The sequence below is a fragment of the Leuresthes tenuis genome, unplaced genomic scaffold (assembly GCF_036924035.1).
Source record: "Leuresthes tenuis unplaced genomic scaffold, fLeuTen1.0.hap1 SCAF_5, whole genome shotgun sequence".
Taxonomy (NCBI): domain Eukaryota; kingdom Metazoa; phylum Chordata; class Actinopteri; order Atheriniformes; family Atherinopsidae; genus Leuresthes; species Leuresthes tenuis.
In genome coordinates this window covers 25,457,288-25,520,455 of record NW_027325359.1, presented here as the reverse complement: position 1 = coordinate 25,520,455, position 63,168 = coordinate 25,457,288, and the positions used below count along the sequence as shown (strand labels likewise).

The 63,168-nt window shown below is 45.5% G+C and overlaps 12 non-coding genes across 12 annotated transcripts; all 12 read left to right on the top strand.

The window, feature by feature from the left end:
* The first annotated feature begins 18,984 nt into the window (after positions 1-18,984).
* On the top strand, positions 18,985-19,098 carry LOC140308221 (U5 spliceosomal RNA). The gene has a single exon (XR_011916188.1). It is a non-coding gene; the product is annotated as a U5 spliceosomal RNA (small nuclear RNA).
* Positions 19,099-19,383: 285 nt separating this feature from the next.
* LOC140307854 (U2 spliceosomal RNA) lies at positions 19,384-19,574 on the top strand. The gene has a single exon (XR_011915882.1). It is a non-coding gene; the product is annotated as a U2 spliceosomal RNA (small nuclear RNA).
* A 411-nt stretch (positions 19,575-19,985) lies between these two features.
* Positions 19,986-20,101, top strand: LOC140308371 (U5 spliceosomal RNA). Its single transcript, XR_011916324.1, has one exon. It is a non-coding gene; the product is annotated as a U5 spliceosomal RNA (small nuclear RNA).
* A 306-nt stretch (positions 20,102-20,407) lies between these two features.
* On the top strand, positions 20,408-20,598 carry LOC140308002 (U2 spliceosomal RNA). Its single transcript, XR_011916016.1, has one exon. It is a non-coding gene; the product is annotated as a U2 spliceosomal RNA (small nuclear RNA).
* Positions 20,599-21,009: 411 nt separating this feature from the next.
* On the top strand, positions 21,010-21,125 carry LOC140308374 (U5 spliceosomal RNA). The gene has a single exon (XR_011916327.1). It is a non-coding gene; the product is annotated as a U5 spliceosomal RNA (small nuclear RNA).
* Positions 21,126-46,151: 25,026 nt separating this feature from the next.
* On the top strand, positions 46,152-46,265 carry LOC140308220 (U5 spliceosomal RNA). The gene has a single exon (XR_011916187.1). It is a non-coding gene; the product is annotated as a U5 spliceosomal RNA (small nuclear RNA).
* A 300-nt stretch (positions 46,266-46,565) lies between these two features.
* Positions 46,566-46,756, top strand: LOC140307980 (U2 spliceosomal RNA). The gene has a single exon (XR_011915996.1). It is a non-coding gene; the product is annotated as a U2 spliceosomal RNA (small nuclear RNA).
* Positions 46,757-47,167: 411 nt separating this feature from the next.
* Positions 47,168-47,281, top strand: LOC140308219 (U5 spliceosomal RNA). The gene has a single exon (XR_011916186.1). It is a non-coding gene; the product is annotated as a U5 spliceosomal RNA (small nuclear RNA).
* Positions 47,282-47,589: 308 nt separating this feature from the next.
* On the top strand, positions 47,590-47,780 carry LOC140307853 (U2 spliceosomal RNA). Its single transcript, XR_011915881.1, has one exon. It is a non-coding gene; the product is annotated as a U2 spliceosomal RNA (small nuclear RNA).
* A 411-nt stretch (positions 47,781-48,191) lies between these two features.
* LOC140308218 (U5 spliceosomal RNA) lies at positions 48,192-48,305 on the top strand. The gene has a single exon (XR_011916185.1). It is a non-coding gene; the product is annotated as a U5 spliceosomal RNA (small nuclear RNA).
* Positions 48,306-48,613: 308 nt separating this feature from the next.
* Positions 48,614-48,804, top strand: LOC140307947 (U2 spliceosomal RNA). Its single transcript, XR_011915965.1, has one exon. It is a non-coding gene; the product is annotated as a U2 spliceosomal RNA (small nuclear RNA).
* Positions 48,805-49,215: 411 nt separating this feature from the next.
* On the top strand, positions 49,216-49,329 carry LOC140308326 (U5 spliceosomal RNA). The gene has a single exon (XR_011916283.1). It is a non-coding gene; the product is annotated as a U5 spliceosomal RNA (small nuclear RNA).
* Positions 49,330-63,168: the final 13,839 nt, after the last annotated feature.

Genomic DNA, 63,168 nt, shown 5'->3' with positions numbered 1-63,168 from the left:
TATTAAAGCGACTGACGAGCTCACTGACTGAACCCCCGGACAGGGCAGGTGCTAAGGAGAAAACCTGGTTAAAGATCTTACTACTGTTTTCAGTTTTGAGATCACTGCTGTTGAGACATTTGTGTGCACTGAAATCGTACTCTCAAAGAAAACACAGGAATGGTCAGACAGGCCCACATCAGACACAGTAATCTTTGAAATGCTTAGACCCTTGGAGATCACTAAGTCTAGAGTGTGCCCCCTATTGTGCGTAGGCTCTGTTATATGCTGAGTCAGCCCAAAGTTGTCCAGAGTGTTACTCAGGTCTTTAGTCCCTCTGTCCTGAGGATTGTCCATATGGATGTTAAAATCACCAACAATAATTATACAGTCAAAATCAACACAGATCATAGACAGCAGTTCACTGAGGTCTTCAGAAAAATCTGAACAGTATTTAGGGGGCCTGTAAATATTCAGAAACAGGACACTGGGTGAGGCCTTCACCTGTATAGCCATATATTCAAAGGACTGAAAACTTCCAGGAGATAACTGCTTACATTGAAAGGATTCATTGAATAAGACTGCGACCCCTCCTCCTCTCCTGCTCACTCTGGCCTCGCTGATAAAACTGTAACCAGGAGGGGTTGACTCAATAAGAACAGCAGCACTGTTATTTTGTTCCAACCAAGTTTCAGTTAAAAACATAAAATCCAGGGTGTGCTCAGTGATAAAATCATCAATTAAGAATGTTTTCCCAGCTAAAGACCTAACATTTAATAAAGCCAACTTAAGTGTTTTAGAGGTATTATTTGCCCACTCGTGTTTGGGTGCAGTCTGTGGCACACAAGGTATGTTTACTTTATTTAAAGATCTTTTTGAGTGCAACTCTCTGTGTTTTGACTGGGTCACATTTCTCCTTCTGTCACCTAAAAGTACAGAAATTTTAAGATCTTCTAATAAACAGGGTCCCAGCTTGTCCTGGGAAAAGTCACGACTGTCAGAATTCACACAGCCTGGACCCCTCACACATCACACATCAGACTGCGGAGACAGTACATGGTGGCAGCGTGAAGGGACAGAAGGGGGTGGGGCTGGGCTCCGTCGCTTCGGCTGCTCTAGTAGGGGCGGGGCTCGGCGGGGAACCTTTGGCCGCTTTGGTGGGGGGTTTATGGGGGATAAAAAGGGATTGGGCTGGGGGGTAGATCTAAGCCCAGCATTGACCCGTTCCATCATCTCCTCAGTGAATTTCAGGTGAGGGGAGGAGGAGGGAGAAAGGGAGGGTGAGGAGCACAATGACCTGTCAGGGGTTTGGGGGGCTGGGGAAGGTCCTGGTCCTGGTCCCTGGTCCTGGTCATTAGTGCTGTTGAGAGGGTTTGGGGCAAATAAAGACCTCTCTTCTTGCCTCTGATGTCTCTCCTTTCCAAAGTTCCTCTTGGGTGGGGGCAGATGGAGTTCCTCCTCAAGGTTTCTGCTGGGATTTGTTTGTTCCTCTCTATGAGATAACTCCTTGTTTATCTCAGCCTTGGCCCCGAGCACAGATGGATGACGTAGGAAATAAAATATGTTGGAGGTGAACAGTTTCACCCCTGACTTGTTAAAATTAAATCCATTTGCCATGTATGATCAAAAGAGGGAGCGGAGGTGTTTGGCTGCAAGGTCTGAATGTCCAGCCATAATTTCTAAAAACCGGGTAAGAAAAGGCTCGAAAGCCCGACTTTACACCATCAAAAGCGGGAGCGGAGGTGTTCAGCTGCAAGAAGGTGTGAATGTTCGACTAAAGTTTGTAAAAATCTGGTAAGACAAGGTGCGAATGCCCAACAATGTATGATCAAAAGCGGGAGCGGAGGTGTTCAGCTGCAAGAAGGTCTGAATGTCCATCAATAATTGCTAGAAAACATGAAAGTAAAAATTTCGAAAATCAAACCGCACATGATCATAAGTGGGAGAGGAGGTGTTCCGCTGCAAGAAGATGTGAATATCCACCCATAATTCCTGAAAAAAGGGGAAAAAAATGGTGCGAATGCCCAACCATACATCATCAAAAGCAGCTGTAGATGTGTTTGGCTACAAGAAGGTGTGAACGTCCAACCAAAGTTTGTAAAAAGCAGTTAAGAAAAGGTTCGAATATCCAACCAAACATAATCAAAAGCGGGAGCAGAACTGTTCGACTGCAAGTAGGTGTGGATGTCAGATCCATCCATCCATCCATCCATCATCTGCCGCTTATCCGGGGGTCGGGTCGCGGGGGCAGCAGCTTGAGCAGAGAAACCCAGACGTCTCTGTCCCCGGCCACTTCCTCCAGCTCTTCCGGGGGGACCCCGAGGCGTTCCCAGGCCAGCCGAGAGACATAGTCTCCCCAGCGTGTCCTGGGTCTTCCCCGGGGTCTCCTCCCAGTGGGACGTGCCCGGAACACCTCCCCAGGGAGGCGCCCAGGGGGCATCCTAACCAGATGCCCGAGCCACCTCATCTGACTCCTCTCAATGCGGAGGAGCAGCGGTTCTACTCCGAGCCCCTCCCGGATGACTGAGCTTCTCACCCTATCTCTAAGGGAGAGCCCAGACACCCTGCGGAGGAAACCCATTTCGGCCGCTTGTATTCGCGATCTTGTTCTTTCGGTCACTACCCACAACTCGTGACCATAGGTGAGGATGGGAACGTAGATTGACCAGTAAGTAGAGAGCTTCGCCTTCTGGCTCAGCTCCCTCTTCACAACGACGGGTCGGTGCAGAGCCCGCAACACTGCAGACGCCGCACCGATCCGCCCGTCAATCTCCCGCTCCATTCGTCCCTCACTCGTGAACAAGACCCCGAGATACTTGAACTCCTCCACTTGGGGAAGGATCTCATTCCCGACCCGGAGAGAGCATTCCACCCTTTTCCGGCTGAGAACCATAGTCTCGGATTTGGAGGTGCTGATTCTCATCCCAGCCGCTTCACACTCGGCTGCGAATCGCTCCAGTGAGAGCTGAAGGTCACGGCCTGACGACGCTAACAGAACCACATCATCTGCAAAAAGCAGAGACCCGATTCTGAGGTCGCCAAATCGGACACCCTCAACGCCCTGGCTGCGCCTAGAAATTCTGTCCATAAAAGTTAGGAACAGAATCGGTGACAAAGGGCAGCCCTGACGGAGTCCAACTCTCACCGGAAACGTATCCGACTTACTGCTGGCAATGCGGACCAAACTCTGGCACCGGTCATACAGAGACCGAACGGACCCTATCAAGGGGTCCGGCACTCCATATTCCCGGAGCACCCCCCACAGGACTCCACGAGGGACACGGTCGAACGCTTTCTCCAAGTCCACAAAACACATGTAGACTGGTTGGGCGAACTCCCATGCACCCTCCAGGATCCTGCCGAGGGTATAGAGCTGGTCCACTGTTCCACGGCCAGGACGAAAGCCACACTGCATCTCCTGAATCCGAGGCTCGATTATCCGACGGATCCTCCTCTCCAATACCCCCGAATAGACCTTACCAGGGAGGCTGAGGAGTGTGATACCCCTATAGTTGGAACACACCCTCCGGTCCCCCTTTTTAAAGAGGGGGACCACCACCCCAATCTGCCAGTCCAGAGGCACTGTCCCCGATGTCCACGCAATGCTGCAGAGGCGTGTCAGCCAAGACAGCCCTACAACATCCAGAGCCTTGAGAAACTCAGGACGGACCTCATCCACCCCCGGGCCCTTGCCACCGAGGAGCTTTTTGACCACCTCGGCAACCTCAGCCCCAGAAATGGGAGGCCCCGTCTCCGAGCTCTCCGACTCTGCCTCTTCCGAGCACGTGTTGGTAGGATTGAGGAGTTCCTCGAAGTACTCCCCCCACCGACTCACAACATCCCTAGTTGAGGTCAGCAAAGCCCCGTCCCCACTGTAAACAGTGTTGACTGTGAGCCGCTTCCCCCCCCTGAGACGCCGGATGGTGGACCAGAATCTCTTCGAGGCCGTCCGGAAATCGTTCTCCATGGTCTCACCGAACTCCTCCCAGGCCCGAGTTTTTTTCTCAGCAACCGCCGAAGCCGCAGCCCGTCTGGCCTGTCGGTACCTATCAGCTGCTTCCAGGGTCCCACTGGCCAAAAAGGCCCGATAGGACTCCTTCTTCAGCTTGACGGCTTCCCTCACCACTGGTGTCCACCAGCAGGTTCGAGGGTTGCCGCCACGACAGGCACCGACCACCTTACGGCCACAACTCCGATCAGCTGCCTCGGCAATGGAGTCACGGAACATGGCCCATTCGGACTCAATGTCCCCCACCTCCCCCGGGATATGGTTGAAGCTCTGCCGGAGGTGGGAGTTAAAGCTCCTTCTGACGGGGGATTCTGACAAACGCTCCCAGCAGACCCTCACAATACGTTTGGGCCTGCCAGGTCTGATCGGCATCCTCCCCCACCAGCGGAGCCAACTCACCACCAGGTGGTGATCAGTTGACAGCTCCGCCCCTCTCTTCACCCGAGTGTCCAGGACATACGGCCGCAAGTCCGATGATACAACCACAAAGTCGATCATCGAACTGCGGCCAAGGGTGTCCTGGTGCCAAGTGCACATATGGACACCCTTATGTCTGAACATGGTGTTCGTTATGGACAGTCCATGACCAGCACAGAAGTCCAACAACATAACACCACTCTGGTTCAGATCGGGGGGGCCGTTCCTCCCAATCACACCCCTCCAGGTCTCACTGTCATTGCCCACGTGAGCATTGAAGTCCCCCAGCAGAACGAGGGAGTCTCCGGTAGGAGCATTCTCCAGTGCCTCCCCCAGAGACTCCAAAAAGGGTGGGTACTCTGAACTGCTGTTTGGCGCATAGGCACAAACAACAGTCAGGACTCGTCCCCCCACCCGAAGGCGGAGGGAGGCTACCCTCTCGTTCACTGGGGTAAACCCCAATGTACTGGCACACAGCCGGGGGGCAATAAGTATGCCCACACCTGCTCTGCGCCTCTCACCACGGGCAACTCCAGAGTGGAAGAGAGTCCAACCCCTCTCAAGAGGACTGGTTCCAGAGCCCAAGCCGTGCGTCGAGGTGAGTCCGACTATATCTAGCCGGAACCGCTCAGCCTCGCGCACCAGCTCCGGCTCCTTCCCCAACAGAGAGGTGACATTCCACGTCCCAAGAGCTAGCTTCAGTAGCCGAGGATCAGACCGCCAAGGCCTCTGCCTTCGGCCGCTACCCAGCTCACATCGCACCCGACCCCCTTGGCCCCTCCCACGGGTGGTGAGCCCGTCGGAAGGGGGACCCACGTCATCATTTCGGGCTATGCCCGACCGAGCCCCATGGGCACAGACCCGGCCACCAGGCGCCCGCTGACGGGCCCCACCCCCGGGCCTGGCTCCGGGGGGAGGCCCCGGTGTCCCATATCCGGGCAAGGGATCACGAGGTCCAAATTTTTTGTTCATCATAAGGGGTCTTTTGAGCTGTTCTTTGTCTGGTCCCTCATCTAGGATCTGCTTGCCTTGGGTGACCCTACCAGGGGCTTAAAGCCCCGAGCAACATAGCTCCCGGACTCATTGGGGCACGCAAACTCCCCCACCACGATAAGGTGACAGCTCAGGAGGGAGGGATGTCAGATCATAATTTGCAAAAAGCTGATGAGAAAGGGTGAGAATGCCCAACTATACACCATCAAATGCGGGAGCGGAGTTGTTCGTCTGTGAGTAGGTGTGAATCTCCGACCATAATTGCTGAAAAATGTGTTAGAAAAGGTAAGAATGCCGGTCCATACATCATCAAAAGCGAGAGAAGTGGTGTTCTGCTGAAAGTAGGTGTGAATGTCCAGCCATAATTACTCACAAACGGGTAAGAAAAGGTAGTATTGCCAGACCATACATGATCAAAACAGGGAGCGGAGTTGGTTCAGCTGCAAGAAGGTGTGAATGTCCGACTAAAGTTCAAATATATTAACAAAAGCGAGAGGAGAAGTCTTCGGATGAGAGTGTTTGAGAATTTCCAACCATAATCTATAAAATGCGGTGAAAAAAAGGTGTTATAGAACACTAAAAGGTGGAGCGGAAGTGTTCGGCTGCAAGAAGGTGTGAATGTCCGACTATATTTGGTGAAAAGCATGTGAAGCAAGGTCTGAATGCCCAACCTTACATCATCAAAAGCGAGATCAGAGGTGTTTGGCTGCAAGAAGGCCATAGTTTGCCAAAAGCGGGTAAGGTGCGAATGACCGACTAAATATCAACAAAAGTGGGGGCGGAGGTCTTCGGATGCAAGTGGGTGTGAATATTCCACCATACAAGTATGGTGGAGAGGAAGCTATAAATTGCTGACCATTGTTTGCAAAAAGCGGGTGAGAAAAGGTGCGAATGTCCAACCATACATGATCAAAACAGGGAGCGGACGTGTTTGGCTGCGACAAGGTTTTAATGTCCACCCATAATTAATGAATAGCGGGCAACGAGTAGGTTCCAATGCCCAACCATACATCATCAAAAGCAGGAGTGGATGTGTTCGGCTACAAGAAGGTTTGAATGTCCGAGCATAGTTTGTAAAAAGCGGGTAAGAAAAGCTTCGAATGCCCGAACATACACCATCAAAAGACAGACCGGACATGTTCCGCTGTAAGTAGGTGTGAATGCCCAACCATAGTTGGTAAAAAGAAGGTAAGAAAAGGTTCAAATATCCGACTGTACACAATCAATAGCGGGAGCGGATGTGTTCGGCTACAAGAAGGTGTGAAAGTCTCACCATGGTTTGTAAAAAGCGGGTAAGAAAAGGTGCGAATGCCCGACAATGTATGATCAAAAGAGGGAGCGGAGGTTTTCGGCTACAAGAAGGTCTGAATGTCCGACCAAAGTTTGTAAAAAGCGGGTAAGAAAGGTTTGAATGCCCGACTATACACCATCAAAAGCGGGAGCGGAGGTGTTGCACTGTAAGACGGTGTGAATGTCTGACCATAGTTTGTAAAAAGCAGTAGGTGTGAATGTCAGATCATAATTTGCAAAAAGCTGATGAGAAAGGGTGAGAATGCCCTACTATACACCATCAAATGCGAGAGCGGAGGTGTTTGTCTGTGAGTAGGTGTGAATGTCCCACCCTAGTTGCTGAAAAATGTGTTAGAAAAGGTAAGAATGCCAGCCCATACATCATCAAAAGCGGGAGAGGTGGTGTTCGGCTGCAAGAAGGTGTGAATATCCAGCCATAATTACTCACAAACGGGTAAGAAAAGGTAAGAATACCAAACCATAAATTATCAAAAGCGGCAGCAGAGATGTTCGGCTGGTATTTATAAATGTCTAGATAGATTTGAACAAAAAACAACGTAGTATTTTGCAGTAAAAGAAAGAAAGGTTCAGAAATCCGAGAAAAAGCTTTTCATGAGTTCTTCATGATTTGGGATTTTGCTTATAAAATGCATTCCTTCAATCAAACTATGGTAAAACGGCTTTTACCTTCATATTTATCAATGTCTAGATCGACTTCAACAAAGAACAACATTAGATTTTGCAGTAGAAGAAAGAGAGACACTGAAGGATCAGGAATCCGAGAATAAGCTTATTTTCATACGTTCTGCATGATTTGGGATTTTGCTATAAAATGAATTCCTTCACTCAAACTATGTTAAAACTGCTTTTACCTTCATATTTATCAATGTCTAGATCGACTTCAACAAAGAACAACATTGTATATTGCAGTAGAAGAAAGAGCAACACTGAAGGAACAGGAATCCGAGAATAAGCTTACTTTCATACGTTCTGCATGATTTGGGATTTTATGTATAAAATGAATTCCTTCACTCAAACCAAGTGAAAACTACTTTGTCCTTCATATTTATCAATGTCTAGATCGACTTCAACAAAGAACAACATTGTATATTGCAGTAGAAGAAAGAGCAACACTGAAGGAACAGGAATCCGAGAATAAGCTTACTTTCATACGTTCTGCATGATTTGGGATTTTATGTATAAAATGAATTCCTTCACTCAAACCAAGTGAAAACTACTTTGTCCTTCATATTTATCAATGTCTAGATCGACTTCAACAAAGAACAACATTGTATATTGCAGTAGAAGAAAGAGAGACACTGAAGGAACAGGAATCCGAGAATAAGCTTCTTTTCATACGTTCTGCATGATTTGGGATTTTGCTATAAAATGAATTCCTTCACTCAAACTATGTTAAAACTGCTTTTAACTTCATATTTATCAATGTCTAGATCGACTTCAACAAAGAACAACATTGTATATTGCAGTAGAAGAAAGAGCAACACTGAAGGAACAGGAATCCGAGAATAAGCTTATTTTCATACGTTCTGCATGATTTCGGATTTTCCTATAAAATGAATTGCTTTGCTCAAACCAAGTTAAAATTGCTTTGTCTTCATATTTATCAATGTCAAAGCAGTTTTAACATAGTTTGAGTGAAGGAATTCATTTTAAAACAAAATCTCAAAACATGCACAACACATGAAAAGCTTATTCTCGGATTCCTGATCCTTCAGTGTTGCTATTTGTTATATTGCAAAGTACAACGTGTTTTCTTTGTTTTGTTTAAATCTATCTCGACATTGATAAATATGGAAGGACAAAGCAGGTTTAACTTGGTTTGAGCAAAGCAATTCATTTTGTAGCAAAATCCGAAATCGTGAAGAACTCATGAAAGCAAGCTTATACTCGGATTCCTGAAACTTTTAGATCTTAGATTTGCTCTTTCTTTTACTGCAAAGTACGTTGGGGTTTTTTTTTGTTTAAATCTTTCTAGACAAGGTAAATATGAAGGACAAATCAGTTTTAACATAGTTTGAGTGAAGGAATGCATTTTATAAGCAAAATCCCAAATCATGCAAAACTAACGAAAAGCTTTTTCTCGCTTTTCACTGCTTTTTACAAACTGGTCGGACGTTCACACCTTCTTGCAGCCGAACAATTCCGCTTCCACTTTTGATGGTGTATATTCGGGCATTCAAACCTTTTCTTACCCGCTTTTTACAAACCATGGTCGGACTTTCACACCTTCTTGCAGCCGAACACCACCTCTCCCGCTTTTGATGATGTATGGTCCAGCATTCTTACCTTTTCTAACACATTTTTCAGCAATTATGGTCGGACATTCACACCTACTCACAGCCAAACACTTCCGCTCCCGCATTTGATGGTGTTTAGTCAGGCATTCTCACCCTTTCTCATCAACTTTTTGCATATGATCTGATATTCACACCTACTTGCAGTCGAACACCTCTGCTTCCGCTTTTGATGGTACATATTTGGGCATTCGAACCTTTTGTTACCCGCTTTTTACATACCATGGGTGGACTTTCACACCTTCTTGTAGCCGAACAACTCTGCTCCCGCTATTGATTGTGTACAGTCGGGTATTTTAACCTTTTCTTACCCGCTTTTTACCAACTATGGTCGGACATTCACACCTTCTTACAGCGGAACACGTCCGCTCCCTCTTTTGATGGTGTATGTTCGGGCATTCGAACCTTTTCTTACCTGCTTTTTACAAACCATGGTCGGACTTTCACACCTTCTTGTAGCCGAACACCTCCGCTCCCTCTTTTGATCATACATTGTTGGGCATTCGCACCTTGTCTTACCCGCTTTTTACAAACTATAGTCAGACATTCACACGTTGCAGCTGAACCACCTCCGCTCCCTGTTTTGATCATGTATGGTCTGGCAATACTAGCTTTTCTTACCCGTTTGTGAGTAATTATGGCTGGACATTCACACCTACTTGCAGTCGAACAGCTCTGCTCCCGCTTTTGATTTTGTTTGGTTGGATATTCGACGCTTTTCTTAACTGCTTTTTACAAACTTTGGTCGGACGTTCAAACCTTCTTGCAACCGAACACCTCCGCTTCCGCTTTTGATGGTATATATTCGGGAATTCGAACCTTTTCTTACCCGCTTTTTACAAACCATGGTCGGACTTTCACACCTTCTTGTAGCCGAACAACTCCACTCACGCTATTGATTGTGTACAGTCGGGTAGTTTAACCTTTTCTTACCCGCTTTTTACCAACTATGGTTGGACATTCACACCGTCTTACAGCGGAACACCTCCGCTTCCGCTTTTGATGGTGTATAGTCGGGCATTCGAACCTTTTCTTACCCGCTTTTTACAAACTATGGTCGGACATTCAATCCTTCTTGTAGCCGAAAAGCTCCGCTCCCTCTTTTGATCATACATTGTCGGGCATTTGCAACTTTTCTTACCCGCTTTTTACAAACCATGGTCGGACTGTCACACCTTCTTGTAGCTGAACACATCCGCTCCCACTATTGATTGTGTACAGTCAGGTTTTTTAACGTTTTCTTACCCGCTTCTTACCAACTCTGGTCGGACATTCACACCTTCTTAAAGCGGAACACGTCCGCTCCCTCTTTTGATGGTGTATGTTTGGGCATTCGAACCTTTTCTTACCCGCTTTTTACAAACTATGCTCGGACATTCAAACCTTCTTGTAGCCGAACACATCCACTCCTGCTTTTGATGATGTGTGGTTGGGCATTCGAACCTACTTCTTGCCCGCTTTTCATTAATTATGGGTGGACATTCACACCTTGTCGCAGCCAAACACCTCCGCTCCCTGTTTTGATCATGTATGGTTGGACATTCGCACCTTTTCTCAACCGCTTTTTGCAAACTATGGTCAGCAATTCACAGCTTCCTCTCCACCATACTTGTATGGTGGAAGATTCACACCCACTTGCATCCGAAGACCTCCGCCCCCACTTTTGTTGATATTTAGTCGGTCATTCGCACCTTACCCGCTTTTGGCAAACTATGGCCTTCTTGCAGCCAAACACCTCTGATCTCGCTTTTGATGATGTAAGGTTGGGCATTCAGACCTTGCTTCCCCTGCTTTTCACCAAATATAGTCGGACATTCACACCTTCTTGCAGCCGAACACTTCCGCTCCACCTTTTAGTGTTCTATAACACCTTTTTTTCACCGCATTTTATAGATTATGGTTGGAAATTCTCAACCATTGTCTCCTCCCGCTTTTGTTAATATATTTGAACTTTAGTCGGACATTCACACCTTCTTGCAGCTGAACCACCTCCGCTCCCTGTTTTGATCATGTATGGTCTGGCAATACTACCTTTTCTTACCCGTTTGTGAGTAATTATGGCTGGACATTCACACCTACTTTCAGCAGAACACCACCTCTCTCGCTTTTGATGATGTATGGACCGGCATTCTTACCTTTTCTAACACATTTTTCAGCAATTATGGTCGGACATTCCCACCTACTCAGAGCCGAACACCTCCGCTCCCGCATTTGATGGTGTATAGTCGGGCATTCTCACTCTTTCTCATCAGCTTTTTGCAAATTATGATCTGATATTCACAGCTGCTTTTGATAATGTATGGTTGGGCATTCGCACCTTTTTTTACCCATTTTTCAGGAATTATGGGTGGACATTCACACCGTCTTGCAGCTGAAAACATCCTCTCCCGCTTATGATCATGTGCGGTTTGATATTCGAAAATTTTCTTTCATGTTTTAAAGAAATTATTGATGGACATTCAGACCTTCTTGCAGCTGAACCCCTCTGCTCGCGCTTTTGATGGTGTATAGTAGGGCTTTCGAGCCTTTTCTTCCCGGTTTTTACAAATTATGGTTGGACATTCAGACCTTCTTGCAACCTAACACCTCCGCTCCCTCTTTTGATCATACATTGTCTGGCATTCGCACCTTGTCTTACGCGCTTTTTACAAACTTTAGTCGGACATTCAGACCTTCTTGCAGCTGAACCACCTCCGCTCCCTGTTTTGATCATGTATGGTCTGGCAATACTACCTTTTCTTACCCGTTTGTGAGTAATTTTGGCTGGACATTCACACCTACTCAAAGCCGAACAACTCCGCTACCGCATTTGATGGTGTATAGTCGGGCATTCTCACCCTTTCTCATCAGCTTTTTGCAAATTATGATCTGACATTCACACCTACTTGCAGTCGAACAGCTCTGCTCCCGCTTTTGATTATGTTTGGTTGGATATTCGAACCTTTTCTTCACTGCTTTTTACAAACTTTGTTCGGATGTACACGTCTTCTTGAAGCCGAACACCTCCGCTTCCGCTTTTGATGGTGTATAGTCGGGCTTTCGAGCCTTTTCTTACCTGGTTTTTAGAAATTATGGTTGGACATTCAGACCTCGCAGCCGAACACCTCCGCTCCCTCTTTTGATCATACATTGTCGGTTATTCGCACCTTGTCTTACCCGCTTTTTACAAACTATAGTCAGACATTCACACGTTGCAGCTGAACCACCTCTGCTCCCTGTTTTGATTATGTATGGTCTGGCAATACTACCTTTTCTTACCCGGTTGTGAGTAATTATGGCTGGACATTCACACCTACTTGCAGTCGAACAGCTCTGCTCCCGCTTTTGATTTTGTTTGGTTGGATATTCGAACCTTTTCTTAACTGCTTTTTACAAACTTTGGTCGGACGTTCACACCTTCTTGCAGCCGAACAACTCCACTCCCGCTATTTATTGTGTACAGTCGGGTAGTTTAACCTTTTCTTACCCGCTTTTTACCAACTATGGTCGGACATTCACACCGTCTTACAGCGGAACACCTCCGCTTCCGCTTTTGATGGTGTATAGTCGGGCATTCGAACCTTTTCTTACCCGCTTTTTACAAACTATGGTCGGACATTCAAACCTTCTTGTAGCCGAAAGCCTCCGCTGCCTCTTTTGATCATACATTGTCGGGCATTCGCACCCTTTCTTACCCGCTTTTTATAAAACCATGGTCGGACTGTCACAACTTCTTGTAGCCGAACCCATCTGCTCCCGCTATCGATTGTGTACAGTTGGGTTTTTTAACCTTTTCTTACCCGCTTTTTACCAGCTCTGGTCGGACATTCACACCTTCTTACAGCGGAACATGTCCGCTCCCTCTTTTGATGGTGTATTTTCGGGCATTCAAACCTTTTCTTACCCGCTTTTTACAAACTATGCTCGGACATTCAGACCTTCTTGCAGCTGAATCACCTCCGCTCCCTGTTTTGATTATGTATGGTCTGGCAATACTACCTTTTCTTACCCGTTTTTGAGTAATTATTGCTGGACATTCACACCTACTTTCAGCAGAACACCACCTCTCTCGCTTTTGATGATGTATGGACCGGCATTCTTACCTTTTCTAACACATTTTTCAGCAATTATGGTCGGAGATTCACACCTACTAACAGACGAACAACTCCGCTCCCGCATTTGATGGTGTATAGTTGTTGTTTTGCAAATTATGATCTGACATTCACACTTACTTGCAGTTGAACAGTTCTGCTCCCGCTTTTGATTATGTTTGGTTGGATATTCGAAACTTTTCTTAACTGCTTTTTACAAACTTTGGTTGGACGTTCAAACCTTCTTGTAGCCGAACACATCCACACCTGCTTTTGATGATGTATGGTTGGGTATTCGCACCTTTTTTTTACCCATTTTTCAGTAATTATGTGTGGACATTCACACCTTCTTGCAGCTGAACACCTCCTCTCCCACTTATGATCATGTGCGGTTTGATTTTCAAAATTTTTACTTTAATTTTTTCTAGCAATTATTGATGGACATTCAGACCTTCTTGCAGCTGAACAACTCCGCTCCCTCTTTTGATCATAAATTGTCGGGCATTCGAACCTTTTCTTACCCGCTTTTTACAAAACTTGGTCGGACTTTCACACCTTTTAGTAGCCGAACAACTCCGCTCCCGCTATTGATTGTGTACAGTCGGGTATTTTAACCTTTTCTTACCCGCTTTTTACCAACTATGGTCGGACATTCATAACTTCTTACAACGGAACACCTCCGCTCCTTATTTTGATGATGTATGGTTGGGCATTCAAACCTACTTGTTGCCCGCTTTTCATTAATTATGGGTGGACATTCACACCTTGTCGCAGCCAAACACCTCCGCTCCCTGTTTTGATCATGTATGGTTGGACATTCGCACCTTTTCTCAACCGCTTTTTGCAAACTATGGTCAGCAATTCACAGCTTCCTCTCCACCATACTTGTATGGTGGAAGATTCACACCCACTTGCATCCGAAGACCTCCGCCCCCACTTTTGTTGATATTTAGTCGGTCATTCGCACCTTACCCGCTTTTGGCAAACTATGGCCTTCTTGCAGCCAAACACCTCTGATCTCGCTTTTGATGATGTAAGGTTGGGCATTCAGACCTTGCTTCCCCTGCTTTTCACCAAATATAGTCGGACATTCACACCTTCTTGCAGCCGAACACTTCCGCTCCACCTTTTAGTGTTCTATAACACCTTTTTTTCACCGCATTTTATAGATTATGGTTGGAAATTCTCAACCATTGTCTCCTCCCGCTTTTGTTAATATATTTGAACTTTAGTCGGACATTCACACCTTCTTGCAGCTGAACCACCTCCGCTCCCTGTTTTGATCATGTATGGTCTGGCAATACTACCTTTTCTTACCCGTTTGTGAGTAATTATGGCTGGACATTCACACCTACTTTCAGCAGAACACCACCTCTCTCGCTTTTGATGATGTATGGACCGGCATTCTTACCTTTTCTAACACATTTTTCAGCAATTATGGTCGGACATTCCCACCTACTCAGAGCCGAACACCTCCGCTCCCGCATTTGATGGTGTATAGTCGGGCATTCTCACTCTTTCTCATCAGCTTTTTGCAAATTATGATCTGATATTCACAGCTGCTTTTGATAATGTATGGTTGGGCATTCGCACCTTTTTTTACCCATTTTTCAGGAATTATGGGTGGACATTCACACCGTCTTGCAGCTGAAAACATCCTCTCCCGCTTATGATCATGTGCGGTTTGATATTCGAAAATTTTCTTTCATGTTTTAAAGAAATTATTGATGGACATTCAGACCTTCTTGCAGCTGAACCCCTCTGCTCGCGCTTTTGATGGTGTATAGTAGGGCTTTCGAGCCTTTTCTTCCCGGTTTTTACAAATTATGGTTGGACATTCAGACCTTCTTGCAACCTAACACCTCCGCTCCCTCTTTTGATCATACATTGTCTGGCATTCGCACCTTGTCTTACGCGCTTTTTACAAACTTTAGTCGGACATTCAGACCTTCTTGCAGCTGAACCACCTCCGCTCCCTGTTTTGATCATGTATGGTCTGGCAATACTACCTTTTCTTACCCGTTTGTGAGTAATTTTGGCTGGACATTCACACCTACTCAAAGCCGAACAACTCCGCTACCGCATTTGATGGTGTATAGTCGGGCATTCTCACCCTTTCTCATCAGCTTTTTGCAAATTATGATCTGACATTCACACCTACTTGCAGTCGAACAGCTCTGCTCCCGCTTTTGATTATGTTTGGTTGGATATTCGAACCTTTTCTTCACTGCTTTTTACAAACTTTGTTCGGATGTACACGTCTTCTTGAAGCCGAACACCTCCGCTTCCGCTTTTGATGGTGTATAGTCGGGCTTTCGAGCCTTTTCTTACCTGGTTTTTAGAAATTATGGTTGGACATTCAGACCTCGCAGCCGAACACCTCCGCTCCCTCTTTTGATCATACATTGTCGGTTATTCGCACCTTGTCTTACCCGCTTTTTACAAACTATAGTCAGACATTCACACGTTGCAGCTGAACCACCTCTGCTCCCTGTTTTGATTATGTATGGTCTGGCAATACTACCTTTTCTTACCCGGTTGTGAGTAATTATGGCTGGACATTCACACCTACTTGCAGTCGAACAGCTCTGCTCCCGCTTTTGATTTTGTTTGGTTGGATATTCGAACCTTTTCTTAACTGCTTTTTACAAACTTTGGTCGGACGTTCACACCTTCTTGCAGCCGAACAACTCCACTCCCGCTATTTATTGTGTACAGTCGGGTAGTTTAACCTTTTCTTACCCGCTTTTTACCAACTATGGTCGGACATTCACACCGTCTTACAGCGGAACACCTCCGCTTCCGCTTTTGATGGTGTATAGTCGGGCATTCGAACCTTTTCTTACCCGCTTTTTACAAACTATGGTCGGACATTCAAACCTTCTTGTAGCCGAAAGCCTCCGCTGCCTCTTTTGATCATACATTGTCGGGCATTCGCACCCTTTCTTACCCGCTTTTTATAAAACCATGGTCGGACTGTCACAACTTCTTGTAGCCGAACACATCTGCTCCCGCTATCGATTGTGTACAGTTGGGTTTTTTAACCTTTTCTTACCCGCTTTTTACCAGCTCTGGTCGGACATTCACACCTTCTTACAGCGGAACATGTCCGCTCCCTCTTTTGATGGTGTATTTTCGGGCATTCAAACCTTTTCTTACCCGCTTTTTACAAACTATGCTCGGACATTCAGACCTTCTTGCAGCTGAATCACCTCCGCTCCCTGTTTTGATTATGTATGGTCTGGCAATACTACCTTTTCTTACCCGTTTTTGAGTAATTATGGCTGGACATTCACACCTACTTTCAGCAGAACACCACCTCTCTCGCTTTTGATGATGTATGGACCGGCATTCTTACCTTTTCTAACACATTTTTCAGCAATTATGGTCGGAGATTCACACCTACTAACAGACGAACAACTCCGCTCCCGCATTTGATGGTGTATAGTTGTTGTTTTGCAAATTATGATCTGACATTCACACTTACTTGCAGTTGAACAGTTCTGCTCCCGCTTTTGATTATGTTTGGTTGGATATTCGAAACTTTTCTTAACTGCTTTTTACAAACTTTGGTTGGACGTTCAAACCTTCTTGTAGCCGAACACATCCACACCTGCTTTTGATGATGTATGGTTGGGTATTCGCACCTTTTTTTTACCCATTTTTCAGTAATTATGTGTGGACATTCACACCTTCTTGCAGCTGAACACCTCCTCTCCCACTTATGATCATGTGCGGTTTGATTTTCAAAATTTTTACTTTAATTTTTTCTAGCAATTATTGATGGACATTCAGACCTTCTTGCAGCTGAACAACTCCGCTCCCTCTTTTGATCATAAATTGTCGGGCATTCGAACCTTTTCTTACCCGCTTTTTACAAAACTTGGTCGGACTTTCACACCTTTTAGTAGCCGAACAACTCCGCTCCCGCTATTGATTGTGTACAGTCGGGTATTTTAACCTTTTCTTACCCGCTTTTTACCAACTATGGTCGGACATTCATAACTTCTTACAACGGAACACCTCCGCTCCTTATTTTGATGATGTATGGTTGGGCATTCAAACCTACTTGTTGCCCGCTTTTCATTAATTATGGGTGGACATTCACACCTTGTCGCAGCCAAACACCTCCGCTCCCTGTTTTGATGGTGTATAATGGTGGACATTCGCACCTTTTCTCACCCGCTTTTTACTATGGTCGGCCATTCACAGCTTCCTCTCCACCATACTTGTATGGTGGGATATTCACACCCACTTGCATCCGAAGACCTCCGCCCCCACTTTTGTTGATATTTAGTCGGTCATTCGCACCTTACCCGCTTTTGGCAAACTATGGCCTTCTTGCAGCCAAACACCTGATCTCGCTTTTGATGATGTAAGGTTGGGCATTCAGACCTTGCTTCACCTACTTTTCACCAAATATAGTCGGACATTCACACCTTCTTGCAGCCGAACACTTCCGCTCCACTTTTGAGTGTTCTATGCAGCATTCACACCTTTTTCTTCACCGCATTTTATAGATTATGGTTGGAAATTCTCACCCACTCTCATCCGAAGACCTCTCCTCCCGCTTTTGTTAATGTATAGTCGGGCATGAGAACCTTTTCTTACCCGCTTTTTACAAATTATGGTTGGACATTCACACCTACTTGCAGCCGAATACTGATACTGATCCTCCCGTAATAAAATGGTCGGATCTTATCAAACACACTTTGTTTCTTGTGACAATCAAGTCAGCGAAACAGCGTATACACGTCAAGACACTGAATCAAGTTTGCCACAAGAACTCATAAGTTTGGCAGTATTGCTCTGCCGTCAGCAATCATACACCCATTTTATTTTCGTGAGACATGTGCAGGCACCTGTTCATCTACTGTTCTATCACTATGAATTAGTTTATCTATTATCAATAAGGATACTTCTACAACTACTATCAAAGTATGTCCGGACTTCTTATGTTGTCAGTTGCTATATATGAATAAGTGGGTAGCTACTGACAAGCATTAAGCATGTCACACAGCCCAAACATATAACATTTCAGGACACACCACACAGTTAACAACCACAGTGAAGCGTGTCAAAGCCCAAACATGTAACATTCAACGGGACACTTACACAACACATTCAAATCAAACAGTCAGACAACATACAAGAACATATAACCCAGCCGGCATTGCTCCCTGCCTATTTTCCTACAGCTCACTATGTGTGCGCACACCTTTATTCACAAACTCTTCAACTTATACTCTTTTACCGAAGCTGCTACAGCTCGATTGGCCGAATACCCTTAGATCCTATTTCGGTGAATTTGACATCTGCCTTACATGTAACAGATTAGCGATTTAGTTTGAGTGAAGGAATTCATTTTATAGCAAAATCCCAAATCGTGAAGAACTCATGAAAGTAAGCTTATTCTCGGATTCATGAAACTTTAGATTTGCTCTGTCTTTTACTGCAAAGTACAACGTTGTTTTTTTTGTTTAAATCTTTCTAGACATGGTAAATATGAAGGACAAAGCAGTTTTAACATAGTTTGAGTGAAGGAATTCATTTTATAGATAAAATCCCAAGAGTCTGCTGAGAATCAAGAATGAATGCGAAGTAGACTTTAACACGGCTCTAGAAGCGAGCCGAGTGTGGGCTAACCGGGAGAATTGCTTGAAAGAAACGCGACACCGAATGAGCGGTCAGAACAAAGCCTCAATACGGTTTTCCCGTGGTGTTTTTGTTGCTGCCTTGTCTTTTGCACAGAGTAAAAGACAAGGCAGCCATCGAATAGGGCCCGATTGTTCCTACTTGGTCAGCCGAGGAGCAAGGGGGGGAGCAAGCGTCTCAACCAAGCAAAGCTCACCATGGGGAAGGTGGCTATGCCAACTAGCCTGATGCCCTGCTCCCGCAGTGATGGATAATCGTACTCTGGTTTCTCTTCATAACGTACAAGTCTTTCGCCTTTTACTAAAGACTTCCGTGGAAAGCAGCACTAATGAGTTGTTTCTATTTTTGGCAGGCTTTACCTTTGCGGGTGAAGCCCTTTCCGTCTGTGCAAAAGAAATCTTGTTACTGTGCAGAGTGACTTCTCTGAGTAGAGTCGCCTTACTTGTTGCAACTGTGCCGATGTTGCTTGGATGGTGCTTGCTGGAGCGTGCGGGAGTGCAAAGTTATACCATTTAAAAGGGCTGAAGAGTGCTCAGTGCAGCGGGTGGGCGGAGGTGCAAAGTGACACTCTGGCCACCTATGGCCATAAAAAGAACACCGCTACAAGTGCGCATTGTGCCAGGAAGGGCCCTTGGACGTGAACCAGTGGACAGATATCACTTCTCGGCCTTTTGGCTAAGATCAAGTGTAGTACCTGTTCTTATCAGTTTAATATCTGATATGGCCTTTGTACGAGGACTACATATTAAATTGATTTTTAGCAATAGGAGTTGAAAAAGGAGCTTGCTCCGTTCACTCCAAGCATCGACCCGGTACTGCAGTGCCGCTGGGAACGGTGCGCTCTTCTCTGCTCTTGTGAAAAAGCAAACAGTGGTGCAGGATGGAAGTTTCAGGGAGCCCAAGATGAAACTTTCTTTTAGTCTGCTGAGAAAAGAGAGTGAATGCGAAGTAGACTTTAACACAGCTCTGGGGGCAAGCCGAGTGCGGGCTAACCGGGAGAATTACTTGAAAGAAACGCGACACTGAATGAGCGGTCAGAACAAAGCCTCAATACAGTGTTCCCGTGGTGTTTGTGGCTGCCTTGTCTTTTGCACAGAGTAAAAGACAAGGCAGCCATCGAATAGGGCCCGATTTTTCCTACTTGGTCAGCCGAGGATCATGGAGGGGGAGCAAGCGTCTCAACCAAGCAAAGCTCACCATGGGGAAGGTGGCTATGCCAACTAGCCTGATGCCCTGCTCCCGCAGTGACGGATAATCGTACTCTGGTTTCTCTTCATAACGTACAAGTCTTTCGCCTTTTACTAAAGACTTCCGTGGAAAGCAGCACTAATGAGTTGTTTCTATTTTTGGCAGGCATTACCTTTGCGGGTGAAGCCCTTTCCGTCTGTGCAAAAGAAATCTTGTTACTGTGCAGAGTGACTTCTCTGAGTAGAGTCGCCTTACTTGTTGCGACTGTGCCGATGTTTGAAGCTGGAGTGCAACGTTGTTGCTTGGATGGTGCTTGCTGGAGCGTGCGGGAGTGCAAAGTTATACCATTTAAAAGGGCTGAAGAGTGCTCAGTGCAGCGGGTGGGCGGAGGTGCAAAGTGACACTCTGGCCACGTATGGCCATAAAAAGAACACCGCTACAAGTGTGTATTGTGCCAGGAAGGGCCCTCGGACGTGAACCAGTGGACAGTTATCGCTTCTCGGCCTTTTGGCTAAGATCAAGTGTAGTACCTGTTCTTATCAGTTTAATATCTGATATGGCCTTTGTACGAGGACTACATATTAAATGGATTTTTAGCAATAGGAGTTGAAAAAGGAGCTTGCTCCGTTCACTCTAAACATCGACCCGGTACTGCAGTGCCGCTGGGAACGGTGCGCTCTTCTCTGCTCTTGTGAAAAAGCAAACAGTGGTGCAGGATGGAAGTTTCAGGGAGCCCAAGATGAAACTTTCTTTTAGTCTGCTGAGAAAAGAGAGTGAATGCGAAGTAGACTTTAACACAGCTCTGGGGGCGAGCCGAGTGCGGGCTAACCGGGAGAATTGCTTGAAAGAAACGCGACACTGAATGAGCGGTCAGAACAAAGCCTCAATACGGTGTTCCCGTGGTGTTTGTGGCTGCCTTGTCTTTTGCACAGAGTAAAAGACAAGGCAGCCATCGAATAGGGCCCGATTTTTCCTACTTGGTCAGCCGAGGAGCAAGGAGGGGGAGCAAGCGTCTCAACCAAGCAAAGCTCACCATGGGGAAGGTGGCTATGCCAACTAGCCTGATGCCCTGCTCCCGCAGTGACAGATAATCGTACTCTGGTTTCTCTTCATAATGTACAAGTCTTTCGCCTTTTACTAAAGACTTCCGTGGAGAGCAGCACTAATGAGTTGTTGCTATTTTTGGCAGGATTTACCTTTGCGGGTGAAGCCCTTTCTGTCTGTGCAAAAGAAATCTTGTTACTGTGCAGAGTGACTTCTCTGAGTAGAGTTGCCTTACTTGTTGCGACTGTGCCGATGTTTGAAGCTGGAGTGCAAAGTTGTTGCTTGAATGGTGCTCGCTGGAGCGTGCGGGAGTGCAAAGTTATACCATTTAAAAGGGCTGAAGAGTGCTCAGTGCAGCGGGTGGGCGGAGATGCAAAGTGACACTCTGGCCACCTCGAAAACCGAGGTTACATCCAGTACCAGGGGCAGCCCAAGCTCTGCCGCAAGTGTGGTGAGCATGGGCACCTGGTTGAGGCTTGTACCAAGGTGATATGTGGGAAGTGCAGAGAAATTGGGGACACTTTTGGAGAGTGTCCAAATGGCAGGAAATGTAATCTCTGTGGAGAATTAAATCACCTCTTCTGAGATTGCCCTAAATCTTTTGCCAACAAATTAAAGACGGTAAAGCCACAGTCAAGCCAACAAAGAGAAGGACCAGAGGTGGCAGTTGGTGAACAAAGTGAAGAGGTTGACCCAATAAATTCAAACTTCCCGCTAAAAGCTTGGATTGGAAGTGAGGAGCAAAAAGGAGAGGGGCCTGTAGAGGCCTCACCACTCAGTGCTGAAGTCTGTGAGAATTCACAGGCAGAGGGTGGAGCTAAGCTAAATGAGGAGGAAGAGCAGACAGGTGAGTCTAGTGAAGGTACTCACCTCCCCGAAGGTCAACAGCCGAGGAGGACGGCATCTGAGTTGTCCTCTGATTCCCTTTAGCTCTGCAATCAACCCCCAGGGACTCAAAGTTAAATGCAACATTGCATCAGAGGCCAACACGAGAGTCCGAAAAGGAGAGCTAGTTTCCCAAGAAATAACCTGAGTGTGTAATTTGTTTTGATAACTTAGAAAAACGAAAATGACATACCTACTTTCCTTTATCCTTTTAATGGTTCTCACCTTCTCAACACTAAATGTGAGAAGTGTGAAATCAAAGACAAGAGCCCAGAGTATTATATCCTTCTTAGACTCCATAAAATCAGATGTGTTTTTAATACAAGAATGTGGACTACCTTTTTTGAAAAACCATAGACAATGGGAGGAAATGTGGCCCAATTTATCGATATGGAGTGGCTCAAATCAAATTAAAAATGATGGTGTGGCCATTCTAATTAAAAATCCGCATGTTCTGGTGCGAGACGGACGGGCACTTTTAGCACACTTGAATTTTATGGGGCAAGACTTTAACCTCTTAAATATTTATGGTTTCAATGGAAAAAATGACAGGTATGACCTTTTAGAAGATTACTCACAAACGGGTAAGAAATGGTAGTATTGCCAGACAATACATGATCAAAACAGGGAGCGGAGGTGGTTCAGCTGCAAGGTGTGAATTTCTGACTAAAGTTTGTAAAAAGCGCGTAAGACAAGGTGCGAATGCCCAACAATGTATGATCAAAAGAGGGAGCGGAGGTTTTCGGCTGCAAGGTCTGAATGTCCAACCATAATTTGTAAAAACCGGGGAAGAAAAGGCTCAAAAGCCCGACTATACACCATCAAAAGCGGGAGCGGAGGTGTTCAGCTGCAAGAAGGTGTGAATGTCTGACCATAGTTGGTAAAAAGCGGGTAAGAAAAGGTTAAAATGCCCGACTGTACACCATCAAAAGCGGAAGCGGAGGTGTTCGGCTTCAAGAAGACGTGAACCTCCGAACAAAGTTTGTAAAAAGCAGTTAAGAAAAGGTTCGAATATCCAACCAAACATAATCAAAAGCGGGAGCAGAGCTTTTCGACTGCAAGTAGGTGTGAATGTCAGATCATGATTTGCAAAAAGCTGATGAGAAAGGGTGAGAATGCCCGACTATACACCATCAAATGCGGTAGCGGAGTTGTTTGTCTGTGAGTAGGTGTGAATCTGCGACCATAATTGCTGAAAAATGTGTTAGAAAAGGTAAGAATGCCGGTCCATACATCATCAAAAGCGAGAGAGGTGGTGTTCTGCTGAAAGTAGGTGTGAATGTCCAGCCATAATTACTCACAAACGGGTAAGAAAAGGTAGTATTGCCAGACCATACATGATCAAAACAGGGAGCGGAGGTGGTTCAGCTGCAACGTGTGAATGTCTGACTATAGTTTGTAAAAAGCGGGTAAGACAAGGTGCGAATGCCCGACAATGTATAATCAAAAGAGGGAGCGGAGGTGTTCGGCTGCAAGGTCTGAATGTCCAACCATAATTTCTAAAAACCGGGTAAGAAAAGGCTCAAAAGCCCGACTTTACACCATCAAAAGCGGGAGCGGAGGTGTTCAGCTGCAACGTGTGAATGTCTGACTATAGTTTGTAAAAAGCGGGTAAGACAAGGTGCGAATGCCCGACAATGTATAATCAAAAGAGGGAGCGGAGGTGTTCGGCTGCAAGGTCTGAATGTCCAACCATAATTTCTAAAAACCGGGTAAGAAAAGGCTCAAAAGCCCGACTTTACACCATCAAAAGCGGGAGCGGAGGTGTTCAGCTGCAACGTGTGAATGTCTGACTATAGTTTGTAAAAAGCGGGTAAGACAAGGTGCGAATGCCCGACAATGTATAATCAAAAGAGGGAGCGGAGGTGTTCGGCTGCAAGGTCTGAATGTCCAACCATAATTTCTAAAACCCGGGTAAGAAAAGGCTCAAAAGCCCGACTTTACACCATCAAAAGCGGGAGCGGAGGTGTTCAGCTGCAAGAAGGTGTGAATGTTCGACTAAAGTTTGTAAAAATCTGGTAAGACAAGGTATGAATGTCCGACAATGTATGATCAAAAGCGGGAGCGGAGATGTTCAGCTGCAAGAAGGTCTGAATGTCCATCAATAATTGCTAGAAAAAATTAAAGTAAAAATTTCGAAAATCAAACCGCACATGATCATAAGTGGGAGAGGAGGTGTTCAGCTGCAAGAAGGTGTGAATGTCCATCCATAATTCCTTAAAAATGGGTAAAAAAAAGGTGCGAATACCCAACCATACATCATCAAAAGCAGGTGTTAATGTCAGATCATAATTTGCAAAAAGCTGATGAGAAAGGGTGAGAATGCCCGACTATACACCATCAAATGCGGGAGCGGAGTTGTTTGTCTGTGAGTAGGTGTGAATCTCCGACCATAATTGCTGAAAAATGTGTTAGAAAAGGTAAGAATGCCGGTCCATACATCATCAAAAGCGAGAGAGGTGGTGTTCTGCTGAAAGTAGGTGTGAATGTCCAGCCATAATTACTCACAAACGGGTAAAAAAAAGTAGTATTGCCAGACCATACATGATCAAAACAGGGAGCGGAGGTGGTTCAGCTGCAAGAAGGTGTGAATGTCTGACTAAAGTTCAAATATATTAACAAAAGCGGGAGGAGAGGTCTTCGGATAGATTGGTTGAGAATTTCCAACCATAATCTATAAAATGCGGTGAAAAAAAGGTGTGATAGAACACTAAAAGGTGGAGCGGAAGTGTTCGGCTGCAAGAAGGTGTGAATGTCCGACTATATTTGGTGAAAAGCAGGTGAAGCAAGGTCTGAATGCCCAACCTTACATCATCAAAAGTGAGATCAGAGGTTTTTGGCTGCAAGAAGGCCATAGTTTGCCAAAAGCGGGTAAGGTGCGAATGACCGACTAAATATCAACAAAAGTGGGGGCGGAGGTCTTCGGATGCAAGTGGGTGTGAATATCCCACCATACAAGTATGGTGGAGAGGAAGCTGTGAATTGCTGACCATAGTTGGCAAAAAGCGGGTGAGAAAAGGTGCGAATGTCCAACCATACACCATCAAAACAGGGAGCGGAGGTGTTTGGCTGCGACAAGGTGTGAATGTCCACCCATAATTAATGAAAAGCGGGCAAGAAGTAGGTTCGAATGCCCAACCACTCATCATCAAAAGCAGGAGTGGATGTGTTCGGCTATAAAAAGGTTTGAATGTCCGAGCATAATTTGTAAAAAGCGGGTAAGAAAAGGTTCGAATGCCCGAACATACACCATCAAAAGAGGGAGCGGAGGTGTTCCGCTGTAAGAAGGTGTGAATGTCCGACCAGAGTTGGTAAAAAGCGGGTAAGAAAAGGTTAAAAAACCCGACTGTACACAATCAATAGCGGGAGCAGATGTGTTCGGCTACAAGAAGGTGTGACAGTCCGACCATGGTTTGTAAAAAGCGGGTAAGAAAAGGTGCAAATGCCCGACAATGTATGATCAAAAGAGGGAGCGGAGCTTTTCGGCTACAAGAAGGTTTGAATGTCCGACCATAGTTTGTAAAAAGCGGGTAAGAAAAGGTTCGAATGCCCGACTATACACCATCAAAAGCGGAAGCGGAGGTGTTCCGCTGTAGACGGTGTGAATGTCCGACCATAGTTGTTAAAAAGCGGGTAAGAAAAGGTTAAACTACACGACTGTACACAATCAATAGCGGGAGTGGAGTTGTTCGGCTACAAGAAGGTGTGAAAGTCCGACCATGGTTTGTAAAAAACGGGTAAGAAAAGGTTCGAATTCCCGAATATATACCATCAAAAGCGGAAGCGGAGGTGTTCGGTTGCAAGAAGGTGTGAACGTCCGACCAAAGTTTGTAAAAAGCAGTTAAGAAAAGGTTCGAATATCCAACCAAACAAAATCAAAAGCAGGAGCAGAGCTGTTCGACTGCAAGTAGGTGTGAATGTCCAGCCATAATTACTCACAAACGGGTAAGAAAAGGTAGTATTGCCACTCCATACATGATCAAAACAGGGAGCGGAGGTGGTTCAGCTGCAACGTGTGAATGTCTGACTATAGTTTGTAAAAAGCGGGTAAGACAAGGTGCGAATGCCCGACAATGTATGATCAAAAGTGGGAGCGGAGGTGTTCGGCTGCAAGGTCTGAATATCCAACCATAATTTCTAAAAACCGGGTAAGAAAAGGCTCGAAAGCCCGACTTTACACCATCAAAAGCGGGAGCGGAGGTGTTCAGCTGCAAGAAGGTGTGAATGTTCGACTAAAGTTTGTAAAAATCTGGTAAGACAAGGTATGAATGTCCGACAATGTATGATCAAAAGCGGGAGCGGAGGTGTTCATCTGCAAGCAGGTCTGAATGTCCATCAATAATTGCTAGAAAACATGAAAGTAAAAATTTCTAAAATCAAACCGCGCATGATCATAAGTGGGAGAGGAGGTGTTCAGCTGCAAGAAGGTGTGAATGTCCATCAATAATTGCTAGAAAACATGAAAGTAAAAATTTCTAAAATCAAACCGCACATGATCATAAGTGGGAGAGGAGGTGTTCAGCTGCAAGAAGGTGTGAATATCCACCCATAATTACTGAAAAATGGGTAAAAAAAAGGTGCGAATGCCCAACCATACATCATCAAAAGCAGCTGTGGATGTGTTCGGCTACAAGAAGGTGTGAACGTCCAACCAAAGTTTGTAAAAAGCAGTTAAGAAAAGGTTCGAATATCCAACCAAACATAATCAAAAGCGGGAGCAGAACTGTTCGACTGCAAGTAGGTGTGGATGTCAGATCATAATTTGCAAAAAGCTGATGAGAAAGGGTGAGAATGCCCGACTATACACCATCAAATGCGGGAGCGGAGTTGTTCGTCTGTGAGTAGGTGTGAATCTCCGAACATAATTGCTGAAAAATGTGTTAGAAAAGGTAAGAATGCCGGTCCATACATCATCAAAAGCGAGAGAGGTGGTGTTCTGCTGAAAGTAGGTGTGAATGTCCAGCCATAATTACTCACAAACGGGTAAGAAAAGGTAGTATTGCCAGACCATACATGATCAAAACAGTAAGCGGAGGTGGTTCAGCTGCAAGAAGGTGTGGATGTCTGACTATAGTTTGTAAAAAGCAGGTAAGACAAGGTGCGAATGCCCGACAATGTAAGGCAAGGCAAGACAAGGCAAGTATATTTGTATAGCACAATTCAACAACAAGGTGATTCAAAGTGCTTCACAGAGACATTAAAACAGAAGAAATAAAAAGCATGATTTAAAATTTAAACAAAAGAAGGAAATAAGAACAATAGATAAAATCAGAAAAAATTATATATATGAAAGATAAAATCAATAGTTAAAACATGATTCCGTTTTGAAACTCAAGCTTATTCAAATGCAGCTGAAAATAGATGTGTCTTCAACCTGGACTTCAATACACTGAGTGTTTCAGCTGATCTGAGGCTTTCTGGGACTTTGTTCCAGACATGTGGAGCATAGAAGCTGAATGCAGCTTCTCCATGTCTGGTTTTGACTCTGGGAACTGATAAAATACCGGATCCAGATGACCTGAGGGGTCTGGAAGGTTCATAGTGGGTCAGGAGGTCACTGATGTATTTTGGTCCTTGACCATTCAGAGCTTTATAGACCAGCATCAGAACTTTAAAGTCTATCCTCTGATGGACAGGCAGCCAGTGTAAAGACTTGAGAGCTGGACTGTGATGTGCTCCACTTTTTTGGTCTTAGTGAGGACTCGAGCAGCTGAGTTCTGGATGAGCTGCAGTTGTCTAACTGACTTTTTAGGCAGACCTGTAAAGATGCTATTACAATAATCAAGCCTACTAAAGATGAATGCATGGACTAGTTTTTCCAGGTCCTGCTGAGACATCAGATCTTTTAGCCTTGATATATTCTTAAGGTGATAGTAGGCTGACTTTGTTAATGCCTTAATGTGTTTGTCCAAATTTAGGTCTGAGTCCATCACTACACCCAGATTTCTGGCCTGGTTGGTCGTTTTTAGATTTATAGATTGAAGCTCTGTGGTGACTTTCAATCGTTTATCTTTGGCTCCAAAGACAATTACCTCAGTTTTGTTTTTGTTTAGCTGGAGGAAGTTGTGGCACATCCAGTCATTAATCTCCTCAATGCATTTTCCAAGGGCCTGTACAGGCCCTCTGTCTCCTGGTGACATTGTTATATACATTTGTGTGTCATCTGCATAGCTATGGTAGTTTATTTGGTTGTTTTTTATAATCTGTGCCAGTGGGAGCATGTAGATGTTAAACAGAAGAGGTCCCAGGATGGAACCTTGGGGAACTTGTGATTCTTGTCTGCTCAGATGTAAAGTTACCTATTGACACAAAGTACTTCCTGTTCTCTAAGTATGTTTTGAACCAGTTTAGTACAGTTCCGGAAAGACCAGCCCAGTTCTCCAGTTGTTTGAGTAATATATTGTGGTCAACTGTATCAAAGGCAGCACTGAGATCCAGTAAAACTAAGACTGACATTTTTCCACTGTCTGTATTCAGACATATGTCATTAAACACTTTGGTCAGAGCAGTCTCAGTGCTGTGGTGCTATCTAAAGCCTGACTGGAAGGTATCATAGCAGTTATTTTGTGTTAAAAAGTAATTAAGCTGTTGAAAAACCGCTTTTTCAATGATCTTACTTAAAAATGGGAGATTTGAGATGGGCCTGTAGTTGTTCATTTGCGTCTTATCAAGATTGTCCTTTTTCAGCAGAGGTTTAATTACAGCTGTTTTTAGTGGCTCTGGAAACACACCTGACGTTAAGGACAGGTTCACAATCAGTAACAGGTCTGACTCCAAAGTCTCTGAGACCCCTTTGAAAAAACCTGTTGGTAGGATGTCTAAACAGCAAGAGGAGGACTTCAGGTGACGTAAGATGTCCTCCAGGTCTTTACTGTTAATGGGTTGAAATAGTGTCATGGTGTTTAAACCGGTTTTCGGTGGACACAGTACATATGCTGAACCTGCTGCTGATGTACCAACTGCTTGTCTAATATTTTGGACTTTGTCTATGAAGAATTTGGCAAAGTCATTGCAGGCCATGGTGGAATGGAGTTCATTTGCCACTGACACAGGAGGGTTTGTTAGCCTGTCAACTGTAGCAAATAAGGCCCGAGCATTATGACTGTTTTTGGTGATGATGTCAGGGAAGTAGGATTTCCTTGCATTCCTCAGTTGTAAATTATAAGAGTGAAGTTTCTCTTTATAGATGTCATAATGAACCTGGAGATTTGTTTTTCTCCATCGGCGCTCAGCTTTCCGACACACTCTTTTCCCATTTTTCACCAGTGTGGAATTTCGCCATGGAGACTTCTTCCTTCCAGAGATAACCTTCACCTTAATGGGAGCAATAGTATCCATAACATTTAACATTTTAGTATTAAAGCTACTGACGAGCTCACTGACTGAACCCCCGGACAGGGCAGGTGCTAAGGAGAAAACCTGGTTAAAGATCTTACTACTGTTTTCAGTTTTGAGATCACTGCTGTTGAGACATTTGTGTGCACTGAAATCGTACTCTCAAAGAAAACACAGGAATGGTCAGACAGGCCCACATCAGACACAGTAATCTTTGAAATGCTTAGACCCTTGGAGATCACTAAGTCTAGAGTGTGCCCCCTATTGTGCGTAGGCTCTGTTATATGCTGAGTCAGCCCAAAGTTGTCCAGAGTGTTACTCAGGTCTTTAGTCCCTCTGTCCTGAGGATTGTCCATATGGATGTTAAAATCACCAACAATAATTATACAGTCAAAATCAACACAGATCATAGACAGCAGTTCACTGAGGTCTTCAGAAAAATCTGAACAGTATTTAGGGGGCCTGTAAATATTCAGAAACAGGACACTGGGTGAGGCCTTCACCTGTATAGCCATATATTCAAAGGACTGAAAACTTCCAGGAGATAACTGCTTACATTGAAAGGATTCATTGAATAAGACTGCGACCCCTCCTCCTCTCCTGCTCACTCTGGCCTCGCTGATAAAACTGTAACCAGGAGGGGTTGACTCAATAAGAACAGCAGCACTGTTATTTTGTTCCAACCAAGTTTCAGTTAAAAACATAAAATCCAGGGTGTGCTCAGTGATAAAATCATCAATTAAGAATGTTTTCCCAGCTAAAGACCTAACATTTAATAAAGCCAACTTAAGTGTTTTAGAGGTATTATTTGCCCCCTCGTGTTTGGGTGCAGTCTGTGGCACACAAGGTATGTTTACTTTATTTAAAGATCTTTTTGAGTGCAACTCTCTGTGTTTTGACTGGGTCACATTTCTCCTTCTGTCACCTAAAAGTACAGAAATTTTAAGATCTTCTAATAAACAGGGTCCCAGCTTGTCCTGGGAAAAGTCACGACTGTCAGAATTCACACAGCCTGGACCCCTCACACATCACACATCAGACTGCGGAGACAGTACATGGTGGCAGCGTGAAGGGACAGAAGGGGGTGGGGCTGGGCTCCGTCGCTTCGGCTGCTCTAGTAGGGGCGGGGCTCGGCGGGGAACCTTTGGCCGCTTTGGTGGGGGGTTTATGGGGGATAAAAAGGGATTGGGCTGGGGGGTAGATCTAAGCCCAGCATTGACCCGTTCCATCATCTCCTCAGTGAATTTCAGGTGAGGGGAGGAGGAGGGAGAAAGGGAGGGTGAGGAGCACAATGACCTGTCAGGGGTTTGGGGGGCTGGGGAAGGTCCTGGTCCTGGTCCCTGGTCCTGGTCATTAGTGCTGTTGAGAGGGTTTGGGGCAAATAAAGACCTCTCTTCTTGCCTCTGATGTCTCTCCTTTCCAAAGTTCCTCTTGGGTGGGGGCAGATGGAGTTCCTCCTCAAGGTTTCTGCTGGGATTTGTTTGTTCCTCTCTATGAGATAACTCCTTGTTTATCTCAGCCTTGGCCCCGAGCACAGATGGATGACGTAGGAAATAAAATATGTTGGAGGTGAACAGTTTCACCCCTGACTTGTTAAAATTAAATCCATTTGCCATGTATGATCAAAAGAGGGAGCGGAGGTGTTTGGCTGCAAGGTCTGAATGTCCAGCCATAATTTCTAAAAACCGGGTAAGAAAAGGCTCGAAAGCCCGACTTTACACCATCAAAAGCGGGAGCGGAGGTGTTCAGCTGCAAGAAGGTGTGAATGTTCGACTAAAGTTTGTAAAAATCTGGTAAGACAAGGTGCGAATGCCCAACAATGTATGATCAAAAGCGGGAGCGGAGGTGTTCAGCTGCAAGAAGGTCTGAATGTCCATCAATAATTGCTAGAAAACATGAAAGTAAAAATTTCGAAAATCAAACCGCACATGATCATAAGTGGGAGAGGAGGTGTTCCGCTGCAAGAAGATGTGAATATCCACCCATAATTCCTGAAAAAAGGGGAAAAAAATGGTGCGAATGCCCAACCATACATCATCAAAAGCAGCTGTAGATGTGTTCGGCTACAAGAAGGTGTGAACGTCCAACCAAAGTTTGTAAAAAGCAGTTAAGAAAAGGTTCGAATATCCAACCAAACATAATCAAAAGCGGGAGCAGAACTGTTCGACTGCAAGTAGGTGTGGATGTCAGATCCATCCATCCATCCATCATCTGCCGCTTATCCGGGGGTCGGGTCGCGGGGGCAGCAGCTTGAGCAGAGAAACCCAGACGTCTCTGTCCCCGGCCACTTCCTCCAGCTCTTCCGGGGGGACCCCGAGGCGTTCCCAGGCCAGCCGAGAGACATAGTCTCTCCAGCGTGTCCTGGGTCTTCCCCGGGGTCTCCTCCCAGTGGGACGTGCCCGGAACACCTCCCCAGGGAGGCGCCCAGGGGGCATCCTAACCAGATGCCCGAGCCACCTCATCTGACTCCTCTCAATGCGGAGGAGCAGCGGTTCTACTCCTAGCCCCTCCCGGATGACTGAGCTTCTCACCCTATCTCTAAGGGAGAGCCCAGACACCCTGCGGAGGAAACCCATTTCGGCCGCTTGTATTCGCGATCTTGTTCTTTCGGTCACTACCCACAACTCGTGACCATAGGTGAGGATGGGAACGTAGATTGACCAGTAAGTAGAGAGCTTCGCCTTCTGGCTCAGCTCCCTCTTCACAACGACGGGTCGGTGCAGAGCCCGCAACACTGCAGACGCCGCACCGATCCGCCCGTCAATCTCCCGCTCCATTCGTCCCTCACTCGTGAACAAGACCCCGAGATACTTGAACTCCTCCACTTGGGGAAGGATCTCATTCCCGACCCGGAGAGAGCATTCCACCCTTTTCCGGCTGAGAACCATAGTCTCGGATTTGGAGGTGCTGATTCTCATCCCAGCCGCTTCACACTCGGCTGCGAATCGCTCCAGTGAGAGCTGAAGGTCACGGCCTGACGACGCTAACAGAACCACATCATCTGCAAAAAGCAGAGACCCGATTCTGAGGTCGCCAAATCGGACACCCTCAACGCCCTGGCTGCGCCTAGAAATTCTGTCCATAAAAGTTAGGAACAGAATCGGTGACAAAGGGCAGCCCTGACGGAGTCCAACTCTCACCGGAAACGTATCCGACTTACTGCCGGCAATGCGGACCAAACTCTGGCACCGGTCATACAGAGACCGAACGGACCCTATCAAGGGGTCCGGCACTCCATATTCCCGGAGCACCCCCCACAGGACTCCACGAGGGACACGGTCGAACGCTTTCTCCAAGTCCACAAAACACATGTAGACTGGTTGGGCGAACTCCCATGCACCCTCCAGGATCCTGCCGAGGGTATAGAGCTGGTCCACTGTTCCACGGCCAGGACGAAAGCCACACTGCATCTCCTGAATCCGAGGCTCGATTATCCGACGGATCCTCCTCTCCAATACCCCCGAATAGACCTTACCAGGGAGGCTGAGGAGTGTGATACCCCTATAGTTGGAACACACCCTCCGGTCCCCCTTTTTAAAGAGGGGGACCACCACCCCAATCTGCCAGTCCAGAGGCACTGTCCCCGATGTCCACGCGATGCTGCAGAGGCGTGTCAGCCAAGACAGCCCTACAACATCCAGAGCCTTGAGAAACTCAGGACGGACCTCATCCACCCCCGGGGCCTTGCCACCGAGGAGCTTTTTGACCACCTCGGCAACCTCAGCCCCAGAAATGGGAGGCCCCGTCTCCGAGCTCTCCGACTCTGCCTCTTCCGAGCACGTGTTGGTAGGATTGAGGAGTTCCTCGAAGTACTCCCCCCACCGACTCACAACATCCCTAGTTGAGGTCAGCAAAGCCCCGTCCCCACTGTAAACAGTGTTGACTGTGAGCCGCTTCCCCCCCCTGAGACGCCGGATGGTGGACCAGAATCTCTTCGAGGCCGTCCGGAAATCGTTCTCCATGGTCTCACCGAACTCCTCCCAGGCCCGAGTTTTTTTCTCAGCAACCGCCGAAGCCGCAGCCCGTCTGGCCTGTCGGTACCTATCAGCTGCTTCCAGGGTCCCACTGGCCAAAAAGGCCCGATAGGACTCCTTCTTCAGCTTGACGGCTTCCCTCACCACTGGTGTCCACCAGCAGGTTCGAGGGTTGCCGCCACGACAGGCACCGACCACCTTACGGCCACAACTCCGATCAGCTGCCTCGGCAATGGAGTCACGGAACATGGCCCATTCGGACTCAATGTCCCCCACCTCCCCCGGGATATGGTTGAAGCTCTGCCGGAGGTGGGAGTTAAAGCTCCTTCTGACGGGGGATTCTGACAAACGCTCCCAGCAGACCCTCACAATACGTTTGGGCCTGCCAGGTCTGATCGGCATCCTCCCCCACCAGCGGAGCCAACTCACCACCAGGTGGTGATCAGTTGACAGCTCCGCCCCTCTCTTCACCCGAGTGTCCAGGACATACGGCCGCAAGTCCGCTGATACAACCACAAAGTCGATCATCGAACTGCGGCCAAGGGTGTCCTGGTGCCAAGTGCACATATGGACACCCTTATGTCTGAACATGGTGTTCGTTATGGACAGTCCATGACCAGCACAGAAGTCCAACAACATAACACCACTCTGGTTCAGATCGGGGGGGCCGTTCCTCCCAATCACACCCCTCCAGGTCTCACTGTCATTGCCCACGTGAGCATTGAAGTCCCCCAGCAGAACGAGGGAGTCTCCGGTAGGAGCATTCTCCAGTGCCTCCCCCAGAGACTCCAAAAAGGGTGGGTACTCTGAACTGCTGTTTGGCGCATAGGCACAAACAACAGTCAGGACTCGTCCCCCCACCCGAAGGCGGAGGGAGGCTACCCTCTCGTTCACTGGGGTAAACCCCAATGTACTGGCACACAGCCGGGGGGCAATAAGTATGCCCACACCTGCTCTGCGCCTCTCACCACGGGCAACTCCAGAGTGGAAGAGAGTCCAACCCCTCTCAAGAGGACTGGTTCCGGAGCCCAAGCCGTGCGTCGAGGTGAGTCCGACTATATCTAGCCGGAACCGCTCAGCCTCGCGCACCAGCTCCGGCTCCTTCCCCAACAGAGAGGTGACATTCCACGTCCCAAGAGCTAGCTTCAGTAGCCGAGGATCAGACCGCCAAGGCCTCTGCCTTCGGCCGCTACCCAGCTCACATCGCACCCGACCCCCTTGGCCCCTCCCACGGGTGGTGAGCCCGTCGGAAGGGGGACCCACGTCATCATTTCGGGCTATGCCCGACCGAGCCCCATGGGCACAGACCCGGCCACCAGGCGCCCGCTGCCGGGCCCCACCCCCGGGCCTGGCTCCGGGGGGAGGCCCCGGTGTCCCATATCCGGGCAAGGGATCACGAGGTCCAAATTTTTTGTTCATCATAAGGGGTCTTTTGAGCTGTTCTTTGTCTGGTCCCTCATCTAGGATCTGCTTGCCTTGGGTGACCCTACCAGGGGCTTAAAGCCCCGAGCAACATAGCTCCCGGACTCATTGGGGCACGCAAACTCCCCCACCACGATAAGGTGACAGCTCAGGAGGGAGGGATGTCAGATCATAATTTGCAAAAAGCTGATGAGAAAGGGTGAGAATGCCCAACTATACACCATCAAATGCGGGAGCGGAGTTGTTCGTCTGTGAGTAGGTGTGAATCTCCGACCATAATTGCTGAAAAATGTGTTAGAAAAGGTAAGAATGCCGGTCCATACATCATCAAAAGCGAGAGAAGTGGTGTTCTGCTGAAAGTAGGTGTGAATGTCCAGCCATAATTACTCACAAACGGGTAAGAAAATGTAGTATTGCCAGACCATACATGATCAAAACAGGGAGCGGAGGTGTGAATGTCCGACTAAAGTTCAAATATATTAACAAAAGCGAGAGGAGAAGTCTTCGGATGAGAGTGTTTGAGAATTTCCAACCATAATCTATAAAATGCGGTGAAAAAAAGGTGTTATAGAACACTAAAAGGTGGAGCGGAAGTGTTCGGCTGCAAGAAGGTGTGAATGTCCGACTATATTTGGTGAAAAGCATGTGAAGCAAGGTCTGAATGCCCAACCTTACATCATCAAAAGCGAGATCAGAGGTGTTTGGCTGCAAGAAGGCCATAGTTTGCCAAAAGCGGGTAAGGTGCGAATGACCGACTAAATATCAACAAAAGTGGGGGCGGAGGTCTTCGGATGCAAGTGGGTGTGAATATTCCACCATACAAGTATGGTGGAGAGGAAGCTATGAATTGCTGACCATTGTTTGCAAAAAGCGGGTGAGAAAAGGTGCGAATGTCCAACCATACATGATCAAAACAGGGAGCGGACGTGTTTGGCTGCGACAAGGTTTTAATGTCCACCCATAATTAATGAATAGCGGGCAACAAGTAGGTTCCAATGCCCAACCATACATCATCAAAAGCAGGAGTGGATGTGTTCGGCTACAAGAAGATTTGAATGTCCGAGCATAGTTTGTAAAAAGCGGGTAAGAAAAGCTTCGAATGCCCGAACATACACCATCAAAAGACAGACCGGACGTGTTCCGCTGTAAGTAGGTGTGAATGCCCAACCATAGTTGGTAAAAAGAAGGTAAGAAAAGGTTCAAATATCCGACTGTACACAATCAATAGCGGGAGCGGATGTGTTCGGCTACAAGAAGGTGTGAAAGTCTCACCATGGTTTGTAAAAAGCGGGTAAGAAAAGGTGCGAATGCCCGACAATGTATGATCAAAAGAGGGAGCGGAGGTTTTCGGCTACAAGAAGGTCTGAATGTCCGACCAAAGTTTGTAAAAAGCGGGTAAGAAAGGTTTGAATGCCCGACTATACACCATCAAAAGCGGGAGCGGAGGTGTTGCACTGTAAGACGGTGTGAATGTCTGACCATAGTTTGTAAAAAGCAGTAGGTGTGAATGTCAGATCATAATTTGCAAAAAGCTGATGAGAAAGGGTGAGAATGCCCTACTATACACCATCAAATGCGAGAGCGGAGGTGTTTGTCTGTGAGTAGGTGTGAATGTCCCACCCTAGTTGCTGAAAAATGTGTTAGAAAAGGTAAGAATGCCAGCCCATACATCATCAAAAGCGGGAGAGGTGGTGTTCGGCTGCAAGAAGGTGTGAATATCCAGCCATAATTACTCACAAACGGGTAAGAAAAGGTAAGAATACCAAACCATAAATTATCAAAAGCGGCAGCAGAGATGTTCGGCTGGTATTTATAAATGTCTAGATAGATTTGAACAAAAAACAACGTAGTATTTTGCAGTAAAAGAAAGTTCAGGTTCAGAAATCCGAGAAAAAGCTTTTCATGAGTTCTGCATGATTTGGGATTTTGCTTATAAAATGCATTCCTTCAATCAAACTATGGTAAAACGGCTTTTACCTTCATATTTATCAATGTCTAGATCGACTTCAACAAAGAACAACATTAGATTTTGCAGTAGAAGAAAGAGAGACACTGAAGGATCAGGAATCCGAGAATAAGCTTATTTTCATACGTTCTGCATGATTTGGGATTTTGCTATAAAATGAATTCCTTCACTCAAACTATGTTAAAACTGCTTTTACCTTCATATTTATCGATGTCTAGATCGACTTCAACAAAGAACAACATTGTATATTGCAGTAGAAGAAAGAGCAACACTGAAGGAACAGGAATCCGAGAATAAGCTTACTTTCATACGTTCTGCATGATTTGGGATTTTATGTATAAAATGAATTCCTTCACTCAAACCAAGTGAAAACTTCTTTGTCCTTCATATTTATCAATGTCTAGATCGACTTCAACAAAGAACAACATTGTATATTGCAGTAGAAGAAAGAGAGACACTGAAGGAACAGGAATCCGAGAATAAGCTTCTTTTCATACGTTCTGCATGATTTGGGATTTTGCTATAAAATGAATTGCTTTGCTCAAACCAAGTTAAAATTGCTTTGTCTTCATATTTATCAATGTCAACGCAGTTTTAACATAGTTTGAGTGAAGGAATTCATTTTAAAACAAAATCTCAAAACATGCACAACACATGAAAAGCTTATTCTCGGATTCCTGATCCTTCAGTGTTGCTATTTGTTATATTGCAAAGTACAACGTGTTTTCTTTGTTTTGTTTAAATCTATCTCGACATTGATAAATATGGAAGGACAAAGCAGGTTTAACTTGGTTTGAGCAAAGCAATTCATTTTGTAGCAAAATCCGAAATCGTGAAGAACTCATGAAAGCAAGCTTATACTCGGATTCCTGAAACTTTTAGATCTTAGATTTGCTCTTTCTTTTACTGCAAAGTACGTTGTGTTTTTTTTTTGTTTAAATCTTTCTAGACAAGGTAAATATGAAGGACAAATCAGTTTTAACATAGTTTGAGTGAAGGAATGCATTTTATAAGCAAAATCCCAAATCATGCAAAACTAACGAAAAGCTTTTTCTCGCTTTTCACTGCTTTTTACAAACTGGTCGGACGTTCACACCTTCTTGCAGCCGAACAATTCCGCTTCCACTTTTGATGGTGTATATTCGGGCATTCAAACCTTTTCTTACCCGCTTTTTACAAACCATGGTCGGACTTTCACACCTTCTTGCAGCCGAACACCACCTCTCCCGCTTTTGATGATGTATGGTCCAGCATTCTTACCTTTTCTAACACATTTTTCAGCAATTATGGTCGGACATTCACACCTACTCACAGCCAAACACTTCCGCTCCCGCATTTGATGGTGTTTAGTCAGGCATTCTCACCCTTTCTCATCAACTTTTTGCATATGATCTGATATTCACACCTACTTGCAGTCGAACACCTCTGCTTCCGCTTTTGATGGTACATATTTGGGCATTCGAACCTTTTGTTACCCGCTTTTTACATACCATGGGTGGACTTTCACACCTTCTTGTAGCCGAACAACTCTGCTCCCGCTATTGATTGTGTACAGTCGGGTATTTTAACCTTTTCTTACCCGCTTTTTACCAACTATGGTCGGACATTCACACCTTCTTACAGCGGAACACGTCCGCTCCCTCTTTTGATGGTGTATGTTCGGGCATTCGAGCCTTTTCTTACCTGCTTTTTACAAACCATGGTCGGACTTTCACACCTTCTTGTAGCCGAACACCTCCGCTCCCTCTTTTGATCATACATTGTTGGGCATTCGCACCTTGTCTTACCCGCTTTTTACAAACTATAGTCAGACATTCACACGTTGCAGCTGAACCACCTCCGCTCCCTGTTTTGATCATGTATGGTCTGGCAATACTAGCTTTTCTTACCCATTTGTGAGTAATTATGGCTGGACATTCACACCTACTTGCAGTCGAACAGCTCTGCTCCCGCTTTTGATTTTGTTTGGTTGGATATTCGACGCTTTTCTTAACTGCTTTTTACAAACTTTGGTCGGACGTTCAAACCTTCTTGCAACCGAACACCTCCGCTTCCGCTTTTGATGGTATATATTCGGGAATTCGAACCTTTTCTTACCCGCTTTTTACAAACCATGGTCGGACTTTCACACCTTCTTGTAGCCGAACAACTCCACTCACGCTATTGATTGTGTACAGTCGGGTAGTTTAACCTTTTCTTACCCGCTTTTTACCAACTATGGTTGGACATTCACACCGTCTTACAGCGGAACACCTCCGCTTCCGCTTTTGATGGTGTATAGTCGGGCATTCGAACCTTTTCTTACCCGCTTTTTACAAACTATGGTCGGACATTCAATCCTTCTTGTAGCCGAAAAGCTCCGCTCCCTCTTTTGATCATACATTGTCGGGCATTTGCAACTTTTCTTACCCACTTTTTACAAACCATGGTCGGACTGTCACACCTTCTTGTAGCTGAACACATCCGCTCCCACTATTGATTGTGTACAGTCAGGTTTTTTAACGTTTTCTTACCCGCTTCTTACCAACTCTGGTCGGACATTCACACCTTCTTAAAGCGGAACACGTCCGCTCCCTCTTTTGATGGTGTATGTTTGGGCATTCGAACCTTTTCTTACCCGCTTTTTACAAACTATGCTCGGACATTCAAACCTTCTTGTAGCCGAACACATCCACTCCTGCTTTTGATGATGTGTGGTTGGGCATTCGAACCTACTTCTTGCCCGCTTTTCATTAATTATGGGTGGACATTCACACCTTGTCGCAGCCAAACACCTCCGCTCCCTGTTTTGATCATGTATGGTTGGACATTCGCACCTTTTCTCAACCGCTTTTTGCAAACTATGGTCAGCAATTCACAGCTTCCTCTCCACCATACTTGTATGGTGGAAGATTCACACCCACTTGCATCCGAAGACCTCCGCCCCCACTTTTGTTGATATTTAGTCGGTCATTCGCACCTTACCCGCTTTTGGCAAACTATGGCCTTCTTGCAGCCAAACACCTCTGATCTCGCTTTTGATGATGTAAGGTTGGGCATTCAGACCTTGCTTCCCCTGCTTTTCACCAAATATAGTCGGACATTCACACCTTCTTGCAGCCGAACACTTCCGCTCCACCTTTTAGTGTTCTATAACACCTTTTTTTCACCGCATTTTATAGATTATGGTTGGAAATTCTCAACCATTGTCATCCGAAGACCTCTCCTCCCGCTTTTGTTAATATATTTGAACTTTAGTCGGACATTCACACCTTCTTGCAGCTGAACCACCTCCGCTCCCTGTTTTGATCATGTATGGTCTGGCAATACTACCTTTTCTTACCCGTTTGTGAGTAATTATGGCTGGACATTCACACCTACTTTCAGCAGAACACCACCTCTCTCGCTTTTGATGATGTATGGACCGGCATTCTTACCTTTTCTAACACATTTTTCAGCAATTATGGTCGGACATTCCCACCTACTCAGAGCCGAACACCTCCGCTCCCGCATTTGATGGTGTATAGTCGGGCATTCTCACTCTTTCTCATCAGCTTTTTGCAAATTATGATCTGATATTCACAGCTGCTTTTGATAATGTATGGTTGGGCATTCGCACCTTTTTTTACCCATTTTTCAGGAATTATGGGTGGACATTCACACCGTCTTGCAGCTGAAAACATCCTCTCCCGCTTATGATCATGTGCGGTTTGATATTCGAAAATTTTCTTTCATGTTTTAAAGAAATTATTGATGGACATTCAGACCTTCTTGCAGCTGAACCCCTCTGCTCGCGCTTTTGATGGTGTATAGTAGGGCTTTCGAGCCTTTTCTTCCCGGTTTTTACAAATTATGGTTGGACATTCAGACCTTCTTGCAACCTAACACCTCCGCTCCCTCTTTTGATCATACATTGTCTGGCATTCGCACCTTGTCTTACGCGCTTTTTACAAACTTTAGTCGGACATTCAGACCTTCTTGCAGCTGAACCACCTCCGCTCCCTGTTTTGATCATGTATGGTCTGGCAATACTACCTTTTCTTACCCGTTTGTGAGTAATTTTGGCTGGACATTCACACCTACTCAAAGCCGAACAACTCCGCTACCGCATTTGATGGTGTATAGTCGGGCATTCTCACCCTTTCTCATCAGCTTTTTGCAAATTATGATCTGACATTCACACCTACTTGCAGTCGAACAGCTCTGCTCCCGCTTTTGATTATGTTTGGTTTGATATTCGAACCTTTTCTTCACTGCTTTTTACAAACTTTGTTCGGAGGTACACGTCTTCTTGAAGCCGAACACCTCCGCTTCCGCTTTTGATGGTGTATAGTCGGGCTTTCGAGCCTTTTCTTACCTGGTTTTTAGAAATTATGGTTGGACATTCAGACCTCGCAGCCGAACACCTCCGCTCCCTCTTTTGATCATACATTGTCGGTTATTCGCACCTTGTCTTACCCGCTTTTTACAAACTATAGTCAGACATTCACACGTTGCAGCTGAACCACCTCTGCTCCCTGTTTTGATTATGTATGGTCTGGCAATACTACCTTTTCTTACCCGGTTGTGAGTAATTATGGCTGGACATTCACACCTACTTGCAGTCGAACAGCTCTGCTCCCGCTTTTGATTTTGTTTGGTTGGATATTCGAACCTTTTCTTAACTGCTTTTTACAAACTTTGGTCGGACGTTCACACCTTCTTGCAGCCGAACAACTCCACTCCCGCTATTTATTGTGTACAGTCGGGTAGTTTAACCTTTTCTTACCCGCTTTTTACCAACTATGGTCGGACATTCACACCGTCTTACAGCGGAACACCTCCGCTTCCGCTTTTGATGGTGTATAGTCGGGCATTCGAACCTTTTCTTACCCGCTTTTTACAAACTATGGTCGGACATTCAAACCTTCTTGTAGCCGAAAGCCTCCGCTGCCTCTTTTGATCATACATTGTCGGGCATTCGCACCCTTTCTTACCCGCTTTTTATAAAACCATGGTCGGACTGTCACAACTTCTTGTAGCCGAACACATCTGCTCCCGCTATCGATTGTGTACAGTTGGGTTTTTTAACCTTTTCTTACCCGCTTTTTACCAGCTCTGGTCGGACATTCACACCTTCTTACAGCGGAACACGTCCGCTCCCTCTTTTGATGGTGTATTTTCGGGCATTCAAACCTTTTCTTACCCGCTTTTTACAAACTATGCTCGGACATTCAGACCTTCTTGCAGCTGAATCACCTCCGCTCCCTGTTTTTATTATGTATGGTCTGGCAATACTACCTTTTCTTACCCGTTTGTGAGTAATTATGGCTGGACATTCACACCTACTTTCAGCAGAACACCACCTCTCTCGCTTTTGATGATGTATGGACCGGCATTCTTACCTTTTCTAACACATTTTTCAGCAATTATGGTCGGACATTCCCACCTACTCACAGACAAACAACTCCGCTCCCGCATTTGATGGTGTATAGTCGGGCATTCTCACTCTTTCTCATCAGCTTTTTGCAAATTATGATCTGATATTCACAGCTGCTTTTGATAATGTATGGTTGGGCATTCGCACCTTTTTTTACCCATTTTTCAGGAATTATGGGTGGACATTCACACCGTCTTGCAGCTGAAAACATCCTCTCCCGCTTATGATCATGTGCGGTTTGATATTCGAAAATTTTCTTTCATGTTTTAAAGAAATTATTGATGGACATTCAGACCTTCTTGCAGCTGAACCCCTCTGCTCGCGCTTTTGATGGTGTATAGTAGGGCTTTCGAGCCTTTTCTTCCCGGTTTTTACAAATTATGGTTGGACATTCAGACCTTCTTGCAACCTAACACCTCCGCTCCCTCTTTTGATCATACATTGTCTGGCATTCGCACCTTGTCTTACGCGCTTTTTACAAACTTTAGTCGGACATTCAGACCTTCTTGCAGCTGAACCACCTCCGCTCCCTGTTTTGATCATGTATGGTCTGGCAATACTACCTTTTCTTACCCGTTTGTGAGTAATTTTGGCTGGACATTCACACCTACTCAAAGCCGAACAACTCCGCTACCGCATTTGATGGTGTATAGTCGGGCATTCTCACCCTTTCTCATCAGCTTTTTGCAAATTATGATCTGACATTCACACCTACTTGCAGTCGAACAGCTCTGCTCCCGCTTTTGATTATGTTTGGTTGGATATTCGAACCTTTTCTTAACTGCTTTTTACAAACTTTGTTCGGAGGTGCACGTCTTCTTGAAGCCGAACACCTCCGCTTCCGCTTTTGATGGTGTATAGTCGGGCTTTCGAGCCTTTTCTTACCTGGTTTTTAGAAATTATGGTTGGACATTCAGACCTCGCAGCCGAACACCTCCGCTCCCTCTTTTGATCATACATTGTCGGTTATTCGCACCTTGTCTTACCCGCTTTTTGCAAACTATAGTCAGACATTCACACGTTGCAGCTGAACCACCTCTGCTCCCTGTTTTGATTATGTATGGTCTGGCAATACTACCTTTTCTTACCCGGTTGTGAGTAATTATGGCTGGACATTCACACCTACTTGCAGCCGAACACCTCCGCTTCCGCTTTTGATAGTATATATTCGGGCATTCGAACCTTTTGTTACCCGCTTTTTACAAACCATGGGTGGACTTTCACACCTTCTTGTACCCGAACAACCCTGCTCCCGCTATTGGTGGTGTACAGTCGGGTATTTTAACCTTTTCTTACCCGCTTTTTACAAACTATGGTCGGACATTCACACCTTCTTACAGCGGAACACGTCTGCTCCACCTTTTAGTGTTCTATCACACCTTTTTTTCACCGCATTTTATGGATTATGGTTGGAAATTCTCAACCACTCTCATCCCAAGACCTCTCCTCCCGCTTTTGTGAATATATTTGAACTTTAGTCGGACATTCACACCTTCTTGCAGCTGAACCACCTCCGCTCCCTGTTTTGATCATGTATGATCTGGCAATACTACATTTTCTTACCTGTTTGTGAGTAATTATGGCTGGACATTCACACCTACTTTCAGCAGAACACCACCTCTCTCGCTTTTGATGATGTATGGACCGGCATTCTTACCTTTTCTAACACATTTTTCAGCAATTATGGTCGGAGATTCACACCTACTAACAGACGAACAACTCCGCTCCCGCATTTGATGGTGTATAGTTGTTGTTTTGCAAATTATGATCTGACATTCACACTTACTTGCAGTCGAACAGTTCTGCTCCCGCTTTTGATTATGTTTGGTTGGATATTCGAAACTTTTCTTAACTGCTTTTTACAAACTTTGGTTGGACGTTCAAACCTTCTTGTAGCCGAACACATCCACAGCTGCTTTTGATGATGTATGTTTGGGTATTCGCACCTTTTTTTTACCCATTTTTCAGTAATTATGGGTGGACATTCACACCTTCTTGCAGCTGAACACCTCCTCTCCCACTTATGATCATGTGCGGTTTGATTTTCAAAATTTTTACTTTCAATTTTTTCTAGCAATTATTGATGGACATTCAGACCTTCTTGCAGCTGAACAACTCCGCTCCCTCTTTTGATCATAAATTGTCGGGCATTCGAACCTTTTCTTACCCGCTTTTTACAAAACTTGGTCGGACTTTCACACCTTTTAGTAGCCGAACAACTCCGCTCCCGCTATTGATTGTGTACAGTCGGGTATTTTAACCTTTTCTTACCCGCTTTTTACCAACTATGGTCGGACATTCATAACTTCTTACAACGGAACACCTCCGCTCCTTATTTTGATGATGTATGGTTGGGCATTCAAACCTACTTGTTGCCCGCTTTTCATTAATTATGGGTGGACATTCACACCTTGTCGCAGCCAAACACCTCCGCTCCCTGTTTTGATGGTGTATAATGGTGGACATTCGCACCTTTTCTCACCCGCTTTTTACTATGGTCGGCCATTCACAGCTTCCTCTCCACCATACTTGTATGGTGGGATATTCACACCCACTTGCATCCGAAGACCTCCGCCCCCACTTTTGTTGATATTTAGTCGGTCATTCGCACCTTACCCGCTTTTGGCAAACTATGGCCTTCTTGCAGCCAAACACCTGATCTCGCTTTTGATGATGTAAGGTTGGGCATTCAGACCTTGCTTCACCTACTTTTCACCAAATATAGTCGGACATTCACACCTTCTTGCAGCCGAACACTTCCGCTCCACTTTTGAGTGTTCTATGTAGCATTCACACCTTTTTCTTCACCGCATTTTATAGATTATGGTTGGAAATTCTCACCCACTCTCATCCGAAGACCTCTCCTCCCGCTTTTGTTAATGTATAGTCGGGCATGAGAACCTTTTCTTACCCGCTTTTTACAAATTATGGTTGGACATTCACACCTACTTGCAGCCGAATACTGATACTGATCCTCCCGTAATAAAATGGTCGGATCTTATCAAACACACTTTGTTTCTTGTGACAATCAAGTCAGCGAAACAGCGTATACACGTCAAGACACTGAATCAAGTTTGCCACAAGAACTCATAAGTTTGGCAGTATTGCTCTGCCGTCAGCAATCATACACCCATTTTATTTTCGTGAGACATGTGCAGGCACCTGTTCATCTACTGTTCTATCACTATGAATTAGTTTATCTATTATCAATAAGGATACTTCTACAACTACTATCAAAGTATGTCCGGACTTCTTATGTTGTCAGTTGCTATATATGAATAAGTGGGTAGCTACTGACAAGCATTAAGCATGTCACACAGCCCAAACATATAACATTTCAGGACACACCACACAGTTAACAACCACAGTGAAGCGTGTCAAAGCCCAAACATGTAACATTCAACGGGACACTTACACAACACATTCAAATCAAACAGTCAGACAACATACAAGAACATATACCCCAGCCGGCATTGCTCCCTGCCTATTTTCCTACAGCTCACTATGTGTGCGCACACCTTTATTCACAAACTCTTCAACTTATACTCTTTTACCGAAGCTGCTACAGCTCGATTGGCCGAATACCCTTAGATCCTATTTCGGTGAATTTGACATCTGCCTTACATGTAACAGATTAGCGATTTAGTTTGAGTGAAGGAATTCATTTTATAGCAAAATCCCAAATCGTGAAGAACTCATGAAAGTAAGCTTATTCTCGGATTCATGAAACTTTAGATTTGCTCTGTCTTTTACTGCAAAGTACAACGTTGTTTTTTTTGTTTAAATCTTTCTAGACATGGTAAATATGAAGGACAAAGCAGTTTTAACATAGTTTGAGTGAAGGAATTCATTTTATAGATAAAATCCCAAGAGTCTGCTGAGAAACAAGAATGAATGCGAAGTAGACTTTAACACGGCTCTAGGAGCGAGCCGAGTGTGGGCTAACCGGGAGAATTGCTTGAAAGAAACGCGACACCGAATGAGCGGTCAGAACAAAGCCTCAATACGGTTTTCCCGTGGTGTTTTTGTTGCTGCCTTGTCTTTTGCACAGAGTAAAAGACAAGGCAGCCATCGAATAGGGCCCGATTGTTCCTACTTGGTCAGCCGAGGAGCAAGGGGGGGAGCAAGCGTCTCAACCAAGCAAAGCTCACCATGGGGAAGGTGGCTATGCCAACTAGCCTGATGCCCTGCTCCCGCAGTGATGGATAATCGTACTCTGGTTTCTCTTCATAACGTACAAGTCTTTCGCCTTTTACTAAAGACTTCCGTGGAAAGCAGCACTAATGAGTTGTTTCTATTTTTGGCAGGCTTTACCTTTGCGGGTGAAGCCCTTTCCGTCTGTGCAAAAGAAATCTTGTTACTGTGCAGAGTGACTTCTCTGAGTAGAGTCGCCTTACTTGTTGCAACTGTGCCGATGTTTGAAGCTGGAGTGCAACGTTGTTGCTTGGATGGTGCTTGCTGGAGCGTGCGGGAGTGCAAAGTTATACCATTTAAAAGGGCTGAAGAGTGCTCAGTGCAGCGGAGGTGCAAAGTGACACTCTGGCCACCTATGGCCATAAAAAGAACACCGCTACAAGTGCGCATTGTGCCAGGAAGGGCCCTTGGACGTGAACCAGTGGACAGATATCACTTCTCGGCCTTTTGGCTAAGATCAAGTGTAGCACCTGTTCTTATCAGTTTAATATCTGATATGGCCTTTGTACGAGGACTACATATTAAATTGATTTTTAGCAATAGGAGTTGAAAAAGGAGCTTGCTCCGTTCACTCCAAGCATCGACCCGGTACTGCAGTGCCGCTGGGAACGGTGCGCTCTTCTCTGCTCTTGTGAAAAAGCAAACAGTGGTGCAGGATGGAAGTTTCAGGGAGCCCAAGATGAAACTTTCTTTTAGTCTGCTGAGAAAAGAGAGTGAATGCGAAGTAGACTTTAACACAGCTCTGGGGGCAAGCCGAGTGCGGGCTAACCGGGAGAATTACTTGAAAGAAACGCGACACTGAATGAGCGGTCAGAACAAAGCCTCAATACAGTGTTCCCGTGGTGTTTGTGGCTGCCTTGTCTTTTGCACAGAGTAAAAGACAAGGCAGCCATCGAATAGGGCCCGATTTTTCCTACTTGGTCAGCCGAGGAGCATGGAGGGGGAGCAAGCGTCTCAACCAAGCAAAGCTCACCATGGGGAAGGTGGCTATGCCAACTAGCCTGATGCCCTGCTCCCGCAGTGACGGATAATCGTACTCTGGTTTCTCTTCATAACGTACAAGTCTTTCGCCTTTTACTAAAGACTTCCGTGGAAAGCAGCACTAATGAGTTGTTTCTATTTTTGGCAGGCTTTACCTTTGCGGGTGAAGCCCTTTCCGTCTGTGCAAAAGAAATCTTGTTACTGTGCAGAGTGACTTCTCTGAGTAGAGTCGCCTTACTTGTTGCGACTGTGCCGATGTTTGAAGCTGGAGTGCAACGTTGTTGCTTGGATGGTGCTTGCTGGAGCGTGCGGGAGTGCAAAGTTATACCATTTAAAAGGGCTGAAGAGTGCTCAGTGCAGCGGGTGGGCGGAGGTGCAAAGTGACACTCTGGCCACCTATGGCCATAAAAAGAACACCGCTACAAGTGTGCATTGTGCCAGGAAGGGCCCTCGGACGTGAACCAGTGGACAGTTATCACTTCTCGGCCTTTTGGCTAAGATCAAGTGTAGTACCTGTTCTTATCAGTTTAATATCTGATATGGCCTTTGTACGAGGACTACATATTAAATTGATTTTTAGCAATAGGAGTTGAAAAAGGAGCTTGCTCCGTTCACTCCAAGCATCGACCCGGTACTGCAGTGCCGCTGGGAACGGTGCGCTCTTCTCTGCTCTTGTGAAAAAGCAAACAGTGGTGCAGGATGGAAGTTTCAGGGAGCCCAAGATGAAACTTTCTTTTAGTCTGCTGAGAAAAGAGAGTGAATGCGAAGTAGACTTTAACACAGCTCTGGGGGCGAGCCGAGTGCGGGCTAACCGAGAGAATTGCTTGAAAGAAACGCGACACTGAATGAGCGGTCAGAACAAAGCCTCAATACAGTGTTCCCGTGGTGTTTGTGGCTGCCTTGTCTTTTGCACAGAGTAAAAGACAAGGCAGCCATCGAATAGGGCCCGATTTTTCCTACTTGGTCAGCCGAGGAGCATGGAGGGGGAGCAAGCGTCTCAACCAAGCAAAGCTCACCATGGGGAAGGTGGCTATGCCAACTAGCCTGATGCCCTGCTCCCGCAGTGACGGATAATCGTACTCTGGTTTCTCTTCATAACGTACAAGTCTTTCGCCTTTTACTAAAGACTTCCGTGGAAAGCAGCACTAATGAGTTGTTTCTATTTTTGGCAGGCTTTACCTTTGCGGGTGAAGCCCTTTCCGTCTGTGCAAAAGAAATCTTGTTACTGTGCAGAGTGACTTCTCTGAGTAGAGTCGCCTTACTTGTTGCGACTGTGCCGATGTTTGAAGCTGGAGTGCAACGTTGTTGCTTGGATGGTGCTTGCTGGAGCGTGCGGGAGTGCAAAGTTATACCATTTAAAAGGGCTGAAGAGTGCTCAGTGCAGCGGGTGGGCGGAGGTGCAAAGTGACACTCTGGCCACCTATGGCCATAAAAAGAACACCGCTACAAGTGTGCATTGTGCCAGGAAGGGCCCTCGGACGTGAACCAGTGGACAGTTATCGCTTCTCGGCCTTTTGGCTAAGATCAAGTGTAGTACCTGTTCTTATCAGTTTAATATCTGATATGGCCTTTGTACGAGGACTACATATTAAATGGATTTTTAGCAATAGGAGTTGAAAAAGGAGCTTGCTCCGTTCACTCCAAGCATCGACCCGGTACTGCAGTGCTGCTGGGAACGGTGCGCTCTTCTCTGCTCTTGTGAAAAAGCAAACAGTGGTGCAGGATGGAAGTTTCAGGGAGCCCAAGATGAAACTTTCTTTTAGTCTGCTGAGAAAAGAGAGTGAATGCGAAGTAGACTTTAACACAGCTCTGGGGGCGAGCCGAGTGCGGGCTAACCGAGAGAATTGCTTGAAAGAAACGCGACACTGAATGAGCGGTCAGAACAAAGCCTCAATACGGTGTTCCCGTGGTGTTTGTGGCTGCCTTGTCTTTTGCACAGAGTAAAAGACAAGGCAGCCATCGAATAGGGCCCGATTTTTCCTACTTGGTCAGCCGAGGAGCAAGGAGGGGGAGCAAGCGTCTCAACCAAGCAAAGCTCACCATGGGGAAGGTGGCTATGCCAACTAGCCTGATGCCCTGCTCCCGCAGTGACAGATAATCGTACTCTGGTTTCTCTTCATAATGTACAAGTCTTTCGCCTTTTACTAAAGACTTCCGTGGAGAGCAGCACTAATGAGTTGTTGCTATTTTTGGCAGGCTTTACCTTTGCGGGTGAAGCCCTTTCTGTCTGTGCAAAAGAAATCTTGTTACTGTGCAGAGTGACTTCTCTGAGTAGAGTTGCCTTACTTGTTGCGACTGTGCCGATGTTTGAAGCTGGAGTGCAAAGTTGTTGCTTGAATGGTGCTCGCTGGAGCGTGCGGGAGTGCAAAGTTAGCAGTGAGCCCAAGCTCTGCCGCAAGTGTGGTGAGCATGGGCACCTGGTTGAGGCTTGTACCAAGGTGATATGTGGGAAGTGCAGAGAAATTGGGGACACTTTTGGAGAGTGTCCAAATGGCAGGAAATGTAATCTCTGTGGAGAATTAAATCACCTCTTCTGAGATTGCCCTAAATCTTTTGCCAACAAATTAAAGACGGTAAAGCCACAGTCAAGCCAACAAAGAGAAGGACCAGAGGTGGCAGTTGGTGAACAAAGTGAAGAGGTTGACCCAATAAATTCAAACTTCCCGCTAAAAGCTTGGATTGGAAGTGAGGAGCAAAAAGGAGAGGGGCCTGTAGAGGCCTCACCACTCAGTGCTGAAGTCTGTGAGAATTCACAGGCAGAGGGTGGAGCTAAGCTAAATGAGGAGGAAGAGCAGACAGGTGAGTCTAGTGAAGGTACTCACCTCCCCGAAGGTCAACAGCCGAGGAGGACGGCATCTGAGTTGTCCTCTGATTCCCTTTAGCTCTGCAATCAACCCCCAGGGACTCAAAGTTAAATGCAACATTGCATCAGAGGCCAACACGAGAGTCCGAAAAGGAGAGCTAGTTTCCCAAGAAATAACCTGAGTGTGTAATTTGTTTTGATAACTTAGAAAAACGAAAATGACATACCTACTTTCCTTTATCCTTTTAATGGTTCTCACCTTCTCAACACTAAATGTGAGAAGTGTGAAATCAAAGACAAGAGCCCAGAGTATTATATCCTTCTTAGACTCCATAAAATCAGATGTGTTTTTAATACAAGAATGTGGACTACCTTTTTTGAAAAACCATAGACATTGGGAGGAAATGTGGCCCAATTTATCGATATGGAGTGGCTCAAATCAAATTAAAAATGATGGTGTGGCCATTCTAATTAAAAATCCGCATGTTCTGGTGCGAGACGGACGGGCACTTTTAGCACACTTGAATTTTATGGGGCAAGACCTCTTAAATATTTATGGTTTCAATGGAAAAAATGACAGGTATGACCTTTTAGAAGATTACTCACAAACGGGTAAGAAATGGTAGTATTGCCAGACAATACATGATCAAAACAGGGAGCGGAGGTGGTTCAGCTGCAAGGTGTGAATTTCTGACTAAAGTTTGTAAAAAGCGCGTAAGACAAGGTGCGAATGCCCAACAATGTATGATCAAAAGAGGGAGCGGAGGTTTTCGGCTGCAAGGTCTGAATGTCCAACCATAATTTGTAAAAACCGGGGAAGAAAAGGCTCGAAAGCCCGACTATACACCATCAAAAGCGGGAGCGGAGGTGTTCAGCTGCAAGAAGGTGTGAATGTCCGACCATAGTTGGTAAAAAGCGGGTAAGAAAAGGTTAAAATGCCCGACTGTACACCATCAAAAGCGGAAGCGGAGGTGTTCGGCTTCAAGAAGACGTGAACCTCCGAACAAAGTTTGTAAAAAGCAGTTAAGAAAAGGTTCGAATATCCAACCAAACATAATCAAAAGCGGGAGCAGAGCTTTTCGACTGCAAGTAGGTGTGAATGTCAGATCATGATTTGCAAAAAGCTGATGAGAAAGGGTGAGAATGCCCGACTATACACCATCAAATGCGGTAGCGGAGTTGTTTGTCTGTGAGTAGGTGTGAATCTGCGACCATAATTGCTGAAAAATGTGTTAGAAAAGGTAAGAATGCCGGTCCATACATCATCAAAAGCGAGAGAGGTGGTGTTCTGCTGAAAGTAGGTGTGAATGTCCAGCCATAATTACTCACAAACGGGTAAGAAAAGGTAGTATTGCCAGACCATACATGATCAAAACAGGGAGCGGAGGTGGTTCAGCTGCAACGTGTGAATGTCTGACTATAGTTTGTAAAAAGCGGGTAAGACAAGGTGCGAATGCCCGACAATGTATAATCAAAAGAGGGAGCGGAGGTGTTCGGCTGCAAGGTCTGAATGTCCAACCATAATTTCTAAAAACCGGGTAAGAAAAGGCTCAAAAGCCCGACTTTACACCATCAAAAGCGGGAGCGGAGGTGTTCAGCTGCAACGTGTGAATGTCTGACTATAGTTTGTAAAAAGCGGGTAAGACAAGGTGCGAATGCCCGACAATGTATAATCAAAAGAGGGAGCGGAGGTGTTCGGCTGCAAGGTCTGAATGTCCAACCATAATTTCTAAAACCCGGGTAAGAAAAGGCTCAAAAGCCCGACTTTACACCATCAAAAGCGGGAGCGGAGGTGTTCAGCTGCAAGAAGGTGTGAATGTTCGACTAAAGTTTGTAAAAATCTGGTAAGACAAGGTATGAATGTCCGACAATGTATGATCAAAAGCGGGAGCGGAGATGTTCAGCTGCAAGAAGGTCTGAATGTCCATCAATAATTGCTAGAAAAAATTAAAGTAAAAATTTCGAAAATCAAACCGCACATGATCATAAGTGGGAGAGGAGGTGTTCAGCTGCAAGAAGGTGTGAATGTCCACCCATAATTCCTTAAAAATGGGTAAAAAAAAAGGTGCGAATACCCAACCATACATCATCAAAAGCAGGTGTTAATGTCAGATCATAATTTGCAAAAAGCTGATGAGAAAGGGTGAGAATGCCCGACTATACACCATCAAATGCGGGAGCGGAGTTGTTTGTCTGTGAGTAGGTGTGAATCTCCGACCATAATTGCTGAAAAATGTGTTAGAAAAGGTAAGAATGCCGGTCCATACATCATCAAAAGCGAGATAGGTGGTGTTCTGCTGAAAGTAGGTGTGAATGTCCAGCCATAATTACTAACAAACGGGTAAAAAAAAGTAGTATTGCCAGACCATACATGATCAAAACAGGGAGCGGAGGTGGTTCAGCTGCAAGAAGGTGTGAATGTCTGACTAAAGTTCAAATATATTAACAAAAGCGGGAGGAGAGGTCTTCGGATAGATTGGTTGAGAATTTCCAACCATAATCTATAAAATGCGGTGAAAAAAAGGTGTGATAGAACACTAAAAGGTGGAGCGGAAGTGTTCGGCTGCAAGAAGGTGTGAATGTCCGACTATATTTGGTGAAAAGCAGGTGAAGCAAGGTCTGAATGCCCAACCTTACATCATCAAAAGTGAGATCAGAGGTGTTTGGCTGCAAGAAGGCCATAGTTTGCCAAAAGCGGGTAAGGTGCGAATGACCGACTAAATATCAACAAAAGTGGGGGCGGAGGTCTTCGGATGCAAGTGGGTGTGAATATCCCACCATACAAGTATGGTGGAGAGGAAGCTGTGAATTGCTGACCATAGTTTGCAAAAAGCGGGTGAGAAAAGGTGCGAATGTCCAACCATACACCATCAAAACAGGGAGCGGAGGTGTTTGGCTGCGACAAGGTGTGAATGTCCACCCATAATTAATGAAAAGCGGGCAAGAAGTAGGTTCGAATGCCCAACCACTCATCATCAAAAGCAGGAGTGGATGTGTTCGGCTATAAAAAGGTTTGAATGTCCGAGCATAATTTGTAAAAAGCGGGTAAGAAAAGGTTCGAATGCCCGAACATACACCATCAAAAGAGGGAGCGGAGGTGTTCCGCTGTAAGAAGGTGTGAATGTCCGACCAGAGTTGGTAAAAAGCGGGTAAGAAAAGGTTAAAAAACCCGACTGTACACAATCAATAGCGGGAGCATATGTGTTCGGCTACAAGAAGGTGTGACAGTCCGACCATGGTTTGTAAAAAGCGGGTAAGAAAAGGTGCAAATGCCCGACAATGTATGATCAAAAGAGGGAGCGGAGCTTTTCGGCTACAAGAAGGTTTGAATGTCCGACCATAGTTTGTAAAAAGCGGGTAAGAAAAGGTTCGAATGCCCGACTATACACCATCAAAAGCGGAAGCGGAGGTGTTCCGCTGTAGACGGTGTGAATGTCCGACCATAGTTGTTAAAAAGCGGGTAAGAAAAGGTTAAACTACACGACTGTACACAATCAATAGCGGGAGTGGAGTTGTTCGGCTACAAGAAGGTGTGAAAGTCCGACCATGGTTTGTAAAAAACGGGTAAGAAAAGGTTCGAATTCCCGAATATATACCATCAAAAGCGGAAGCGGAGGTGTTCGGTTGCAAGAAGGTGTGAACGTCCGACCAAAGTTTGTAAAAAGCAGTTAAGAAAAGGTTCGAATATCCAACCAAACAAAATCAAAAGCAGGAGCAGAGCTGTTCGACTGCAAGTAGGTGTGAATGTCCAGCCATAATTACTCACAAACGGGTAAGAAAAGGTAGTATTGCCACTCCATACATGATCAAAACAGGGAGCGGAGGTGGTTCAGCTGCAACGTGTGAATGTCTGACTATAGTTTGTAAAAAGCGGGTAAGACAAGGTGCGAATGCCCGACAATGTATGATCAAAAGTGGGAGCGGAGGTGTTCGGCTGCAAGGTCTGAATATCCAACCATAATTTCTAAAAACCGGGTAAGAAAAGGCTCGAAAGCCCGACTTTACACCATCAAAAGCGGGAGCGGAGGTGTTCAGCTGCAAGAAGGTGTGAATGTTCGACTAAAGTTTGTAAAAATCTGGTAAGACAAGGTATGAATGTCCGACAATGTATGATCAAAAGCGGGAGCGGAGGTGTTCATCTGCAAGCAGGTCTGAATGTCCATCAATAATTGCTAGAAAACATGAAAGTAAAAATTTCTAAAATCAAACCACACATGATCATAAGTGGGAGAGGAGGTGTTCAGCTGCAAGAAGGTGTGAATATCCACCCATAATTCCTGAAAAATGGGTAAAAAAAAGGTGCGAATGCCCAACCATACATCATCAAAAGCAGCTGTGGATGTGTTCGGCTACAAGAAGGTGTGAACGTCCAACAAAAGTTTATAAAAAGCAGTTAAGAAAAGGTTCGAATATCCAACCAAACATAATCAAAAGCGGGAGCAGAACTCTTCGACTGCAAGTAGGTGTGGATGTCAGATCATAATTTGCAAAAAGCTGATGAGAAAGGGTGAGAATGCCCGACTATACACCATCAAATGCGGGAGCGGAGTTGTTTGTCTGTGAGTAGGTGTGAATCTGCGACCATAATTGCTGAAAAATGTGTTAGAAAAGGTAAGAATGCCGGTCCATACATCATCAAAAGCGAGAGTGGTGGTGTTCTGCTGAAAGTAGGTGTGAATGTCCAGCCATAATTACTCACAAACGGGTAAGAAAAGGTAGTATTGCCAGACCATACATGATCAAAACAGGGAGCGGAGGTGGTTCAGCTGCAACGTGTGAATGTCTGACTATAGTTTGTAAAAAGCGGGTAAGACAAGGTGCGAATGCCCGACAATGTATAATCAAAAGAGGGAGCGGAGGTGTTCAGCTGCAAGAAGGTGTGAATGTTCGACTAAAGTTTGTAAAAATCTGGTAAGACAAGGTGCGAATGCCCGACAATGTATGATCAAAAGCGGGAGCGGAGGTGTTCAGCTGCAAGAAGGTCTGAATGTCCATCAATAATTGCTAGAAAAAAATAAAGTAAAAATTTCGAAAATCAAACCGCACATGATCATAAGTGGGAGAGGAGGTGTTCAGCTGCAAGAAGGTGTGAATGTCCACCCATAATTGCTGAAAAATGGGTAAAAAAAAGGTGCGAATACCCAACCATACATCATCAAAAGCAGGTGTTAATGTCAGATCATAATTTGCAAAAAGCTGATGAGAAAGGGTGAGAATGCCCGACTATACACCATCAAATGCGGGAGCGGAGTTGTTTGTCTGTGAGTAGGTGTGAATCTCCGACCATAATTGCTGAAAAATGTGTTAGAAAAGGTAAGAATGCCGGTCCATACATCATCAAAAGCGAGAGAGGTGGTGTTCTGCTGAAAGTAGGTGTGAATGTCCAGCCATAATTACTCACAAACGGGTAAGAAAAAGTAGTATTGCCAGACCATACATGATCAAAACAGGGAGCGGAGGTGGTTCAGCTGCAAGAAGGTGTGAATGTCCGACTAAAGTTCAAATATATTAACAAAAGCGGGAGGAGAGGTCTTCGGATGAGAGTGGTTGAGAATTTCCAACCATAATCTATAAAATGCGGTGAAAAAAAGGTGTGATAGAACACTAAAAGGTGGAGCGGAAGTGTTCGGCTGCAAGAAGGTGTGAATGTCCGACTATATTTGGTGAAAAGCAGGGGAAGCAAGGTCTGAATGCCCAACCTTACATCATCAAAAGCGAGATCAGAGGTGTTTGGCTGCAAGAAGGCCATAGTTTGCCAAAAGCGGGTAAGGTGCGAATGACCGACTAAATATCAACAAAAGTGGGGGCGGAGGTCTTCGGATGCAAGTGGGTGTGAATATCCCACCATACAAGTATGGTGGAGAGGAAGCTGTGAATTGCTGACCATAGTTTGCAAAAAGCGGGTGAGAAAAGGTGCGAATGTCCAACCATACGTGATCAAAACAGGGAGCGGAGGTGTTTGGCTGCGACAAGGTGTGAATGTCCACCCATAATTAATGAAAAGCGGGCAAGAAGTGGGTTCGAATGCCCAACCACACATCATCAAAAGCAGGAGTGGATGTGTTCGGCTATAAGAAGGTTTGAATGTCCGAGCATAGTTTGTAAAAAGCGGGTAAGAAAAGGTTCGAATGCCCGAACATACACCATCAAAAGAGGGAGCGGAGGTGTTCCGCTGTAAGAAGGTGTGAATGTCCGACCAGAGTTGGTAAAAAGCGGGTAAGAAAAGGTTAAAAAAACCCGACTGTACACAATCAATAGCGGGAGCAGATGTGTTCGGCTACAAGAAGGTGTGACAGTCCGACCATGGTTTGTAAAAAGCGGGTAAGAAAAGGTGCAAATGCCCGACAATGTATGATCAAAAGAGGGAACGGAGCTTTTCGGCTACAAGAAGGTTTGAATGTCCGACCATAGTTTGTAAAAAGCGGGTAAGAAAAGGTTCGAATGCCCGACTATACACCATCAAAAGCGGAAGCGGAGGTGTTCCGATGTAGACGGTGTGAATGTCCGACCATAGTTGGTAAAAAGCGGGTAAGAAAAGGTTAAACTACACGACTGTACACAATCAATAGCGGGAGTGGAGTTGTTCGGCTACAAGAAGGTGTGAAAGTCCGACCATGGTTTGTAAAAAACGGGTAAGATAATGTTCGAATTCCCGAATATATACCATCAAAAGCGGAAGCGGAGGTGTTCGGTTGCAAGAAGGTGTGAACGTCCGACCAAAGTTTGTAAAAAGCAGTTAAGAAAAGGTTCGAATATCCAACCAAACAAAATCAAAAGCAGGAGCAGAGCTGTTCGACTGCAAGTAGGTGTGAATGTCCAGCCATAATTACTCACAAATGGGTAAGAAAAGGTAGTATTGCCACTCCATACATGATCAAAACAGGGAGCGGAGGTGGTTCAGCTGCAACGTGTGAATGTCTGACTATAGTTTGTAAAAAGCGGGTAAGACAAGGTGCGAATGCCCGACAATGTATGATCAAAAGAGGGAGCGGAGGTGTTCGGCTGCAAGGTCTGAATATCCAACCATAATTTCTAAAAACCGGGTAAGAAAAGGCTCGAAAGCCCGACTTTACACCATCAAAAGCGGGAGCGGAGGTGTTCAGCTGCAAGAAGGTGTGAATGTTCGACTAAAGTTTGTAAAAATCTGGTAAGACAAGTTATGAATGCCCGACAATGTATGATCAAAAGCGGGAGCGGAGGTGTTCAGCTGCAAAGAAGGTCTGAATGTCCATCAATAATTGCTAGAAAACATGAAAGTAAAAATTTCTAATATCAAACCGCGCATGATCATAAGTGGGAGAGGAGGTGTTCAGCTGCAAGAAGGTGTGAATGTCCATCAATAATTGCTAGAAAACATGAAAGTAAAAATTTCTAAAATCAAACCGCACATGATCATAAGTGGGAGAGGAGGTGTTCAGCTGCAAGAAGGTGTGAATATCCACCCATAATTCCTGAAAAATGGGTAAAAAAAAGGTGCGAATGCCCAACCATACATCATCAAAAGCAGCTGTGGATGTGTTCGGCTACAAGAAGGTGTGAACGTCCAACCAAAGTTTGTAAAAAGCAGTTAAGAAAAGGTTCGAATATCCAACCAAACATAATCAAAAGCGGGAGCAGAACTGTTCGACTGCAAGTAGGTGTGGATGTCAGATCATAATTTGCAAAAAGCTGATGAGAAAGGGTGAGAATGCCCGACTATACACCATCAAATGCGGGAGCGGAGTTGTTCGTCTGTGAGTAGGTGTGAATCTCCGAACATAATTGCTGAAAAATGTGTTAGAAAAGGTAAGAATGCCGGTCCATACATCATCAAAAGCGAGAGAGGTGGTGTTCTGCTGAAAGTAGGTGTGAATGTCCAGCCATAATTACTCACAAACGGGTAAGAAAAGGTAGTATTGCCAGACCATACATGATCAAAACAGTAAGCGGAGGTGGTTCAGCTGCAAGAAGGTGTGGATGTCTGACTATAGTTTGTAAAAAGCGGGTAAGACAAGGTGCGAATGCCCGACAATGTAAGGCAAGGCAAGACAAGGCAAGTATATTTGTATAGCACAATTCAACAACAAGGTGATTCAAAGTGCTTCACAGAGACATTAAAACAGAAGAAATAAAAAGCATGATTTAAAATTTAAACAAAAGAAGGAAATAAGAACAATAGATAAAATCAGAAAAAATTATATATATGAAAGATAAAATCAATAGTTAAAACATGATTCCGTTTTGAAACTCAAGCTTATTCAAATGCAGCTGAAAATAGATGTGTCTTCAACCTGGACTTAAATACACTGAGTGTTTCAGCTGATCTGAGGCTTTCTGGGACTTTGTTCCAGACATGTGGAGCATAGAAGCTGAATGCAGCTTCTCCATGTCTGGTTTTGACTCTGGGAACTGATAAAATACCGGATCCAGATGACCTGAGGGGTCTGGAAGGTTCATAGTGGGTCAGGAGGTCACTGATGTATTTTGGTCCTTGACCATTCAGAGCTTTATAGACCAGCATCAGAACTTTAAAGTCTATCCTCTGATGGACAGGCAGCCAGTGTAAAGACTTGAGAGCTGGACTGTGATGTGCTCCACTTTTTTGGTCTTAGTGAGGACTCGAGCAGCTGAGTTCTGGATGAGCTGCAGTTGTCTAACTGACTTTTTAGGCAGACCTGTAAAGATGCTATTACAATAATCAAGCCTACTAAAGATGAATGCATGGACTAGTTTTTCCAGGTCCTGCTGAGACATCAGATCTTTTAGCCTTGATATATTCTTAAGGTGATAGTAGGCTGACTTTGTTAATGCCTTAATGTGTTTGTCCAAATTTAGGTCTGAGTCCATCACTACACCCAGATTTCTGGCCTGGTTGGTCGTTTTTAGATTTATAGATTGAAGCTCTGTGGTGACTTTCAATCGTTTATCTTTGGCTCCAAAGACAATTACCTCAGTTTTGTTTTTGTTTAGCTGGAGGAAGTTGTGGCACATCCAGTCATTAATCTCCTCAATGCATTTTCCAAGGGCCTGTACAGGCCCTCTGTCTCCTGGTGACATTGTTATATACATCTGTGTGTCATCTGCATAGCTATGGTAGTTTATTTGGTTGTTTTTTATAATCTGTGCCAGTGGGAGCATGTAGATGTTAAACAGAAGAGGTCCCAGGATGGAACCTTGGGGAACTTGTGATTCTTGTCTGCTCAGATGTAAAGTTACCTATTGACACAAAGTACTTCCTGTTCTCTAAGTATGTTTTGAACCAGTTTAGTACAGTTCCGGAAAGACCAGCCCAGTTCTCCAGTTGTTTGAGTAATATATTGTGGTCAACTGTATCAAAGGCAGCACTGAGATCCAGTAAAACTAAGACTGACATTTTTCCACTGTCTGTATTCAGACATATGTCATTAAACACTTTGGTCAGAGCAGTCTCAGTGCTGTGGTGCTGTCTAAAGCCTGACTGGAAGGTATCATAGCAGTTATTTTGTGTTAAAAAGTAATTAAGCTGTTGAAAAACCGCTTTTTCAATGATCTTACTTAAAAATGGGAGATTTGAGATGGGCCTGTAGTTGTTCATTTGCATCTTATCAAGATTGTCCTTTTTCAGCAGAGGTTTAATTACAGCTGTTTTTAGTGGCTCTGGAAACACACCTGACGTTAAGGACAGGTTCACAATCAGTAACAGGTCTGACTCCAAAGTCTTTGAGACCCCTTTGAAAAAACCTGTTGGTAGGATGTCTAAACAGAAAGAGGAGGACTTCAGGTGACGTAAGATGTCCTCCAGGTCTTTACTGTTAATGGGTTGAAATAGTGTCATGGTGTTTAAACCGGTTTTCGGTGGACACAGTACATATGCTGAACCTGCTGCTGATGTACCAACTGCTTGTCTAATATTTTGGACTTTGTCTATGAAGAATTTGGCAAAGTCATTGCAGGCCATGGTGGAATGGAGTTCATTTGCCACTGACACAGGAGGGTTTGTTAGCCTGTCAACTGTAGCAAATAAGGCCCGAGCATTATGACTGTTTTTGGTGATGATGTCAGGGAAGTAGGATTTCCTTGCATTCCTCAGTTGTAAATTATAAAAGTGAAGTTTCTCTTTATAGATGTCATAATGAACCTGGAGATTTGTTTTTCTCCATCGGCGCTCAGCTTTCCGACACACTCTTTTCCCATTTTTCACCAGTGTGGAATTTCGCCATGGAGACTTCTTCCTTCCAGAGATAACCTTCACCTTAATGGGAGCAATAGTATCCATAACATTTAACATTTTAGTATTAAAGCTACTGACGAGCTCACTGACTGAACCCCCGGACAGGGCAGGTGCTAAGGAGAAAACCTGGTTAAAGATCTTACTACTGTTTTCAGTTTTGAGATCACTGCTGTTGAGACATTTGTGTGCACTGAAATCGTACTCTCAAAGAAAACACAGGAATGGTCAGACAGGCCCACATCAGACACAGTAATCTTTGAAATGCTTAGACCCTTGGAGATCACTAAGTCTAGAGTGTGCCCCCTATTGTGCGTAGGCTCTGTTATATGCTGAGTCAGCCCAAAGTTGTCCAGAGTGTTACTCAGGTCTTTAGTCCCTCTGTCCTGAGGATTGTCCATATGGATGTTAAAATCACCAACAATAATTATACAGTCAAAATCAACACAGATCATAGACAGCAGTTCACTGAGGTCTTCAGAAAAATCTGAACAGTATTTAGGGGGCCTGTAAATATTCAGAAACAGGACACTGGGTGAGGCCTTCACCTGTATAGCCATATATTCAAAGGACTGAAAACTTCCAGGAGATAACTGCTTACATTGAAAGGATTCATTGAATAAGACTGCGACCCCTCCTCCTCTCCTGCTCACTCTGGCCTCGCTGATAAAACTGTAACCAGGAGGGGTTGACTCAATAAGAACAGCAGCACTGTTATTTTGTTCCAACCAAGTTTCAGTTAAAAACATAAAATCCAGGGTGTGCTCAGTGATAAAATCATCAATTAAGAATGTTTTCCCAGCTAAAGACCTAACATTTAATAAAGCCAACTTAAGTGTTTTAGAGGTATTATTTGCCCCCTCGTGTTTGGGTGCAGTCTGTGGCACACAAGGTATGTTTACTTTATTTAAAGATCTTTTTGAGTGCAACTCTCTGTGTTTTGACTGGGTCACATTTCTCCTTCTGTCACCTAAAAGTACAGAAATTTTAAGATCTTCTAATAAACAGGGTCCCAGCTTGTCCTGGGAAAAGTCACGACTGTCAGAATTCACACAGCCTGGACCCCTCACACATCACACATCAGACTGCGGAGACAGTACATGGTGGCAGCGTGAAGGGACCGAAGGGGGTGGGGCTGGGCTCCGTCGCTTCGGCTGCTCTAGTAGGGGCGGGGCCCGGCGGGGAACCTTTGGCCGCTTTGGTGGGGGGTTTATGGGGGATAAAAAGGGATTGGGCTGGGGGGTAGATCTAAGCCCAGCATTGACCCGTTCCATCATCTCCTCAGTGAATTTCAGGTGAGGGGAGGAGGAGGGAGAAAGGGAGGGTGAGGAGCACAATGACCTGTCAGGGGTTTGGGGGGCTGGGGAAGGTCCTGGTCCTGGTCCCTGGTCCTGGTCATTAGTGCTGTTGAGAGGGTTTGGGGCAAATAAAGACCTCTCTTCTTGCCTCTGATGTCTCTCCCTTCCAAAGTTCCTCTTGGGTGGGGGCAGATGGAGTTCCTCCTCAAGGTTTCTGCTGGGATTTGTTTGTTCCTCTCTATGAGATAACTCCTTGTTTATCTCAGCCTTGGCCCCGAGCACAGATGGATGACGTAGGAAATAAAATATGTTGGAGGTGAACAGTTTCACCCCTGACTTGTTAAAATTAAATCCATTTGCCATGTATGATCAAAAGAGGGAGCGGAGGTGTTTGGCTGCAAGGTCTGAATGTCCAGCCATAATTTCTAAAAACCGGGTAAGAAAAGGCTCGAAAGCCCGACTTTACACCATCAAAAGCGGGAGCGGAGGTGTTCAGCTGCAAGAAGGTGTGAATGTTCGACTAAAGTTTGTAAAAATCTGGTAAGACAAGGTGCGAATGCCCAACAATGTATGATCAAAAGCGGGAGCGGAGGTGTTCAGCTGCAAGAAGGTCTGAATGTCCATCAATAATTGCTAGAAAACATGAAAGTAAAAATTTCGAAAATCAAACCGCACATGATCATAAGTGGGAGAGGAGGTGTTCCGCTGCAAGAAGATGTGAATATCCACCCATAATTCCTGAAAAAAGGGGAAAAAAATGGTGCGAATGCCCAACCATACATCATCAAAAGCAGCTGTAGATGTGTTCGGCTACAAGAAGGTGTGAACGTCCAACCAAAGTTTGTAAAAAGCAGTTAAGAAAAGGTTCGAATATCCAACCAAACATAATCAAAAGCGGGAGCAGAACTGTTCGACTGCAAGTAGGTGTGGATGTCAGATCCATCCATCCATCCATCATCTGCCGCTTATCCGGGGGTCGGGTCGCGGGGGCAGCAGCTTGAGCAGAGAAACCCAGACGTCTCTGTCCCCGGCCACTTCCTCCAGCTCTTCCGGGGGGACCCCGAGGCGTTCCCAGGCCAGCCGAGAGACATAGTCTCTCCAGCGTGTCCTGGGTCTTCCCCGGGGTCTCCTCCCAGTGGGACGTGCCCGGAACACCTCCCCAGGGAGGCGCCCAGGGGGCATCCTAACCAGATGCCCGAGCCACCTCATCTGACTCCTCTCAATGCGGAGGAGCAGCGGTTCTACTCCGAGCCCCTCCCGGATGACTGAGCTTCTCACCCTATCTCTAAGGGAGAGCCCAGACACCCTGCGGAGGAAACCCATTTCGGCCGCTTGTATTCGCGATCTTGTTCTTTCGGTCACTACCCACAACTCGTGACCATAGGTGAGGATGGGAACGTAGATTGACCAGTAAGTAGAGAGCTTCGCCTTCTGGCTCAGCTCCCTCTTCACAACGACGGGTCGGTGCAGAGCCCACAACACTGCAGACGCCGCACCGATCCGCCCGTCAATCTCCCGCTCCATTCGTCCCTCACTCGTGAACAAGACCCCGAGATACTTGAACTCCTCCACTTGGGGAAGGATCTCATTCCCGACCCGGAGAGAGCATTCCACCCTTTTCCGGCTGAGAACCATAGTCTCGGATTTGGAGGTGCTGATTCTCATCCCAGCCGCTTCACACTCGGCTGCGAATCGCTCCAGTGAGAGCTGAAGGTCACGGCCTGACGACGCTAACAGAACCACATCATCTGCAAAAAGCAGAGACC